At 38.2% G+C, this 72,089-nt stretch overlaps 1 long non-coding RNA gene across 1 annotated transcript; it reads left to right on the plus strand.

The window, feature by feature from the left end:
* The first annotated feature begins 10,481 nt into the window (after positions 1–10,481).
* LOC108385448 (uncharacterized) lies at positions 10,482–55,974 on the plus strand. Its single transcript, XR_001850306.3, has 4 exons — positions 10,482–10,624; positions 21,558–21,666; positions 39,157–39,287; positions 52,634–55,974. It is a non-coding gene; the product is annotated as an uncharacterized lncRNA (long non-coding RNA).
* The last annotated feature ends 16,115 nt before the right edge of the window (positions 55,975–72,089 follow it).

Genomic DNA, 72,089 nt, shown 5'->3' on the forward strand with positions numbered 1-72,089 from the left:
CAAGGAGGACAATACCAAGACATATAAATAAAAATGGCAAAGATCAAAGACAAGGACAGAGTATTAAAGGCAGCTAGAGAGAGAAAAAAGATCACCAACAAAGGAAAACCCATCAGGATATCATCAGATTTCTCAACAGAAACCTTAAAGGCCAGAAGAGAATGGCATGATATATTTAATGCAATGAAACAGAAGAGACTTGAACCAAGAATACTGTATCCAGTATGATTATCATTTAAATATGAAGGAGGGATTAAACAATTCCCAGACAAGCAGAAGTTGAGGGAATTTGCCCCCCACCAACCACCTCTACAGGATATTTTAAAGGGAATGCTCTAGATGGAAGCACTCCTAAGGCTACACAGATGTCACCACAGAAAATAAAATAGCAGCAAAGAAAGCAGACCAACCAAATACTAACTAAAGGCAAAAAATAAAATCAACTACTCACAAAAGCAGTCAAAGGAAACACAAAAGAGTACAAAATAAAACACCTAACATATATAGAATGGAGGAGGAAGAATAAGAAGGGAGAGAAATAAAGAATCATCAGACTGTATTTATAATAGCTTAATAAGAGAGTTAAGTTAGACGTTTAGATAGTAAAGAAGCTACCCTTGAAACTTTGGTAAGCACGAATCCAAAGCCTGCAATGACCATAACTACGTAGCTATCGATAATCACCCTAACTGTAAATGGACTGAATGCACCAATCAAAAGACACAGAGTAATAGAGTGGATAAAAAAGCAAGACCCATCTATATGCTGCTTACAAGAGACTCATCTCAAACCCAAAGACATACACAGTCTATAAGTGAAGGGATGGAAAAAGATATTTCATTGCAACAATAGGGAGAAAAAAGCAGGTGTTGCAGTACTTGTATCAGGCAAAACAGACATCAAAACAAAGAAACTAACAAGAGACAAAGAAGGACATTACATAATGATATAGAGAACAGTCCAACAAGAGGATATAACCATTATAAATATATATGCACCCAATACAGGAGCACTGACATACATGAAACAAAAACTAACAGAATTAAAGGAGGAACTAGAATGCAATACATTCATTCCAGGAGACTTCAACACACCACTCACTCCAAAGGACAGATCCACCAGACAGAAAATAAGTAAGGACACAGAGGCACTGAACAACACACTAGAACAGATGGACCTAACGGATATCTACAGAACCCTACACCCAAAAGCAACAGGTTACACATTCTTCTCAAGTGCACATGGAACATTTTCCAGAATAGACCACATACCAGGCCATAAAAAGAGCCTCAGTAAATTCAAAAAGATTAAAATCCTACCAACCAACTTCTCAGACCACAAAGGTATAAAACTAGAAATAAATTGTACAAAGAAAACAAAAAGGTTCACAAACACATGGAGGTTTAACAGCATGCTCCTAAATAATCAATGGCTCAATGACCAAATCAAAACAGAGGTCAAGCAGTATATGGAGACAAATAACAACAACAGCACAAAGCCCCAGTGGTTGTGGGATGCAGGGAAGGCAGTTCTAAGAGGAGCACATACAGCAATCCAGGCCTATTTAAAGAAGGAAGAACAATACCAAATGAATAGTCTAAAGTCACAATTATTGAAACTGGAAAAAGAAGAACAAATGAGGCCCAAAGTCAGCAGAAGGAGGGACATAATAAAGATCAGAGAAGAAATAAATAAAATTGAGAAGAATAAAACAACAGAAAAAATTAATGAAACCAAGAGCTGGTTCTTTGAGAAAATAAACAAAATAGATAAACCCCTAGCCACAGTTATTAAGAGAAAAAGAGAATCCACACACATAAATAGAATCAGAGATGAGAAAGGAAAAATCACAACAGGTCCCACAGAAATAGAAAGAATTATGAGAGAATACTGTGAAAATCTATATGCTAACAAGCTGGAAACTTAGAAGAAATGGACAACTTCCTAGAAAAATACAACCTTCCAAAACTGACCAAGGAAGAAACAGAAAATCTAAACAGACAATTACCAGCAACAAAATTGAATCAGTAATCAAAAAACTACCCAAGAAAAAAATTCCTTGGCTAGATGGATTTACCACTGAATTTTATCAGACATATAGAGAAGACATAATGCCCATTCTCTTTAAAGTTTTCCAAAAAATAGAAGAGGAGGGAATACTCCCAAACTCATTCTATGAAGCCAACATCACCCTAATACCAAAACCAGGCAAAGACCCCACCAAAAAAGAAAACTACAGAGCAATATCCCTGATGAATGTAGATGCAAAAATACTCAACAAAATATCAGCAAACCAAATTCAAAAATACATCAAGAGGATCATACACCATGACCAAGTGGGATTCATCCCAGGGATGCAAGGATGGTACAACATTCGAAAATCCATCAACATCATCCACCACATCAACAAAAAGAAGGACAAAAACCACATGATCATCTCCATAGATGCTGAAAAAGCATTTGACAAAATTCAACATCCATTCATGATAAAAACTCTCAAGAAAATGGGTATAGATAGAGGCAAGTACCTCAACATAATAAAGGCCATGTATGACAAACCCACAGCCAACATCATACTTAACAGTGAGAAACTGAAAGCTTTTCATCTAAGATCGGTAACAAGACAGGGAAGCCCACTCCCCTCACTGTTATTCAATATAGTACTGGAGGTCCTAGCCACAGCAATCAGACAAAACAAAGAAATACAAGGCATCTAGATTGGTAAACAAGAAGTCAAATTGTCACTATTTGCAGATGACATGATATTGTACATTAAAAACCCTAAAGACTCCACTCCAAAACTACTAGAACAAATATCTGAATTCAGCAAAGTTGCAGGATACAAAATTAATACACAGAAATCTGTTGCTTTTCTACACACTAACAATGAACTAGCATAAAGAGAAATCAGGAAAACAATTCCATTCACAGTTGCATCAAAAAGAATAAAATACCTAGGAATAAACCTAACCAAGGAAGTGAAAGACCTATACCCCGAAAACTACAAGACACTCTTAAGAGAAGTTAAAGAGGACACTAACAAATGGAAACTCATCCCATGCTCTTGGCTAGGAAGAATTAATATTGTCAAAATGGACATCCTGCCTAAAGCAATCTACAGATTCAATGCATCCCTATCAAAATACCAACAGCATTCTTCAGCGAACTGGAACAAATAGTTCTAAAATTCCTATGGAACCACAAAAGACCCCAAATAGCCAAAGCAATCCTGAGAAGGAAGAATAAAACAGGGGTGATCTTGGTTCCCAACTTCAAGCTCTACTACAAAGGCACAGTAGTCAAGACAATTTGGTACTGGAACAAGAACAGACCCACAGACCAGTGGAACAGAATACAGACTTCAGATATTAACCCAAACACATATGGTCAATTAACATACAATAAAGGAGCCATGGACATACAATGGGGAAATGACAGCCTCTTCAACAGTTGGTTGGCAAAGCTGGACAGCTACATGTAAGAGAATGAAACTGGATCATTGTCTAACCCCATACACAAAAGTAAATTTGAAATGGATCAAAGACCTGAATGTAAGTTATGAAACCATAAAACTTTTAGAAAAGAACATAGGCAAAAATCTGTTGGATATAACATGAGCAACTTCTTCATGAACATATCTCCCTGGGCAAGGGAAACAAAAGCAAAATTGAACAAGTGGGATTATATCAAGCTGAAAAGCTTCAGTACAGCAAAGGACACTATCAATAGAACAAAAAGGCATCCTACAGTAAGGGAGAATATATTCATAAATGACATATCTGATAAAGAGTTGACATCCAAAATATATAAAGAGCTCACTCACCTCAACAAACAAAAAGCAAATAATACAATCAAAAATGGGCACAGGATCTGAACAGACACTTCTCCAAAGAAGAAATTCAGATGGCCAACAGACACATGAAAAGATGCTCCACATCGCTAATCATCAGAGAAATGCAAATTAAAACCAGTGAGATATCACCTCACACTAGTAAGGATGGCCAACATCCAAAAGACAAACAACAACAAATGTTGGCGAGGTTGTGGAGAAAGGGGAACCCTCCTACACTGCTGGTGGGAATGTAAATTAGTTCAACCATTGTGGAAAGCAGTATGGAGGTTCCTCAAAAAGCTCAAAATAGACATACCATTTGACCCAGGAATTCCACTCTTAGGAATTTACCCTAAGAATGCAGCAGCCCATTTTCATAAAGACTATGTACCCCTATGTTTATCGCAGCACTATTTACAATAGCCAAGAAAAGGAAGCAAGCTAAGTGTCCATCAGTAGATGAATGGATAAAGAAGAGGTGGTAAGTATACACAATGGAATATTATTCAGCCATAAAAAGAAGACATATCCTACCATTTGCAACAACGTGGATGGAACTAGAGGATATTATGCTCAGTGACATAAGGCAGGAGGAAAAAGACAAGTATCAAATGCTTTCAGTTATCTGTGGAGTATAAGAACAAAGAAAAAAAACTGTGGAACAAAACAGCAGCAGACTCACAGAACTCAAGAATGGACTAACAGTTACCAAAGGGAAAGGGACTGGGGAGGATGGGTGGGAAGGGAGAGATAAGGGGAAAAAAACGGTGGCATTATGATTAGCACACATAATGTAGTGGGGGCGGGGCATGGGGAGGGCTGTACAACACAGAGAAGACAAGTAGTGATTCTACAGCATCTTACTATGCTGATGGACAGTAACTGTAATGGGGTATGTGGTGGGGACTTGATGATGGGGGGAGTCTAGTAAACATAGTTGCTCATGTAATTGTAGATTAATGATACCAAAATTTAAAAAAAGAAAAAAGAAAAAAAAGAAATGACATTTAACCTTATCTGTAAATTCTTTACAATTGAGCTTTCTTTTGACTTACTTGTGTATTTTGCTTCCCCAAACACCTTATGTTAGAAATAGTTTCTGAGTTTGCATAGTAATTTATTTTATTAGACTTAATGCCTCTGCCATAAGGTAAATACTTATCTCTTTGCTTTTGTTTCTCATCTCTATGTAATCAAAAGAACTTGACCTCGATTGTGTGATGGTATCATGGGTGTATATATTGTCCAAGCTCATCAAACTGTGCATATTAAATATGTACAGGGTTTTTTGTATATCAGTTATACCTCAATAAACCTATGATTTTTTAATTTAAAAAGAGAACCTAGAGCTTATGGATGACTCTGGATGATGGAGAGCTGTCCCATGATGGCAGCACCACCACGAGCATTCAGTTAATGATTTCTGGACACTTGCTGGACTGATTCATTTATTCAAATCTTGTACTGATTATCAGTTAACTCCCAAGAACTATGTAAGGGAGGGAGGATGAGAGGGAAAAGAGGCATAATCCCTGTTTTCTTCTTTTTGAAGCTTATAGGACTCAAAGAAAAAGATCCTAAGACTTTCCTTGGTACTCATTCCTAATGCCCAAAATGACCAGAGTTGGCACGGTGTTTTAGACTCTTCACTAAGTGCCCATTCCAAAAACCAAGAACAAACAACCACTCTGAGCATGCCTGAGCTTGTTTTGTTAATAAGTTGGCTAGCTAGATTTTATAACTGGTCTCATCTCTCTGGTTATGGGGGTCATTTTCTTATCTTTTGATACAAGAAAAAGAATTTTCCTAAAATATGCTAATAGATGAGTGTGGTAAACAAATGACATTGCAGGACAAACATGACTCACCATGTGTTTCTAAGCAACACAAAGAGAAAAGGTGAAATGCTGCTAGTTATCCCCAGAGCTTTCACATAGTGTCTACCTTATACCTAAGAGGCTGTTTTCAGAAATGAAATGACCTATGACGCTGGAGGGGCAAACTGAAGCCTTCATTTTATTCAGGCAAAGTTATGTTAGCTCTCTGTTGCCACAGCAAGCTTACGTGACTTTGCTCAGTCACTATTTCTAAAAAAAGAAAGCAGTGTGGCTGTGAATGAGGTCTGCCCATGCCATCCCCTGCCAGTTCCACCATGTCTCCATCTATTCAGCTCACAGACTTAGTGTGTGACCTTGTGATGCACGTGACGTCCAAGTAATTGTTTGAAAAGTACACAATTCCTTCAAGAAACACTAGTTTACCAGTTACACTGATTTATTTCTTCCGAATTCATTTAGGTTCATAGATAGGTCAATCGGCTTTGGGCTCAGGTGCATATCTGTAATGTCATTATTGCTATTCACATGTAATAAAATCAATTTTTAATGATAACTGAATAATATTGATTAAATTCTTGTACTTTCTAAAGTCAAGTATATATGGAGGGTCACCAACTACTTTACACTCACAGACACTGTAGTCATCTTTTCTGATGCCTTTTGGTGAGGTATATGCAATGTATTCCTAGGTAATCCTTTCTAAACGTGTGGGAGAATTTTATCTACTAGATCTAGATCTTTTTTTTTTAAAGATACTTCATTTATATTGAAAAAATGTGTACTTTCTGTCCAGCTTTACTGAAGTATGATTGACAAAAATTTTATACATGTAAGGTGTACAAAGTGATGTTTTTATACCTGTAATACATTGTGAAATGATTGCCACAATCAAGCTAATTAAAATATCTCTCGCCTCACTTAATTACCCTTTTTTGTGTGGTGACAACACTTGAGATCTACTCTCTTAGCAAACTTTAAGTATCTGATGCATTATTATTAACTATAGGCACCATGCTCTATGTTAGGTCTCCAGAACGTATTCATCTTATAACTGAAAGTTTGTACCCTTGACCATCTTCCCATATCCCCACTCCCAACCCCTGAAAACCAACACTCTACCTCTGTTATGAATTGGATGTTTTTAGGTTTCACATATAAGTGAGATCATGAAATATTCATCTTTGTGTGGCTTATTTCACTCTAGGTTTATCCATGTTGTTGCAAAAGGAAGCATTTTTTTCTTTTTTAATGCTGAAGAATATTACACTATATTTATATGTATAATTTTCTTTTTTTATCTGTCAGTGAACACGGGTTATTTCTACATCTTGTCTATTGGGAATAATGCTGCAATGAACATGGGAGTGCAGGTATCTCTGCAAGATCCTGGTTTCTTATTCTAAATATTGGGGATTGTGATGAATAGGGTAGTGGAGACAGAGATTGCTGGCTGATTCCCAACAGGCAAGTGCTTCTTTTCTTCTGGGTAGACTACATTTCTTTTTTGTACTTGCAGTTGGGTGTGGCTATAAGAGTTTTTGCCAGTGAAATGTGAGCAGGAGTAACGCGTGCCCCTTTTGAGCCTGGCCCATAAGTCTTCCAATGTGTCCTCCCCCATGGTCTCTTCTGCTTCTTCAGCTGGGACAGACAAGCCCCAGCAGATGTGGCTTTTAGTGCTATTTTGCCACTTACCTCAATAGGGTTGTGATGAGGACCAAATACGGCTATAAATATTTACTGGAATTCCTACATAGAATTAGTGGTCAATAAATGTTAGTTTCTGTATTAGTATTATAGTCTTTGGATGCAATAGTAATCATATGGGGTAGGAAAAATGTAAGAAACCCCATATAATTCAGCAGATAGTACAATTATGTCTGTTTTCCTGTAGACAGGGTATTAGGCTTGCTGACGCTAGCAGACTTTTTTCTTTCTATACAGTTTCTTTGTTGATGAACCAGGATAATTCTAAGCCACCTTAAATAATATTTAAAGTACCATTATTTGTGAACTACTAAGCTAATGAAAAGCAGCTTAAACTGAAAATGATATGAGAGAAGCTTGGTTACAAAGATTATGAGAATTCTAAAGTGTGCTAGAACATCTTGCATTTCTACAACAACGTTCTATAAAAGAGCCCCACAACCTCTTTTCCCCTGTTTATCTGTACCTGATAAGAAAGCCTGGGCACTCTTTTCTGTGGAGTCAGTAGGAAGTTCTGAATTGTATGTGGGAACACTCCAGCTTCACCTCTTCATACCAAATAAGCCAAGCCAGTCTCGTTTCTCTGATCTCTCAATTCATTCTTGAACTGCTGGAGAGCCTGTCCTGCTATCCCCAGAAGGCCTCATTTTAAACTTTTTTATGCTTTCTTCATGCATATATCATTCATCTTGACATCCAGACCAAATCTTGGGTGAAGGGTCCATTCTGTCTCTGTGGAGTGATCACAACAGTTGGCCCTGTGAATAGGACTGGAGTCAATAATACTGCTTCAATGTTGGTTCACTAAGGATAAAAATGTACCATACTGCTGTGAACATGTTACTAGCAGGGAAATTGTGTGCAGGATATGTATTATCTTCACGATTTTTCTATAAATCTAAAATTGTTCTAAAATACAGAGTTTATTTTAAGAAACTTAAAATAGTAGGTAACGATGAGAGATGGAAAACAACAGGATGCCCACTGACTGGGGGCGGCCATGGGGAACTGGTGGGAGGAAACACTCCTTCCCTGCCGGGGGCACCATGGGAACAGACCTGGAGGAGTGCAAGGTCAGGTGGGGAGCCTCCCTTTAGGGGGTGCTGAGGAAGTTCCCCCATCTCTAACCAGAATATCTGGACTCCTGGGCTCCTTCCCCTGCCCACTTATGGATTTCCAAGGGTGGGGCTTTGCGATGTCAAGCCAGCCCATGGCTACCATTGGCTGGAGGACTGTCCTGCTGACCAATCAGGTGAAGGGTGTGGCTCCTCATTGTCTTGGGAGGGTATAAATAGAGGGGTCAGGGAGCCCTAGCCGGCTCTTAATGAAGATGGCAGATCTTGTTACCTATGCTGCAGAAGGAAACTGGCGGGAGCCACGAACATCCGGCTCCCAGCAACCAGTGGAGGAAGAGGAGGGTGTCATGTCAACCCTTGGGTACATTAGCTCAGAAGGCTTAAGTAAGACATCCAAAATACTAGGTAATATGCTGCATTATTCACAGTAGGCAAGATATAGAAACAAATTAAATGTCCATCAATAAATGAATAGATGAAGAAGATGTATATATTTACAATGTGAGGCAGAGGAAGAGAAGGTCAGTTTACCCAGCAACCAGTGGAGGAAGAGGAGGAGGATGTCATGTCAACCCAATGCAGAGGAGGAGGAGGTCAGTTTACCCTGTTCATGTGCCAACTCTTCTTTCCCATCCGTCTCCCACCAAAGACTCTTACCCTGCTCTTGCCTGGCACAAAACCCCTCCTCAACCCACACCCATTCTCTGCAAGTCCACTTTCCCATCTATTTTCCATCCTCTCCCCCAAAACTAATTCCTTTCTGGGCCTGCCTTTTTTTTCCTACCAGGTGATAAAGATAGTGACAAGGAAAACCAAAGTCACAAGAACCACTGAGATTAAGCACGAGGAAATGAGAAAGTCCACCACAGTAAGCGCCTGGTACAAGCAGTGTAAGAGTAAGAAGGCAAAGAATGAAGGCCGCCCTCAAGAGCCTTCCAGGCCATATGCCCACCTGCTATGAACCGAGGCAGTGACCACATTCTTGCCTGAAACTACAAAGAGAAACGGTCCCTTAAGAGCATGATAAAACTCTACCAATGGTCACTGTGTGAAGACCAAATAAAGAACTTGTGTTGGTGATGAAAACACCAGCAGTTGCCAAAAGGAGTTGTGTGTCTTTGTTCTCTGATGATAGGGTGGGAAGGAAGGGAAGGGACAGGTGTGTCGGAAGGGGGAGAGGTGGAATCCTGCAAGTTTGGGGCCCAGACCAGCCAGCCCACAGTCAGCCAGTCACTGGGAATAAGGACAAGGGGGAGGACTGAGCACTGTGAGGACAAATTTCCTCCTTAATACTTTATCCCACTTGCAGGGAAGAAAAAGACTTGGTGTTTCTGTGTGTGTGTTGTGGGGGGTGCCTCAGTTGGGGGAGGGGTGATATATGGGGGTGGCAGTGTATAATAATGAATTTGACTCCATTTTTTATATTTGAATAGGGACAGCTTTTAAGCCTCATTTCTTCTCCTCCTGGCCCACATCTGGGCAAGCTGATGAAAACAGCCAGGGAGTTACTGAATGAAAAATAGAAGAAAACAGATATGCCTGAACTTAACCAGTGGAAGTATTGCCTTGCCTGAATTCCCCACAGCCAGAGCACCCACTGCCCTAAAATATCCTCTAGTACACATGGACGGTCTGAGGCAATGAATAATTAAATGAATTCCTTGGCACTTATGATCAGCTTGAAGAAAAGTGACCTTTTGGACCTTCCTCCCTAGTTAAAAAGCACTTTCCAGCCCAGTTGAAAAAAAAAGACCCCATCAAAGTGAAAACAGGGCCTTCCTAGATTGAAAACCATTATATGAGACCTATTTAGGGAAGATGCGAGTATTCCCCTGCTTCTGCACTTAAGAGCCAAATTTGACTTGTTCTTAAACCTGGAAAATGTAAGTGGTGCTTCAGTGTGAATATTCCTGTTCTAGGGCTTCATCTATATTACCAAAGTTACTGATTCCACCCACTGAGTAACTGGTAAATAATTTGCAGTCATAGCAAAGTACTTGGCTAATGCCTGGGGGAGTCATAATAGGGATTCCTCTAAGAGGCAGCCGGGCAGAAGCTATGTCAGTGAGCAGAGAGCCTGACTAGGCCCAAGGAGGCTACAAGCAGAGCACCCAGAAAGAGAGTGATTCCAGAGCACTGAGAGACCATGAAGATGGGAAAAGACACTCTGTTCTGTGAGTTACACTTCTGTATATTTGTTTTCTAAAATGTCTCAAATGTGGTTACAAGCCTGGACAACCAGTTCACTGAAGGCTATGCTTTCCTACGTGCAGGGGTAGGTGGCACTTAATACCAAGGGAAGGATAATATTCCTCTAAAATAACCAGGGAAATTGTCTCTTCAGTAGAAGGCTTAATACATAATTGAAATAACATTGGTTACAAATGTTAGTGGATGAGTACACACTAAGTAGGCAACTAGTGAGCACAGCACGCAAATTCTCTCCTTTCACTGTGGACTCTCATACCATTTTATTTGACGTTCAATACAACCTCATGAGGAAGAGGAAATTAAGGTTCTTAGGGTTCAGTAACTTGCTAAAGATAACACAGCTATGTGGCAGTGCTACAACTGAACCCAGATGCAAAACCAATACTCTTCAACCTTTTTCTCATCACCCCTCAAATAGGAAGTTAGGAACATAATAGGAAATTCTATGGTGATAGTCAAGTTCATGATGGAAACAAAACTATGTTATGGGATTCCTTTCCCTTTGCTATTAAAAAGAATTTTTTTCTAATGTTCTAAGAAGGCATTTGCTCATTTAGCTTGGGGAAAGGAAAATAGGTCCTATTCTGTGGTATTAATTTCTTTAAAAATTTATTTAAAAATGATCAATAAGCACAACTTATAATGACTATTTGACTTTTGGATAATTTTTCTTTGCTTAACCCTGGATAGAAGAATCAATTTTTTTCCCCACAGAAAAGGTGAAAAAAGCAAAATTAATCAAGAACCAACAGCAACTTAATTTAGTATGGTTTCCATTAGAGCATAAAACACTCTAATTGCCCACTTTTAAATTTAAGTACAGGGAACAGAATATTTTTTCATAAGAACAAATAACATGAAATACTTTTAGTTCATTATGAAGGCTGGACAAGTATAAGATGTGGTAGAAAAAATATCTGGAAAAGGACAGAGCTAAGAGACTCCATCCCTGACAAGCTCGTAGGAGCTATGCTCTATTTTCAGTTCTGGATTACTTGGCTGCATGAAACTGGGCAAACAATAGAGAGTTAGAAACTACAGAAAATAGAAGTTTTCTACTCTGAGAGCTTCATATCAATGAGGAAATGAAGCCTCACTCATAGTAAATGACTTGCCAACCATCAAACAAATAGTGGAGAACTAGGGCTGACCCATGCTTCACTCATTTAACTTCTAGGTGCCTCAGTTGCCTAGTCTATAAAATGATGGAATATGAATAGGAAGCAACCTGATATCATCGAAGGACCACTTGACTTGGAGATCAATATCCTGGATTTAAGCTCCCTTCTCCAACACACCCACCTTAGGCAAATCCATATCTCTTATTCAGTTTTCACAAATTCTAAATTTGAAATCAAAATTTCTATCCAAGCTATATCACAGAGATGTTGAGAGAAACTAATAAGATAATGTACAGGCAAGAACATTTGAAAACAGTGGAACACTTCAGAGGAGCAAAGGAATTCCAATAATGGGGATGATGATAAATCCTCTTGCTTTCAAATTCTAGTTGGAAGGGAGAGCTTGCATTTGGAAGGAGTGAAAGAAGTTACATTGGTAGAATGAGGGACACATTATGGACACTCTTAAAGGATGAAATGTGAGTTTAGATGGCTTTTTAAAGATAGAGTACAATTGGTAAGATTGTCAAATAAAATACAGGATGCCCACTTAAATTTGAATTTTAGATAAACAACAGATCATTTGTTTGTATAAGTACGTCCCAAATATTGCATTGGACAAACTTGTGTTAAATTATCTGTCATTTATCTGAAATTTAAATTTGACTGGGTGTACTCTATGTTTTTTAACTAAATCAGGCAATGCTAACAAATGAGGGATTTCTTTGAAGGGTAACAAGTGACATATGAAAGCAATGGTTCAGGACTATTATAGGAATATGGGGATCAGGAAGGACTGGAAGCAAGGAGACTATTCTGGTTTGGGTTCCCTAACCAGATCAGCTTGATCTAAAAATGAGCCTAAGAAAGGATTTAAGGGCAGTTATTTATATGAGAGGTGAGGCCAGGAAACTTAGTAAGGAAGGGAGAAAAGTGAAAGCCACTCTAAGGGTACATTATGTAATTCACTGCTGTAGGCAGCGAGGACTGGATTCCACTGGTTTTAATGAAAAACCTACCAATGACTTCTAGGAGGAATGATACAGCATTTATCCAACAGCTCCCAGCCCCCTACCAATTAAGGGTTTCCCCTAGGGTGTTGTTACTCCCAGGAGAGGAAATCCTGGGGCAAAATACCTCTAAAACTGAAATCAGTCAAAGGGAGAAATAAAGTTTAAAACCCGTTTATAGTTTACAAACTTCGGTCTGGGGGCCGTCTCTCTCCTGCTCTAGCAGAAGCAAGCGAAACCTCCCCCCAACTTCTCAGGTTCAAATAAGCCCTCGGTTGCCCAGGTAATTATCCACTGATACGGAGATGAACTATTTCTCTCCACCCCTTAGGAACACCTGTTGATATGGAGATGCACTAAAGCCAGACGAGAGATTCTGGAAATACTATAATTTTACCCACAGGCCACCCCTCCAGAAATCTTGCCTTACAATCTACTTGTTCCCCCTCTTCAGCAATGGTCCCTGGGAGAGAAAACTGGAGCATTGTGACCAGACTAATGACATACAATAGCAACAGCAATAAAATCATGATAATCCTCAAGCTGGAGGATTCAGCTAAATTCAGACTACTATGCAGATTAAGTCCATAGCTCGCCCATTCCAGCAGGCAGGCGGTAGCTGAAGAGGTAGGGGGTTCAGAGCAATTATCACATGGCAGCCACAGCAAGGGGGTGCATCCAGGCCACAAGGACTGTGGAAGAAAATAACCTGAAGGGCGATAAGATACATGTTTTAATCACACCAGCATAGGCAAATCTTGCCCATCAGGTAGGATACATGCAAGAGAGTGGTCTTGTGCTAAAACAGTGGCAGGAATGGGATCTCAACCTGGTCTAGTATACCACATCTTCACCCCCCTCCTTGTGGGAGATACAGATGTGTCGATATATAGGACTATGGAGGTACATGCACTGGCCATAAAGATAAAACAAAATGTCCCCGTAAGATGCTCTTACCTCCTGGACATTTTGGGTGCACTACCATGACCTTTGGGGGCCATTCAGCTGTTACTTCAGGAATACACATGAGGCCAGCTTCCAGGCCTTTTCTCCAAGTTGCCAGAAGGGCCAGCCATGGCTGGTCCATATGTCAAAATGTCCAGGGCCACGTCCATTCAACAGAGTCTCCAGGGTTTAATGCAGTAGGGGCTGGCAGCAGGATGTTGCTCTGCTGGTCATATCTGGGCTTTAATAACTCCTCTTTGGTTTGCACATACAATTGTGCAGAAGAGGCAGCAGTGTGTGTTAGTGTGTCCATGACGCTCAAGGCTCCTTTTCAGGGCTTCTCATTCAAACGCTGTAGCACTGTCCATAAGCACTGTCCACTGGTGTCTGACTTCAGACCAGATTTCAACAAACCACTGTATCTCTCTAACATGCCTGCCCCAGTAGGGTTATATGGTACATGAAACTTCCACTTTATTGCTAATTGCTGTACCCATCCTTATAACGCATGTCCAGTAAAGTGGGTGCCTTGATCACTCCCAATCACCTGTGGCTGGCAAGGCCCCTTTCGGTGGTTTGCTGATCTGCGTGATGTGCAGGAAAAGCAACCAACAGGCCAGTAGCCATGTCCACACAAGTCATAGCATACCGAAATCCTTCTGATATGGGCAGAAGCCCAATATAGTCTATCTGCCACCTGACAAGGGGTATCAGCGCCTTTACTATTGTCCCATGCTGCTGCAGGACTCAATGTAAGTCCCTCTTAGAGCACACAAGGCAGTCCTTCCGGGCTCTTCTGACTTCTTCAAAGGTCAGTGGCAAGCCCCACTGATGAGCTACAACCCACACTGTCTTTTGCCCTGCATGCAACAAACGCTGGTGTAGCCATTGGGCCACATCAGAGGCAGGCTTTCCTTCTAGCCAGCCCACCTGGGCCAATGTGTCTGCTTTATCATTCCCTGGGGATGCCAAAGGCAAATGGCCAGTCACATGATATACAGTAAGTCTTAGTTTGACCAGAGGCCCATAGGTCTTGCCCCCAAAGGGGCGGGTGACCAACCATCCAGTTGGCATGGTAGCCACAGGGTCAAGCCCTGATAGACAGCCCAGCTGTCAGTATAGATAACTATAGGGGAGGGCTGCTGGGCTATCATGAGCCATACTGCCTGCAACTCAGCCCATTGGAGGCCCTTCCCCTCTCTGTCCTCCTTCCATATTGTCTCAGTCTTAGGATGGAAAGCCACAGCCCTCCACCTCAGGGACTGCCCATGACTGGAGCCATCTGTATACCAAGCATCTTCAGGTACAGGGGCTTTTCCCTCCTGATAAGGACTCTTGGCTACCAATGGCTCAAAAGCAAGTTCTTCCTGGCTTCCACTGGTATAGGTCACTGGCCCCAATAAGTGTTGGAGTTTTCCACTTAAGGGGCTAGTTGAGAGGGCGCTATGCTGCTCTAAATATGTGCCCCATTTGGCCAGTGTAGGTGTCTGTGCCATGCCACTCCGTGGCCTTTGGGTCCAGTCTCACGCCCACCTCATGATGGAATAGGTGGTTATTACCTTGGTTGGAGCTGTTACGGCGATGGGCTCCATAGCCAGGAAAACATGGTACACAGCAGCCAGTTGTTTCTCTATCAAGGTGTACTGGACCTCTGCTCATTTCCATAGTTGTGACCAGAATCCAATAGGTTGGTGTATCCATTCAAGCCACTGCCAAAGACCCCATCCATAACCATCTTCAGTTACATGAACATCTAGCTCACAGGGCCTTGATGAGTCCATTACATTCAAGGCCTGTATGGCTTGACTGCTCACTTAGCAGCATAAAAGCACCTACACATGTCTCATCCCAGTCCCATCTGATGCCCTTTCATACCAACTGGTATAAGGGCTTCAGAATTTGTGCCAAGTGTGGAATAAACACTCCCTAGTAGCCCAAAAGACTCCAAAACTCTTGTAATACTGCCACAGTGGTAGGGGTGGGAAAAGCCTGGACCTTGTCTATGACTGCTTCTGGGATAACTTTAGTTTTCCCCAACCAGACAACCCACAAGAATTTTACAGACAAACCAGATTCCTGAACCTTGGTGCTTTTCACAGCCTGTCCTTTCTCCTGTAGATGTTCCAGCAGTCTAGGAACTGGCCCTTCTAAATCTGAAAGAGAATCAGATGGGAGCATAATACCAATATACCATTTGAGGTTTCTTCCATGTGGCCAAGTCCTGGGCTACAAGTCTGTGACAGATGGTGGGACTGTGGAATTATCCCTGTGGAAGGACAGTGAATGTCCACTGCTGGCCTTCCCTCATGAAGGTAAACTGTTCCCGACTTTCCTGTGCTATGTGAATAGAGAAGAAAGCATTAGCAAGGTCTACTACATAATGATATGTTCCCACCTCATGGCTGAGGGTGTGCAGAATGGCTGCTATAGAGGGGATGGCAGCATGCAAAGGGGGTGTGACTTTATTCAATTCCCTAGTCCACAGTCATATTCCAGGAGCCATCTGGCTTTTCCACTGGCCACACTGGGGAATTAAAAGGACTATGAGTGGGCTTTATGATGCCCACTTCCTTCAACTCCTGTAAAGTTTCTCCAATTTCCTTGGGCACCCCAGGCAATTTACATTGCTTAGTATTTGTCACCCACCGAGGTACAGGCAGAGCTACAGGTGGGTGCTTAGCATGTCCCCTCACAACTGCCTTTACCACACGTACCCTCAGTCTGAACTCACCTGCAGTGTCTGTAAGCACAGGCCTGCAGGATATCTATCCCCAAAATATATTCATGGATGGAAGAAATGTACCCTATATACTACTCTGGGGATAAACACCCTATCCCCAGTGGGATTTGGGCTTTCTTCACTCTAATTGCCTTACCCCCACAGCCATCTATCACAGCAGGGGTCCCGGGAAAATGCTCAGGGTTGCCATGAATTAAAGAACACTCAGCTCCTGTGTCCACCAGCACCAGGACACGTTGTACATTCACAGGGGACCAATGAATTGCTAATTCTACATGTGGCCTCTGGTCCCCCCCACGTCCCCCAAGGTGGGGACCTTGACACCCACCCTCAGTCAACCGTGATGCCCTATCGTCTTCCTGTGGGGGTGAGGGCTCGGGTGAATCCTGAGTACTGTCTCCCATGAAGATTTGCAGGAACACAGGCCGGGCATGAGGCCTTGACCCTGGTTTCCGTGTCTTGGACCTCAGTGGCTGGAAGTGCTGCTCTGGCTTTAATTGGTGCCACAGTTCTAACAAGATTCTATTGGGCTGCGCATCAAGTTTTTCTTTCACTACCCCGGCCTTTATCTAATCAACCTGCATCTAGGTCCTCAAGACCTTCAAGGGACCCTTTGCACCTCTCCAATCAGTCGTAGCCCGTACTTCCTTCCGTGCCCTTATTGTTTCAATCTCCCCCAGATCTGCTAAAGTACGAGTAGCCTCACTTATGGGTTTCCCTATGTGGGGGGCAAGAGTGTTCACTAGGGACCCAAAGAGAGATATGGGAGCTCTATGCAGCACCAGATTTCTCATTCTTATGGTGAACACCTCCTCATCAAGGCCCTAGGGGTCCATATTATAGAAGGTATTTTTCATATCCAATTCCTGCAATACCTGTTGGAGCTCTACATATGTTTCCCATCTAGTGGGTAACTACGCAAATCACCTTGATTAGGCCAAACTGCCCTGATGGCAGTAGTCGGCAATTCCAGAAATGTCTGATTCCCTGAGGTGTAATAGGCACTTTGCAACCACTGCTGGAGGGAAGGGTGAGTCATCAGGGGAGCGAGTCTACTCATCTCAGTACCCAACATAACAACGTCCTCCACCCTCATATCCCAGAGATGTAAAAGCCATGTAGGCAGAGATTCCGATGGCCTCTGCCTATATCGGACCCTCATGTCCACCAGATCATCCTGGGTACAGGGGCGGAGCATGGAGTGCTCCACAACCTGGGGAGGGGGCTGCTCCTCCCCCTGAAGAGCCCGTGGTTGTTTCATTTTTATTTTCTTAATTACAGCTGGATGGGCCTTTAACACACAAGAGGCTGGTGCCTCGGATGGTGGCCTTGGCAGCAGATCGGCCCATGGCCCTGCTTCCTCATCTTCTCCCCATGGCTTCTCCACCATCTCTGGGGCTGAAGGCACCACTCTTTCCTCCCCTTCCCCTACAGCCTCCTGCAACGCAGCTTTTCCTGCCACCTTCCCACTAGCTGCTGCTAAGGAATCTTCCCGGAGTGTGTGATCTGTTTTCTCAATAACTGTCTCTCTTCCTTAAGGGCATCCCATAGGTCATCGCCCAGCTTCTCCAAGTGATGCCGAAGTGTGTCTCTCTCCTGCCAAAGTCCCTCTCTCTCCTCAATAACCCTCTTTTTCTCCTCAATAACATTTTCTACTCTCTCAAGAAAAAGAGACCCTATAAAGCCAGCTGCTACATGGCCACTCAGGGCCTCTAAGCAGTCTTCTAACTCACAGAGGGCTAATTCTGCAGCTTCCGATGTCTCCACCCTTCCCCAGTTCTGGGGAATGCCCCACGGCTCTAGGAGGTGCTTTACTCTAGACCAATTCCCCACTAGGAGCTCCCCAACTGGAAGCCCCACAGATAGGAGGACGATAACAGGTGAAATTCTACCCTCTGCCACTGCATCCACTGGGGCCTCCCAACTATCCACAGCAGGGGGTTCCAGGCATCTCCCCACTATCTCTAGGGGAAGCCCTCCCAAAGGTTGCACCCATTTAGACAGATTTTGGGTCAGAGGTCCTTCTGACTACTGCCAGATATAACTCTAGGGGGAGGAAATCACTCTAAAACTGAAATCAGTCAAAGGGAGAAATAAAGTTTAAAACCAGTTTATTGCTTCCAAACTGCAGTCCAGGGGCCATCTCTTTCCTGCTCCAGCAGAAGCAAGCAACCCCCACCAATCTCTCAGGTTCAGAGAAGCCCTCCTTTGCCCAGGTAATTACCCATTGATATGGAGATGAACTACCTTTCTCCACCCCTTAGGAATGCCTGTTGATATGGAGATGCACTAAAGCCAGGTGAGAGATTCTGGAAATGCTACAATTTTACCCACAGGGGTAAAGGGTATCAAAATATTCCACCCCAAAATATTCCACTTTGGCATAATTATTTTGAGCTGAAGGTCATTGAAAAACAGCAGATACAGAAAAAAGCCCTCTACCCTCCCCCTATTTGTCTAAAAGCATGGCATAAATTTCCTTCTGTGAAGGTGTTCTCCCTCCCCTCTTTCATAATAAGAGGGACAGAACTACACTTAATCACTGGAGATGACTAGACTCTTACTCCAAAAACAACATCAAGAGGAATCTGCATAATAAACCTTACTAAATAACCCTTATCTTCCATTCATTTTCACCATGTATTTACCTTCCCACAATTTATTGCCCCTAGAAACTCAAAATCTTTTCTTTTGTCTTGTTACTTCTCCACAAATATATTGCCCTTTGTTAAAATGGTACATAAGCCTGCAGGTCTGACTTCATTCTCTGTGAGACCACCATACCATGTAAAATTATTAACATCGAATAAAACTTGTGTGTCTTTTCTCCTATCAATCTGCCTTTGTCAATTTAATTTGCAGGGCCCTGGGCACTGAATTAAGAGGGTAGAAGAAGAAGTTTTTTCCACCCTTACACATCTGGGCTGCATATTACTTTGGGATGAGCAGTTTCCAAAAGCTTCAGAGGAAGTCAGAGGCAGTAAAGCTTGGAACAGCTCAGAGCACTCGGAGTGAGATGTGTTGGCAGTAGTCTGATCCTACACTAACTATCCAGCACAGTTGCAGCTGAAGTAAGAGGAGGATGGAGAGGATGTGATGCAAGATGCCCAAAACATCTACAGAGACTAAAAGGAGGCCACTGATGCAGTGCAGAAGTGATGAAATCTTGGACTAGGATAAGTTGTTCATTTGTTCCAAAAATACTTATTGAATACCTAGTATATGGTAAGCATGTTCTAAACACTAGGAATCCAAAGAAGAATGATATTGTTCCTGCTTTCAAAGAACTTTCAGTCTAGTAGGGAAAAAAGTAAAAAAATAAATACAGTAATTAGAATGTAGTATTATCACAGAGGTATATTTAGAATATTATCGAAATAAATGCAAGTGCTTGGAAAAAGAGAGCAAAAACCAGAAGTAAAGAGATTTTAAAGGGTAAAGAGATTTTAATTAGTCAAATCAGGTAAATGAATTCATCTCCCCTGTCTCTCACATCCAGCCTCCAAATGTGAATACAACAGTGCTGAAGAATATTAAACAGCCTGGGGAAATTTAAATGACCGATTACATAAAGTGAGTAGTTTGCAAAAAGGATTTTGAATGAGGTTGACTGAGAAATGATAAAAATCAAGAGAACTAGGAGGTTAGGAAGATGGGTTTATTTTACAGTGAATGACAGTGAGTTATTTCTAGACCATATTAATTTGGAAGTGATTAGGACCTGCAAAGACATCTAGGAGGTCCTTGAAGATTAAGGGTTGATGTTTGGTTTAAAGGCCAGGGTTGGAAATCATCTGAGAATTCGGTAGGCTTGGAGGAAATTGAGAGCCATGGGCAGGGCATGCTCAATAAGGGAAATATTGATGAAAGAATCAAGTCAATGCCAAGGATAGTGCCTCAGATTGCATCTGTGACTAGAGATCAAGAGGAGAAAGAGATGACATAGGGACAGAAGACAGAAGGGTCAGAGGTGTGCAGCAAGCCAAGAGAGGAGTTTCAAGAGGGGGACTGGCTGACATGGAAGTCAAGCAGATGAGCTGGTCATTCAGTAAACAGGAAACTGATTTGGTCATATGAAACACAAATGAATGATAGCTTAGTTACAATGTACAGACATTTATGGGCAATTCAATTATTAGCCTTTGGAAATCAAGCAAAATGAAGTTAAATGGAGGCAAAGATAGCAAATATACATGACTGCTATCCCTAGCATAAGCCAAAGCCTACCAGAAGTTGGGCAGGTCCAGGGAGTCTTAGGGACATATGTTTTCTCTGGGCCTGGGACAGGTGTGTGTTCTTTGAGTGGTCCTAATAAGCACGTGTGGTGGGCACTCTCATGCTTCTATCCAGAAGATCCTCACAACTAGTCAGGCAACTGTACATTATATTAGCCTATTTTAAATGTACCTCTATCAGCCCCCTCAAATATGCCTCAGTTGTCCAGCTAACATTAAAATACTGGGAGTTAAAGCAGATCTCTTATGAAAAGTATACCAACTACATTCTAATACATTGTAATACACTTCAATGGATGAAGAACTTCCTGCCCCGGAGGCTGAGAGTGCCACCTGCAGACAGCTTTCAATTGCCCCCTCAGGGATTGCCTTAGCTGCTGAAAGCCACTAGGCCCCAGGTCATGGCCTTCTGAGGGGAATGCATTTCAATGGCTAATGGAGAGTGGAGTATAAAGGCCTGGCTATCTAAGCACAATTAGTACCTTGCTATGAGGCCTCTCTTGGCTATCATTGCCTATGTCACAGCTTCACTTCCTCTGCTCAGTTCTGCTTCTGTTAACTCCCCTCCACAAGACACTGCTTAAGAAACCTCCTGTGAAGTAAACTGCCTCTCTGAATCTGCTTCCAAGGGAAACCACCCTGTGGCATCTTGCAATCTGCCTTTATCAGTTGAGCACCTCCAAGTAAGTGACAACTCCATCTCAACTGTCTTAAGTGATAAAAAAATATTGTTATCTCACATTACCTTCAGTCCTGACATGGGGTTGTTTCAAGCTTAGTTAATCCCATGACTCACTAAAACCTTAAGTCCTCAAGTCTCTCTCTTTCTGTTCTGTCATTCTCAGCATGGTGGAATTGTATCTCAGCCTAGCATTCCTCACAGATACAGGACAGCAGGCATCACATGCCCGTGTGAAAATGTCCAGCAAAAGGAAGAGGACTGACACTTCCCAGGTGAATCTTTTTTAATAGCAAGACACCCTATCTTAGAAGCCTTTTCATTGACCTCCTTTCAGTCACTTGCCAGAACTGGGGCTCACACCTCCCTCCAAACCAATCATTGGCAGGGGAATGGGATGGCTATGATTTGCAGAAACCAATCAAAATTTTCTCCTGAATCTTTTGAGGGATGGATATACCCATGAAAAGAAACAGGGTAACTACACTACCACACCCTAGAATGTGTTTATTCAGCATTTTACTTCCAAGCAACTAATTTTATAAAACTTAAAATCTAGGTTAGGTAGCTGGAGGGAACTTTTATTTTTATATAAATCACCTGGATGGGAATTCTGTGAATCTTCTTGCAAGGACAATGAAATTACTTTTTTGCCAGAGGTTAAGAAATGCACTGTTGTTCTCTAACCAGCAGTGAGCTTACCATGCATTAGGTATACATGCATTTTCACCAGAGCCTGAGTTCACTGGAAAGCAGCAGTCCCTGACACTCTGTACCAAGGTTAGTGAGTTTGGAAGGAGGAGTTAAGAAGCACATTTTAAATTAAGCCAGTCAGACAAATACTATATGATTTCACTTATATGAGGTACCTAGAATAATCAAACTCATAGAGAAGAAATTAAATGGTGGTTTCCAGAGGCTGGGTGGGGGTAGGTAGGGGTGGGAAATAGAAATTTATTACCTATATTTATTAGTTTTGGTTTTAGAAGAAGAAAAAGTTCTGGAGATGGATGGTGTTGATGGTTCCACAACAATGTGAATGTAACTAATGGCACTGAACTCTACACTTAAAAATGGTTAAAACAGTAAATTTTATCTTATGTATATTTTACCACAAACTTCAATCATAATATAAAGTAGTCATAGGGATGAAAGTACAGCATAGAGAATATGGTCAATAGTTCTGTAACATAATTTCTATGTTGACAGATACGTGATTACACTAGTTGGGGTGAGGGTTTAATAATGTAGATAACTGTTGAATCACTGTTATATACTTGAAACCAATATAGTATTGTATATCAACTATACTTCAATAAAAAAAGGCACCATAAAAAAAGCATATTTTCAGGACACCTGTGGGAAGAAAACCCAACAGCTGGGGTATAGAAAAAAATTTTTTTTTACTAGAAAAGCCTTAATCACCCCAATAAACACCTACCACAAGCATATTTCAATGTATTATATTTAGAAAATGGCTTTGAGTACTTTAAATGATTGTGGCTATTAGTTCATCATGAAGCAAAATTAATTCTAAAGAGAGGTTTGATTTAAAATAGTTAATTATTCCTAAATAAAGTTCCATTATTTTAATAATAGATTCCAACCATCCTATTCAGAAGACAAGATGAGTGGCTACTTATCTTATTTAAATCGTATATTTATGTCCATATTCATGTTATTTTCTTAATTAGGTGAAAATAATAAACTGTGTTGAGGCAAAAAAATGATCAAAATTGGATGAACATATTAACATATTTTAATAGCTTGACTGGGAATTTTATAAATCTCACCCCTAACCAAAAAGTATGTCACTATAAATAAATTTCAACTTAACTCCAGTTCAGAAAATAATATTCCACTGACATATTTTTAGCTACCTAAAGCTAAAAAGGGATGTCCATCTATTGATGTAGAGCAAATTTTTGCACTAGGGAGAGGTTGCTTTTTCAACTCCATGATTCTGTGAAAACCTTTGAAATTGACTTCTGGAGAGACAGTGATGTCAGGAAAATGACAGTATAGGAATTTCTAGTGCTCATCCTCTCCCACAAACAACAATTTGAACAATTCTCTGCACATGAAAATAACTTCACAAAAGTTAAGGATTCCAGGTGAGGGTTTAGAGCACCTGAGTGATGCAAAGAAATAATAAAAGACACATTGAGGAGGCAAGGAAAGATAGATTCAGATGACCCAGTGACTCTTCCCCCAAGCCCAAGCAGCCCAGCATCGAGAAAGACACCCTCCCCATAGAAGAAGGAGAATGAAGGGAACACCCAGCTTCACTGGGAAACCCAGCACCAGCTAACCCCAACAACAGGCCAATTCCTGTGATACTAGGTGGCTCGCACTGAAGTCCCACAAACTTAGACCTTAGACCCACCCAGATGTCTGATGGCTTCAGCAGCCCCAGACAACTTCTATGAAACCTGGTTCCCAGGGAGCTCCCACAAACCTGGCTCCCAGTGCACCCTAGTACAAGCCATTTCCCATGGCACCAAGCTCCAAGAGAGTTCCCATGAACCCAGAATCTGGGCACATTCCAGCACCAGCCTGCTTCCAAGGCCCTGGGTGTTTTCTGTGACCCCAGGATCCAAAATAGCTCCCACAAATCCAGTCTCCCTACTTGGCTCAACATCAGGCCAACTACTACAAACCCAGGCTTTCATCCCATCCCAGCATGAGGCCAGCCCCTACCCCAGACTAGCTCCTGAAGACCCAGGTTTAGAGGTGGACCCCATGAACCTAACCTCCAGGCCAGCTATATGGAATCAGACTCCTGAACCATCCCAGTACTAGACTGGCCCCCAGGGACCAAGAATCTGGGCCTATCCCACTGGTCCCCAGTGCTTGGCTGACTCCTGTGGACCCAGGATCCAGATATGCCCACACAGACCCAGGTCCCAAGCCCATCAACATGGACTCAAGTCTTAGGCCCATCCCACCTGAACCCAGCTCTAAGCTCTTCACCTGCTGATGCGGGCATCAGACCTGCCCACTCAAGGACTCCAACAGCAAACCTACCCACAGACACCACCAGACAGCCTCCATGGAATCTTTGGTTGGGCTAACTGGCGAAGGGCTTTGCTGAAGCCAGTCTATAAAGATTAGAAGAGGTGCCCACTTCTTCAAATGGGCAGACACCAACAAAAGGTCACAATGACATGAATAATCAAGGAAACATGATACCACCAAAGGAAACAAACTCCATTGACTGATCCTAAAGAAATGGAGATCCATGAAATGACAAGGAATTCTTAATAATCCTTTTGGGTAAAGTAGGGAAAAAAAGATAGTGGTGCAGGAAGGCAAGGTTAAAACCATCTCCCAAAATCACATAGAACATGAAAACACAGCAAGTACAACTAGGCCTGAAATCAATCTGAAGACTGCAGAACTAACCACCTACATCTGGGGAAGAAGAGAAGACCCTACAGAAAAGGATAAAGTCACAAAGCCATGATCCAGTGGGATTCAAGACCTCCCCCTACCCCAGCCCACAGGCAGGAGGAAGAAGAACAGCGCTGGGAGGTAGTAGAAGCCCAGGACCCTGAACACTTGGTCCTGGAAATCTGCTCTGGGAACACAAGCCCACAATGCATGGTGCCCTGGTGAGTGGTGGGCTGGACAATAGAGATGGGCGGAACACTTGGGGAGGCTGAGATCCCAGCTGCACATTGAGAACAAGCATGATCTACCAGACCCTCTGAGAAAGAAAGCACAAGGGACAGTGTGAAAGCCTTCCTAGCAGTGAGAAGGGTGCTGGAGGGGCAAGGATTGCAGACGACTCTATTAAGGAGAAAGGTCAGGTGGAAAATACCTTCCCAGACCACCTTAAGCCCATCAGGTTGGGAGCCCTCAGGAGCTTCAGACACTCCATTCCCCTCAAAGGCAACAGCCAAGAGTCTCCTCGCAGTGACAAATGGCCTGTCAGCTGACAGTGAAATCAAACATTACGTCCAGGTAGGCAGTGGGAGAACCCACAGCCTGCTCAACCCTATTTTGGACCAGCTGGGAACTACATGTAGGAACCAGCCCTAGGAGCTCTTTCCTCCTGGTAGGCACTGGTCCCACTCACCTGTGCCTGCACCATTGCAGCAGGCCCAGACAGAAGATCCAGAGAGTAGTGTCCCCACTTCAGTGATCAGTTGAAAGCCCACACAGCCTACCTGAAATCAGAACACCATGAACAAGGCAGAACCATTGCACACACCCACTTCACACAACCCACTGGGACTTCCACTGAGGAAACGGACCTCTAGGCACTAGAGAGCACCTCCTAAGCAAATCTTTTATCCCATAGGAAACACTAAAAAAAAAAAAAGAAGAGACAGAGGAATTGGGTCCAAACAAAAATTCACAAAAAAAAGCCAGAGAAAGGGCTTAGTGAGATGGAAATCATCAATCTCCTTGATAAAGATTTCAAATTAAAGTCATAATCATGCTCATGGAGCTACTGAAAAATGTTCAAGATCTCAGGGAAGACTTCAACAAAGAGATAGAAAATTAGAAAAAAACAGTACCTGAAAGGAAACATAAAATAGAAGCATTTAAAAGTAGATTAGATGAAGTAGAGGAGGCAGTAAATGAAATCAAAATTAGAGAACAGGAAAACAAGCGGAAAACAGAAAGAAAAAAAGGACTTCTAGAAATGAAATACTAAGAGAGCTGTGCAACCAATCCAAATGGAACAATATTCGCATTATAGGGGTATCTGAAGAAGAAGACAGACAAAGGGATAGAAAGTGTATTTGAGGAATAATTGTTGAAAACTTCCCCAATCTGGGGAAGGAAATAGTCACTCAGGTCATGGAAATGCAGAGATCTCCCAACAAAAGGAACCCTAGGAAGACAACAGCAAGACATATAATAATAAAAATGGCAAAGATCAAGGAGAAGGAGAGAGTACTGAAAGCAGCCAGAGAGAAAGAAAATATCACTTATAAAGGAAACTCCATGAGGATTTCAACAGACTTCTCAGCAGAAACCTTATAGGCCAGATGGGAATGGTATGATATATTTAATGCAATAAAACAGAAGTTGCCTCAACCAAGAATACTCCACTCAGGAAGATTATCATTTAAATTTGAAGCAGGGATTAAACAATTTCCAGATAGGCAAAAGTCGAGGGTCTTCACTACCACCAAACCATTTCTACATGATCTCTTAAATGGACTACTCTAGATGGAAATGCTCCTAAGGCTTAATAGCTGTCACCAGAGAAAATAAACCCACAGTAAAGATAGAAGACCAATTAATTACTAAGCAAATATGAAATTAATCAGCTACTCAAAAAGTTTGTCAAGGGATACACAAAGAGTACAGAATATGACACATAGTATATGAAAAGTGGAGGAGTAAGAATAAGAAGAAGGGGAGAGAAAAAAATAACCTTTACATTGGTGTTTAAAATAGAACAATAAGCAATTTAATATAGACTGTTAGATGGTAAGGAAGCTATCATTGAACCTCTGGTAACCACAAATCTAAAGCTTACTTGGCAATAAGTACATATCTATCAATAATCACCCTAAATGTAAGTGGACTGAATGCAACAATCAAAACACAGAGTTGAGTTGCAGAATGATAAGAAACAAGACCCATCTATATGCTGCCTACAAGAGACTCACTTCAAACCATAGACATACAAAGACTAAAAGTGAAGGGATGGAAAAAAATATTTCATGCAACTAATAGGGAGAAAAAATAGGGAGTTGCAGTACTTATATCAGACAAAATAGACTTCAAAACAAAGAGAGTAACAATAGACAAAGAAGGACAGTACATAGTGAAAAAAGGGTCAATCCAACAAGAGGATATAACTATTATAAACATCTATGCACCTGGTACAGAAGCACCTAAATATGTGAAACAAACACTAACAGAATTAAAGGGGAAAAGAGATTGCAACACATCAACACATTCATTTTAGGAGATCTTAACACATCACTCATTCCAAAAGACATATCAACCGTATATAAAATAAGTAAGGAGACAGAGGCACTGAACAATACATTAGAATAGATGGACCTAACAGACATCTACAGAACACTGCACTCAAAAAAAGCAGGATGCACATACTTCTCAAGTGTACATGGAACAATTTCCAGAGTAGATTACATACTAGGCCATAAAAAGAGCCTTAATAAGTTCAAAAAGACCACAAAGGTATGAAACTAGAAATAAATTACACAGAGAAAATGAAAAAGCCCACAAACACATGGAGGCTTAAGAACATGCTCCTAAATAATCAATGGGTAAATGACCAAACAAAAACAGACATCAAGCAATATATGGAGACAAATGACCACAATAACTCAAAGCTGCAAAATCTGTGGGCTGTGCTGAAGGTAGTTCTAAGAGGAAAGTATATAGCAATGCAGGCTTACCTCAAGAAAGAACAACAATCTCAAATGAACAGTCTAAAGTCACAATCAGTGAAACTAGAAAAAGAAAAAATGAGGCCCAAAATCAGTAGAAGAAGGGACATAATAAAGATCAGGGCAGAAATAAATGAAATTGAGAAGAATAAAACAATAGAAATAATCAATGAAACCAGGAGCTGATACTTTGAGAAAATTAACAAAATAGATAAGCCTCTAGCTAGACTTATCAAGAAAAAAAGAGAGTGGACACACATAAACAGAATCAGAAATGGGAAAGGAAAAGTCACAATGGACACCACAGAAATACAAAGCATTGCTAGAGAATACTATGAAAAATTATATGCCAACAAATTGGGTAACCTAGATGAAATGGACAACTTTCTAAAAAATACAACCTTCTAAGATTGACTCAGGAAGAAACAAAAAATTTGAACAGACCAATTACCAGCAATGAAATTGAACTGGTAATAAAAAACTACTTAAGAACAAAACCCTGTCCCAGATGGCTTCACCGCTAAATTTTATCAAAAGAAGAGCTAACACCCATCCTCCTTAAAATATTCCAAGAAGTAGAAGAGGAAGGAATACTTCCAAACTCATTCTATGTTGCCAGCATCACTCTAATACCAAAACAAGACAAAGACAACACAAAAAAAGAAAATTACAGACCAATATCCCTGATGAACATACATGCAAAAATACTCAAAAAAATATTAGCAAACCAATTCAAAAATACATCAAAAAGATTACCCATCAGGGCCAAGTGGGATTTATTCCAGTGATGCAAGTATGGTAAAATATTAAAAAATCAATCAACATCATACAACACATCAACAAAAAGGACAAAAACCACATGATCATCTCAGTAGATGCCTAAAAAGCATTTGACAAAATTCAACATCCAGTCATGCTAAAACTCTCAACAAAATGGGTATAGAGGGTATGTACCTCTATATAATAAAGGCCATATACAAAAAAAACTACAGCCAACATCATACTTAACAGTGAAAAGCTGTTAAGATCGGGAACAAGACAAGGATGCCCACTCTCACCATTTTTATTCAACATAGTACTAGAGGTCCTAGCCAAAGCAATCAGATACACTAAGAAATAAAAGGCATCCAGATTGGTAAGGAAGAAGTCAAACTGTCACTGTTTGCAGTCAACATGATATTATATGTAGAAAACCCTAAAGACTCCACCAAAAAACTGCTAGAACTAATAGCTAAATTCAGTAAAGTTGCAGGATACAAAATTAACACACAGAAATCTGTTACATTCCTATATACTAACAATGAATTAGAAGAAAGAGAAATTAGGAAAACAATTCCATTTACAATTTCATCAAAAAGAATAAAATACCTAGGAATAAACCTTACCAGGATGTGAAAGACCTATACTCTGAAAACTACAAGACACTCATGAGAGAAATTAAAGAAGACACCAATAAATGGAAATACATTCAGTGCTCATGGATAGGAAGAATTAATATTATCAAAATAGCCGTCCTGCCTAAAGCAATCTACAGATTCAATCCAGTCCCTATCAAAATACCAACAGCATTCTTCAATGAACTAGAACAAATAGTTCTAAAATTCATATGGAACCACAAAAGACCCCAAATAGCCAAAGCAATCCTGAGAAGGAAGAACAAAGCTGGCGTGATTACACTCTCTAACTTCAAGCTCTATTACAAAATCATAGTAATCAAAACAATTTGGTACTGGCACAAGAACAGACCCATAGATCAATGGAACAGAACAGAGAGTGCAGATATAAACCCACACATATATGGCCAATTAATATACGGTAAAGGAGCCATGAATATACATGGGGAAAAGACAGCCTCTTCAACAACTGGTGTTGGCAAAACTGGACACCTACATGCAAGAGAATGAAACTGGATTATTTTCTTACTCCATATACAAAAGTAAACTCAAAATGGATCAAAGACCTAAATGTAAGTCATGAAACCATAAACTTCATAGAAGGAAACATACACAAAATTCTCTTGAATATAAACAAGAGAAACTTTTTCCTGAACATATCTCCTTGGGCAAGGGAAACAAAATAAAAAATGAACAAGTGGGACTATATCAAACTAAAAACCTTCTGTACAGCAAAGGACACCATCAACAGAACAAAAAGGCATCCTACAGTATGGGGGAATACATTAGTAAATGACTTGTCCAATAAGGGGTTAACAGCCAAAATATATAAAGCACTCACATGCCTCAACACCCCCCTAAAAAAAATAACCCTATTAAAAAATGGGCAGAGGATCTGAACAGACACTTCTCCAAATAAGAAATTCAGATGGCCGATAGGCACATGAAAAGATGCTCCACATCACTAATTAACAGGGAAAAGAAAATTAAAACCACAATGAGATATCACCTCATACCAGTTAGGATGGCCAACATCCAAAAGACAAGAAACGACAAATGCTGGTGAGGATGTGGAGAAGGGGGAAACCTTCTGCACTGTGGATAGGAATGTAAATTAGTTCAACCATTGTGGAAAGCAGTATGGAGGTTCCTCAAAAAACTCAAAATAGAAATACCATTTGATCCAGGAATTCCACTCCTAGGAATTTACCCAAAGAAAACAAGACCCCTGATTCAAAAGACATATCCACTCTATGTTTATTGCAGCTCTATTTACAATAGCCAAGATATGGAAGCAACCTAAGTGTCCCTCAGTAAATGAATGGATAAAGAAGAGTTGGTACATGTACACAATGGAATATTATTCAGCCAAAAAAGAAAAGAAATCCTACCATTTGCAACAATGTAGTTGGAGCTAGAGGGTATTATGCTTAGTGAAATAAGCCAGGTGGAGAAAGACAAGTACCAAATGACTTCAATCATTTGTGGAGTGTAAAAACAAAGCAAAACAGAATGAACAAAATTGCAACAGACTCACAGACTCTGGAAGGAACCAGTGATTACCAAAGGGAAGGGGGTGGGGAGGATGGGTGGGGAGGGAGGGAGAAGGGGATTAAGGGTCACTATAATTTGCAATCACAATATAGGCAGGTCATGGGGAAGGTAGTACAATATGGAGAAGACAAGTAATGACTCTATAACATCTTACTATGCTGATGGACAGTGACTGCAATGGGGGTGGTGAGGACTTGATAATATGGGTGAATGTTGAAACAATAATGTTATGCATGTGAAACCTTCATACAATTGTATATCAATGAGACTTTTTTATTTATTTTTATTTTTTATTATTTTATCATTAATATAAAATTACATGAGCAACATTATGGTTACTAGACTCCTCACATTATCAATTCCCCACCACATACCCCATTACAGTCACTGTCCATCAGCATAGTAAGATGCTATAGAATCACTACTTGTCTTCTCTGTGCTATACTGCCTTCCCCGTGCGCCCCCCTACATTATGTGTGCTAATCATAATGCCCCCTTTTCCCCTTACTCCTCCCTTCCCACCCATCCTCCCCAGTCCCTTTCCCTTTGGTAACTGTTAGTCCATTCTTGCATTCTGTGAGTCTGCTGCTGTTTTGTTCCTTCAGTTTTTTCTTTGTTCTTATACTCCACAGATGGATGAAATAATTTGATACTTGTCTTTCTCCACCTGGCTTATTTCACTGAGCATAAAACCCTCTAGCTCCATCCATGTTGTTGCAAATGATAGGATTTGTGTTCTTCTTATGGCTGAGTAATATTCCATTGTGTATATGTACCACATCTTCTTTATCCATTCATCTACTGATAGGCATTTAGGTTGGTTCCATTTCTTGGCTATTGTAAATAGTGCTGCGATAAACATAGGGGTGTATCTGTCTTTTTCAAACTGGGCTGCTGCATTCTTAGGGTAAATTTATCAATGAGACTTTAATAAAAAATTAATCATAATGTTTTAAAGAAAATCAGTGAACTACAGGAATACACAACTAAATGAAATTAAGAAAACAATGCATAAACAAAATTAGTTCGATAAAGAAATAGAAAGCATTAAGACAAACCAAACAGAAATACTGGAGTTGAAGAATATAATGACCCTTATCTTACACCACTCATAAAAATAAACTTAAAATGGATTAATATGTTAAATGTAAGACCCGCACCTATAAAAGTACTAGAAGAAAATCTAGGGAAAAGCTTCTTGACATTGGTCTTGGCAATGGTTTATTTTATATGACACCAAAAGCACAAGCAACAAAAGCAAAAATCAACAAGTTGCACTACATCAAAGTAAAAACATCTTCTTCATAGCGAAAAGAAAAATCAACCAAATGATCGGGAGACCTGCAGTATAGGAGAAAATATTTGCAAACCATCTATCTGATAAGGGGTTAATATCTAAAATATGTAAGGAACTCATACAATTCAATGGCAAAAAACAATGTGATTTTAAAAATGGCAGAAGACTTGCATAGACATTTTTCCAAAGAAGACACAGAAATAGGCAACAGGTACATGAAAAGATACTCAACATTACTAATCATCAGGAGAATGTACATCAAAACTATATTTAAATCTTATTTTATACCTTTAGAATGGCTATTACCAAAAAATCAAGTAATAAATGTTGGTGAGGATGTGGAGAAGAGGCAACACTTGGGCACTCTTGATAGGGATGTACATTGGTGCAGCCACTATGGGAAACAGTGTGGAGGTTCCTTAAAAAACTGAAAAATCGAACTACCTTATAATTCAACAATTCCACACCTGGTTATATATTGAAAGGAAATGAAAACACTATGTCAAAGAACTATATGCACCCCCATGTTCATAGCATCATTACTTATATTAGTGAGGACATCGGAAACAACCTAAGTGTTCACTGATGGATGGATGGATAAAGAAGGATAAAAAGTTTTTTTTTGTGTGTGTGTGTGTATATGTGTGTGTGTGTGTGTATATATATATATATATATATATATATATATATATATATATATATATATATATATATATAATTCATCCGTGAAAAAGAAGTAAATTCTGCGATTTATGACCTCATGGATGGATTTTGAGGGCATTACGCTAAGTAATAAGTCAGACAGAGACTGTGCTTAACGTTATGCTTCTAACATGATGTCACTGAACACAGAGTAGGGGGAAAGATGTACAAAATTGGCTCTCAAAGCACTGGCTCTAGCAAATTACAAAATAAACCATCTTATTTGCTCATGGATAGGGCTAACCAGCACTTGTTAATGGCCAAAGTTCTAAGATAAAAAAATGTTCTAAGCCAGGTTTGCAGATAGCATGGTGAGTAGGTAGGTAGAACATTTATTTATAATAAAATGTGCTGTGGTTTATTTGATTCTGTAACAGTGAATGTTGTAGAGTGTAGTATTCCTATTATATTGATGAAAAAAGCTGTTACGGTGTGCTAAAGGAAAATTCAAGGCTGAATAAAGACAGGCCTCAATGATGGAAAATTTTTGTCATGTGACCCAAATAGTGGAATTTGGCAGTCTGATACTAGGTTTGTAGCTAAATCAATCAGGATCAGCCATCTTTGTTGTAGACAGAAATCTTCTCTTTTTTTCCTTACTTTTTTTATTCAGTTACAAACAGTAATGTAAGATAGTCCATTTTTTCTACTATTACATATAGACAGATTTCACAAAGTGAGAAATAAAATATTTTATTTTGTTCTTAAATAAAGAAAGAAAATGACTTTTGTTAGCACTGAGTAAGTAGAGATGTACATTTGAAGGAAATTTCAACATAATTATCGTTCTTACTAATAAATTAGTATTTCTCACATAGTCTATAAATTAAGAGTACACTATTGTGGGGCCAAATACCCCTATTAAAGTGATCTGTACTACTTCTTTGCATTATCCGTATTAAACTCATAAAATCTAATAGGAGGACAGATGCTGTTCAGTATTTTGGAAATGCAAGAATGAAATAAATGCTTGGGCATTTATTTTTCTTGCAATAAAGAGAAACACCTTCAGACTACCTGAACCATGATCAGTATAGCAGGTTCTATTGGTGCCCATCTATATCCTTTCAGTCCTCAGTGTTCCTGTTAATGGTGTCTTACTTCAAGCACATTGGATTATCTGCCTGAGAGTTTTCCTCTGGCAAAAGGAGCATGCCTAGCCCATAGAAAGTGCAGGCCACAAGTGCCAAAGAATCAACAGTTCTGGGAGCAGTCATCCACCAACGATGATTTGGAGTGGTGAATAAATATCTCAGCTTCCTTTCCCCTTGGGAGATGACTAAGCTGCCCTTCATTCAGGCTCCCACGGGTCCCCAGCATGATTGAGCAAGAATATGTTTATGAACATACCTGTATTTGCTTCCTTCCCCACCCTGTCTCAGTTCCCCACTCCTTTACGGGTGCTTCCTGGGATCACATCCCAGTACCTGCACTGAAATTTTTGTCCTAAGGTCTGCCGCAAGAAGCACTTAAACTAGGATAATCAGAAAGGGAGAAATTATCTCATAGGAATCAAAGAAAAGGTACTGGAATGACAGTCTCAGGGCAGGTGAGTTTGGCATTGGGATCTCATGAGTATTTGCTATGAGGAATTACATAAAACACACTTCTTTTCTCTCCCTTCCAAACTAATTTCTCACCTTCTGTAGATCTTTTATCAACTTTGGAGCTCCTACTTATTCATAAATTTGAATCATTCATAATGTTGACTCACTCATGGCCTATTATGACCACCCCACTTCTCTCTACTTCATGAATTTTCAGTTTCAGGCTTCCTTATTAATCATAAGAGCGTAATTTCATTTTTTCAATTCAAATGGTAGAGAGAGAAAATCTAATATATTCAATCTTTGAGCAGAGCTAATTACAATAGATTAGTGATACACAGTTAGTCATCATCCAATCCAGGACACTTATATGAGAGTGAAAGAGGCACTGTTAATAATTAAGCCAGGACAATAAGTACAAACCAGGACTGTTCTGGGCAAATTGGAAAGTATGTTCACCTGGGCATATGACTAATCAATTTATACTGGGTTCCCTAAGATTGGTTGCTCAGTGATTGTCAAATTAGCCATACTTTTATCTGTGTTCAGGGGGCACGGGGTGGTAACTGGCACATGATTGTCCATTAAAGAGACTAATGACTTTCTAAGGGAATGAAAACATGTTCATCACTAACTTACAGAACATTCATACCATAGGACTATAAGGACCATTAGGGATTACCAGTGATCCTCGTACCAAACTTTGGAGACCACCTAAACAATCCACTCTTTGATGTATTATCAGGATACATTCTAAGGCTGAAGATAACTTGGTCCTGAATTCAACTATTGCTTATTACATAAAATGCAAAGCCATTTGATAAAATATCAGTCCTCAACAGAACATTTCAAATCAGTATTGATGAAGTTAGAGCATGGAAGCCTGTTGTATAGGATTGTCTAAAATAAATAATCTTGGGAGCCACTGATGTCTCCAGTTGACAATGTTGGTTGGGATATAATTGAAATTAAAACATTCAGAAGTGTATTCATGGCTGTCTCAGATACAATGAAGGCAAAGGGAAGTTCCTGACATTACCAAGGGAGGAAATGGCTTTTTTAGTGTCTCAGATCTCTGAAAATTAAAGAGAAGTCTGTCCAACCATTGTTCTGCATCAATATATTATAAAAGATTTGTCTTTCTAGGTTGATCTTGTAAATACAGTTTTTACAGTTATTTCAGTAAAATTGCAAGAAAGGTGTATTCCTCTCTTTGGAGTTTCAGATAGACAAGATAACTAAGTTTTTTTTTCTATTATAGGATAACAAAAGATAAAAGCTTTCAGCAACTTTTTGGGTATGTTGAGCAGTGATTAGATGAGGTAGCAGTCCTAGAAGTCCTAGGCTCAAGTTTCACTTCAGCTATTTTGTCTTTAAATATATTTTTTCATCTGAGAAATGAGCAGATTGAACTAGATCAGACTTTGCAATGGGGCTCTGCTGGCCTATAGAGTTCCATGTATCTACATGGGTACCTTGGATAGGAGAGGAAGGAGGAAGGAGTAAAGATTCCCTTTTGTGTCTCAAGCAGTAAAAAAATTCAGGTTTCCAAACATGTTTCAACAAGATGATAGGTTTCATGTCCTCCATGTTCATGATTTCAGTAACCCTCCTGAAGCAGGTAACATTTAAAGTTTTATCTCCAAATCAGATGCTACCTCTGCACATCCAATTACCTACTTACCTTCACTAAATGGATGTTCTAAAGCCTCTTAAGTTCAACATGCTCAAGACTGAATTCTTAATCTCCCACTATCAAAAGGCTTCTTGCTATATTCCTTATCTTAGTGGCATCAGTATCCTTCCAATTGTGCAATCCTCAAAACTAGGTGTTATCCTAGACGTCTATTTCCTTACTTCAACTCATCCTCACTCTCATATTCTGTGAATTTGACTTTTTAATATCCCTTGAATGGTTCACTTCTCTCCATTTACCCTGCAACCAACCTTGTTCAATCTGCTGTCATCTCTTGCCTGGATCATGGCAACAGTTTTCTAACTGGTCTCTCTATTTCTTTTCTGAACCTTCACCCTCTCTCAATTCATTCATTCTCTATATTTAAATTAGATTAATCTTTTTAAAGCTAAATGTGACCTTGCTACTTCCTTTATTGAAATCTTTCAGGAGGTCACCATTGTCTTTAGGATAAAAACCAAACTCTTTTACATGGCCTACAAAGCCTTGCAAATATGGTCTTTTCTCTGCCTCTTTCTCTAGCCCCATCTCATCTCACATTCTCTCCTTTGTGCTTCAGGTTCATGTACAAGTCATGGTCTCTTTTGATGCAGAAACTTTGCATTTGTTCTCTTCATCTGAAATGCTCATTCTGCTTCATCCCATCTCCAAGCCTCTTGCCTGGTTAGTTCTTATTCATCATTTAGATGAAGTTAAAGGGTTGGTTCCTCAGGGAAACTACACTGTCCTCATTTTGGGGTGAGATTCCTATTATTTGTATTTTTATAACCATATTCCTTCCCTTCTTCACATTCAGAGAACTCATTTGTGTGATTATTTAATGAATGAATGAATTCTCCAGTAGTTATAACTCTGTGAGAATGTCTATGGTGGATTGTATTTTCCAAAGATGGTTTCAGTAATATCTACTATCCTACATGGTTTTCTATAATGTGACCTTGTTACTCCCATCAAGAGGTGGAGTTTAATTCCTCTCCCTTTGAATTGGGGCAGGCCTATAATTGCTCTGGCTAAAAGACTACATCAGAAGTGACACTGTATGACTTTCAAGGCCAAAGCATAAAAGGTAATGCAACTTCTTCCTTGTTCATTGGAACACTTGCACTTTGAACCTTGAGCACCATGTAAGAAGTCCAACTACCCTGAGGTCCTGTGCTAAGAAGCAAAGTCACATGGTTTCATACAGGTAGAGGCCACATATAGGTGTTCCAATGGACACTTCTAGGCTTTGCATCATTCTAGCCAGATGCCAGACATATGAGTAAAAAAGCCTTTGATAATTCTAATCTATAGCTGTCTATTTGCCTCCAGCCATTGAGACTTTTGAGGTCCTAGACATCATGAAACAAAGAGAAGCTACTGCTGCCCTACTCCTGTCAGAATTCCTGACCCACAGAACCCATGAGCATAATAAAATGGTTGCTTTAAGCTGTTGAATTTTGAGTAATTTGTTACTCAGCAAGAGTAAATGAAACAAGAATTGTGTCTGTCTTTTTACAGAGGTGTCCCAATTGCCTAACAGAACATTAGTGGTGCCTAGTAGGTCCTCAATGTATATTTATGGAAATAATGGATAAATGCTCATGCCTTTGCTCAAGTTATTCTCCCAACATCTTGCAGAAAGTTCTTTTCCCTCTTCTCTTATAAAATCACATGCAGTGTTCAGTGGCCAATCATGGAACTTTTAGCCAACACTTTTAGTGAGTTCTATATAAAACTATACATAACATAAAATCTCATGAAAAGCAATGAGTCATCAAACTGCAACAGTTTTACAAATTCTTTGTTTAACTGAGCTCTCTTCAAGTTTATTACAATTATTGTTGCATCTTTATTTACTAACCGGTTTCTTTATCTGCCTATCTATCTCTTTATCCCCATCAAGGACTTAGTGGTTTTAAAGTGATGGAGGCAAGATCACTATCCTCATATGCTGAGAGCATTGAGAATTTAACTTCAAGAGTTTACTGTATCAGAAGGAAATTAAGTTGCAGAAACTGGTAGACCCTTACTGCCAATCTATTAAAGGCAAGGTCCAGTGAAGATGCAGAAGGAAGCACCTGAGAAAATGTAGAGACTTTATTACCATGTAGACAGAGAATCTTTTATGCTGCTAGGACACACGTAAGGGATTACTGGCATCCTTTCTTGTATATTATTATATTTTTAAAAAGCAAGATTTATCAGTTCTGTCTATTCTGATTTAATGACGACACTGTATGGAAAGGAAATGAAGCCAAAGGAAGCTCTGGGGCCAAACTCAACAATGGTTCACCCAAAAAATGTCTGCAGGAAAAAAAAGAGAAAACATTGAACTATAGCAGCCCTCTGAGAAGTTATTTGGAGAAGACCAGAATAACACTGAAAGATCTCAGTGAAAATCCCCATCTGACTGGAAAGCTTTCACCAGTAAGAAATGTGCAAAACAAGAATTTGTATTTCTGGGTGTCATGTAATATAACTGTGGAGCTATTGCGCATGGAGAAACTGGTATAGTGACCCTCGCCCCCACACACATCACATCACATGTATATTTAAGAAAGGGTAATCCTTTCTAATGGCATTTCTGGAAACTAAAGTTCAGTTTCTGCTTGTTACTCCTAATCGTTTCTTTCTAGATTGTACCTCCCTTTCTTAGTTGAGACACGAGAGTGGTGGACTAGTCTGTAATTCTGTAGCCACACTCAGCATATATGACCTAATTGTGTTTGTATGTGAGTTTCACATATACATATATATATACACACACATATATACATATATACATACATATGAGCAACTATATATATATATATATATATATATATATATATATATATATATATATATATATATATATATGGAATTAATGAATAAATACCAATGCCCTTGCTTCAGTAACTCTCCCCAGCATGTCCCAGAGATATATAACATACATGCATGATTATACATACACAAACACCATATATATTTACATATTTCCTCCCTCTATATTTTGGCAAAATGTTCTCAAATACAGGAATTCACAAATGCACAGACACCACTGGGAAACTGACAGTAGGATCTGCAAAATATAGAAGGAAGAGAAATACCAAGCTCATTTCCAAAGGTGGGGTGTGTGTGTGTATGTGTGTATGTGTACATTGCTATGCCAGTTATTTGCCTGTTTACACTCAAGATCCATTTTATGCCCTTTTCTGCCTTTCTCTGTAGGTCAAGGAACCACATATCCAGGCTCCCTTGCCAACTGGCTTCTAAGCATGATAAATCAATTGGAGGCACTGGTACAGGACTGGAGAGTGGAAAGCAGGGAGGCGCAAGAGAACATTTCTTTTTACTGTTTGGTCAGTGTCTTCAGCAGCAGCTGTATCTCTTCCATTGTTCCAGGTTCCCCTTCCCAGCTTCCCCTGGCCAGGCATGCTCTGGTTAGTTTCTGCTGGGCTTTTCTGACTCCTGGGCTCTGTTCTCCGTTCAAACCTTGGGTTGGTAGGGTATTGTACTGTTTCTTATCTCTGGGTTAGCTCCTTGTCTCCTATTTGGTTCTTTAAATATTTGATCATGTCTATGACAAACTTCCAGCAATAAGTTCCTCCTGTTTAAAGTATCCAGCATAGTTTCCATTTTCTGACAGATCCCTGTCTGATAAAATTCTTGGTGTAGGGGTAGTCCCACAAAACAGACTCCCAAAATGAGACTTAGTTTGGGGTTAAATATAATTATGACTTTCTTGTGGGTAAAAAATAAGATGTCAGTAAGCTGATCCTAGTAGACCATGACATCATCCACAAACTGAATGAAGGAAAATCTGCTGCCAGTTGAAGTGATGTAGTTCAGGCATATTTATAATGATATAAATTAATATAGATATCTTGTGTTAGATGTTTTAAATGAGCTTTTAGCTTGTGCTGTAGGCTGTTATCTCTTTTAACTTTGCAGCCAAATGCTTTAGTAATAGATGATGGCAGAGGGAGGGGCAAATCATTATTCTCTTAAGAACATTAAGACTTGTTTTAAGGGCTTATTTTTATTCCCACTCTAACAGAAGACGAGGCCCCTATATCACAAGCATGAGTAGTTTATAGGAATAGAAAAAATGTGTACTACAGAATCATGAAAGTCCTTGCTCAAACTCCCAGATTTTGGCATCATATAGTACTGAAGAAATCTTTTTAACCTACACAGTTTTTTAGGACAGGGATGTAGAGTGAATAAAAGATTCTCCATGTGAATGCTGCGGAACATCTACTTTTAAGAACTATACCCTACATCGGTCCTGGGAAGATTAAAGATAGTTACAAAATGTTCCTCAGATAACAACGCACATTGATCCAGTGGATACAATTTTTTGAAATGGAAGAATTAAATATTTGGAAATCCCTTTCTTGAGCTTTCTTGAGCATCTGGTAAATGGCATCTGTCATATGTATCATGAATGGGGTGTTTCTATTCATCACTGGGCCTTAGAAACCATCAACTCTGAGTCATGATGAATGACTTCACTCTTACTGCTAAATGACTCATAAACAACTTAGAGCCCACGAGATTGTTTTGCAAGCTACATTAAATTCATTTGGCTATCTTCCTTATTTAAAAATCAATATATAGATTTTTAGATAAATCCCCTCCCAAAACATATCAGCAAGCAGTTCATGAAACTGGAATACTTGGAGGGTACTTTGGTAATACACAGCAAATTTTGTTACTGTGGCCCCAGTTTTTGTTAAACTGTAACTGCTTCTAGTTTCCTTATTCCCCTTTGACAAATTTCTCTTTGACAAACAGAAATTGACATATGTGCTGGGTAGGAAGAATCACATAAAAAGTCCCACAAGACCACTTTCAGATAATTTCCTAATTTAATTTAATAGAGGCTGAGGGTGCAGTATAGAATTTTATTTTATGTGCTATAATATTTATATTTATGTGTGTAGGATTGACTCTTCCATGCCTGAGATAAGAATGCAATAGGAATTCCCTATTAATCTACTGTCTTCAAGGTTAATGAAAAAGGAAAAATAAAGGGAAACTGTCTCTAGGTTTGTTAAGGTGAAGGTATGTTTGAAGTATAAATTCGCATTATTCGATTTTTGAATATGAAAAAGACTAACAAGACCCAGTGCTGCCAAGAGTAAAGGGAAATGGGCAGTTGTCCTTCCAGAGGGCGATCTGATACAGCAAACCAATTTTTAGGATTATCTTAAGGAAATAATCATACAGTATAATAGGCCCAAGAATGTTAATCAGAGCATTAAACAATGGAAGGCAAATGGAAACGAAGTCAATATTCATCAATAGGGCACCGGCAAAGTAAAACATAGTAGTTTATGTCTTAGCTTGGTTTCTCCAGATTTATGGTATCTGAAATGGTAGCCACATGTAACTAATGAACACTTGTATGTGGCTAGATACATGCCTGATTCCAAAGATGCAATATGAAAAAAGAATGTAAAATATATCATTAATAATTTTTATTAATAATTTCTATTGATTCTCTGTTGAAATGATAATTTTTATAGACTGAGTAAAACATTGTTAAAATTAATTTCATCAGTTTCTTTTTACTTTTTTTAATGTGGCTGCCAGAAAATTTTAAATTGGATCTGTGGCTTGCATTTGTGGCTTGCATTATATTTCTAGTGACAACACTGTTCTAGAAGCAAAGCTTGAGACAGGGATTTATATGCAAGTAATTTATTAAGGAATGCTTCGTAGGGGAAACGTAAAAAGAACAAGAGAAGCAAGACAAGGAATCAGAGGAAGCCGAGCAAGGGTGTGATTCAGATGAAGTCTCAGACTCAGTCACAGCCCAATCCTGCAGGGAACTCTGGAGTATAAATTGTATCTCAAGAGTTTGTCCCACTTTGAGGCAAGGGAACTGGGTTTTTATATCTTTACATCAGTTAGTCCTTGGCTATGGGCCCACCCCGAGGGCATGTATACACTCAGGCATTTCTGGCTCTGCATTGCACTGAAGCAGTTCCAGTAGCCCAAGGGACAGCCCTCTAAAGCTCACAGGTGCAAGCCATTGGAAGCAAAGCATATGGGAACTGGGAGATTGGGGAACAGAATAAATTATAGGGATCTGAGAGGATAAGAATAGTCCACTGACAGTATCAGGTATACTTTATATAATGGAATGCTATGCAATAATTTTGCGTATTTATACTTCTAGACTTAGAGAATTCTGGTAACACAGAATGGCACATTAAAAGCATGTTACCAACCATCATATATAGTATGATCCCATGCATATAAAATTGTATACATAGACTGTCCACCTAGAAAGATTTGTGGGAGGATCTTCCTTCAAAACATTCATATATTTTAAGTCTGAGTTATGATATTTCACTATTATTTTTTCTTTTTTCCTCTTGATTATTTTTAAATACATTTTGTGTATTAGGGAAATGATAAAGCTATTTTGAATGCATTCATCAAGTGAAAGAGGTAAGTAAAACCTAAGATCTCAGATGTGAGAACATGTGAAATTTTATTGAATTTATGCCTTGGTTATTCATGGAATTTTTATGATACCTGGAATGTACTTGGTGATGTGATGGTGGCTGACATTCATCTGTTATGCACTTGTTTGTCAAATAGTCAGCATCTGTTTTGGTCAATAACTTGATGAAAAGAACCATTGTCTTAAGTGCATATGGTCAAATCAGCCCTCGATTAACTAGAGATAAAAGAGGATGCTGGATCAAATGACCAAAGGTTCAATACAATCCAAATAATATAAACAAACATCCTGAGTGATTACAGAACAAAATATCAACATTGTAAATAAAGATAGGTTGACTAACAGAGTCTTGCAGTCATACTGAAGCCTGAGGCAGAAGAAAAAATCAGTAATACTGAGCCTGTCTTTGATAAAAATGCTTGTATTTTATTCATGATAACTTTTTGCATTAGTTATGATTTTTGAGGCATTACATTAAAATATTATATATTTTGATTACCGAAATTTTTGCACCCTAGGTTAAGTACCTCACTCCCCTCACTCACTCACTCACTAGACTCCTCTTAGTCCAGCCCTGACTTGGAGGTGTCTCATGAAATAAACTAACTAATCATTTAGTGCATAAAGAATTGTCTGCATATTACTTTTGAGGATTGGCTGCCAAGGTGACATGTTAAAAACCTTGCTGTAAACCTTTCCATTCATTAATGGCAATCTAGCATTGTCTTTACCTAAATTACAAGAAGAAAAAACAAAAATATTTTAAATTCAGCAGTCTCCACAGGCTTTTGAACAATGCCATGTATGTTCTGTTATGATGTTGAGACACAGGGATTTCCAGATCTGTTTGGAAACCATTGACAGAGCACTGTGTTGAGGATGTGCTAACATTTATATGTATGTTAATACAAAGAAAACAAAAGTAAAAACACTAAGGGGACAAATTGTTCATACAGACACAAAAGTGATTATTAAAATGAAAACTCATAAGTCAGGATTACAGAGAAATAACTTCCAGCAAAGGATCTTTGCAAATATTCCAACATTTATTCTTAGCTCTATGAGATCTTGCATTAGGGTTGAGAGAAAGATATGTGCAGCATCATGTTGCAGTGCATTTTGATATTATTTACCATTTTGTTTGCTCCCAGATATTTAGGTTCCCCAAGTATGCAGTATACTGAGATCATGGAAATACTGCAAAGTGCTGACCTCGCTCTCTTTCTCATTCACTCTCACAAATACCTTTTTCATAAAATCCTGTCCTTAAATAGTTGGCAACATGAGTGGTAAAAATAGAAAGGTTGAGACTGAAAGTTGTCTTTTGATGGTAGTTTACTCCTTACAGCTTTGTGTTGAATTGTGTACGCAGTCACATAATTATTATTATCCCAATGTATTTATACCACCATGGTGTTTAATTTTTCTTCCTAACTTTACAGAATCTCATATTTTCAAATTGCACTTCTGCTGTGGATCCTAGACCTTACAAAAAATCCCTGTACTGAAAAAAATAGTGATTTATGTACTCTTGCTTAGAAATAAAATTTCAAATGGAGCTGATTAGTCAACTGTGAACCCGTTTAGAATTAATGCTTGAATAATTTTCTTAAACAATACCATATAGTTTCCCCACAGGAAGAAATATGATATATGAAATCTTCAGTTACTTTAGGGACACTGTTTTTGTATTTTGAAAATCACATCTTGAAGCAAATCCTTTAAAATTAAGTAGCACTGAAAACCATGAGTTATTATATACCTATTTAGCAAAATCAATACACTGTGAGTGGTGGGTGATGTTTGAGAACACATATGTATGATAAAACAACATACAGGGTCTAATTCTTTCACATGATCACTTTGAAATGGATTGAAATGAAAAGGAACTTGTACAGCAAAAAATGAGCTCTATAGCAGATATTCTTGGTGCTCAGACCATATCTCTTCAGCATGCACTGTTCCAGAGCATGTTGAAGGCATTGGACAGCAAATAAACGCTCCAGTATTCTTGCCCTTTGGGGATGGGCTACGGGGTGGACAGTTCAGCAGCTGTTCTCCACTGTCTCCCAGAGTTCCTCAGTGGAACTGAGCCCCAGCTGCTCACAGTAACATGTTTGATAAAGCACTCTGCATTGGCTTCCGTTCCTTCCCTGTTTCGATTCCCATTTTCTTACCAGAGCTTTCTGGGTTCACCTTCCAAAGAAAGTAACTGCACTCGAAACCCTGGTACAGAGTCTGCTCTTGGAAGGATCCCAAATTAAGACAATCTCCCTGCTTTTGGAAGGATCCCAAATTAAGACAATCTCCATGGAATAAGTGAATGAAGAATGAATCTAGTAATTAATCCTATTGGTCACTCCACCATCCTCCAAATTCTTGAGTTCAATGCAGCTTTCTTAGTACTGCTGGATGCTTTAAGCTTTGCTGTCTTTTACAATAAAAAATATGAGAACCATCCCATTTTATACTCCTCCTTCCTCTTTTTATAAAGTGCTTGAAAATAAGCTCTCATGGTCAGGAGCATGCAATCTTGATGTAAAAAAATTAAACACATAATAAAAAATGAATAATTTTGAACTAATGTTCACATAGCCTCTACATAATGCCAGCTTTCATGCATCAGTATTGACAAATTAAAAGGATATTCCACAGGCCAGCTGTGTATATCCACAAAATACACTACTGAACAGCTTAGGGGGGAAATTTTTTTTTACAAATGGAACAGGCCCACTTGAGCAGAGTTTGTTCAAAAGTCATTAGTAACCTTTGGCATTTCATTTGGACTTCTATATGCGTGCCACTGGGGCTACATTAATATTTGAACATCTTACTAGCAAAACACAGATACATCAAGGCAGTGGAAAGAAAAGGTAGAAGAACTATCTTCCACTGTATCCAAATAAATCAACAGGATAATGCTAAAGAGCCTAGCTATAGCTGTGTCCTTTTTAAATATACAACACAGACAAATGAGATATGTTGCCATAAAGAACAGTGATCTTTGAATGCCCTCAAATTCAACCCTTCATTCTCATGTATGAATCTAAATGTCCTGCTCTTTTATCATTGTTTTCTATCATTTACCACTGGAAAATATGGTGTATTATTCAGATGTCAGTCAAGGTATACTTTACTTCACACCCAAATATCCAAGACATTCTACATGTGAATGTACATAGCTTTATTAATGATAGCCAAAAAAACTGTATGCAACCCAAATGTCCCTCACCAGGTGACTGGGTAAACAAATCATGGCATATACATGCAATGAAATACCATACAACTACAGAAAAGAACAACTTGGATGAATCTCAAAAACATACATTAAGTGAAAGGAGCCAAACACAAAAGGCTATGTACCATATGCTCCATTTACATGAAATTCTAGAAATGGGGAATCTGATCTTTCCTAGAAAGCAAATCAGTGGTTTCCCAGAGCTAGGGGAAGATTGACTGCAAAGGGGCAGGGGGGAAATTTTTGAGGTGATTAAAATGTTCTATATGTTGATTGTGTGGTAGTTACATGAGTATAAAAATATGTCAAAACTGAACAGTTAAATTGGCACATTTTCTTATATGTAAATTAATCCTCAATAAAGTTGATTTGAGATAAAACTTATCTCCATCCTCCCCTATGAAAAATTTATTTAAATAACAAACCAATCACTATCATTTTGTAAGTAGGGCATTGAGAAAAAGAGACAGAGGACAGTTATATTTCATGGGGGGTTCAGGTAGACTTGAACATTACCTTGTATTGTAGGAGTCTAGAGGAGCCTGGGACAAAAAAACAAAAAAAAAAGCAAAAAAAAAAAAAGACCCTGATGCCTGAAAGAATTCTTTAGAAGAAATAGAACAGGGATCAGTAGAAGGGGAGAAGAAAGGAGTAGAGGAAAATAAATGCACATTTAAACTACTTCAGAATTTTGCCTGCAGATGAACAATACTATTTCTGTATCATCACCCTGGTTGGCCATGCCCAGGGGTACCATTTTGGTGGGGGGCAGGGCAGGGAGGAAAGTAAAGGTGTTAAAACATGGGCATATATCTCTTGGTAATGTCTTGAGGTCCAAAATTTAGAGGTATGTTTTGGTGTGAAGGTGACCCAGATCAATGTTTCTCAGACTTTAGTGAACATTAGAGTCACGTGCAGAGCTAGTAAACATGCAGATACTTAAGCCCTACCACAGAGATCCTGATATAGTAGGTTTGGATTGGGGCTGATATTTTGCATTCTAGCAAACTTCTAGGTGATGTTATGCTGCTGGTCAAGGGACCACACTTTGAGTAGCCCTGATCTAAAGCCCTAGAGGGATGCCAAAGCAAGGATTGACTTATATTAAATTACTGCTGAAAACTGTTTTGTTTTCATAGCTGGGCATGTAGGTTCGGAAGTTTTGTAGTACAGAAGACTTATTCAAGAGAGCTCTGAATTTGTTCCCTGCTCCACATTTGGTCAGTTTTCAATGAGTACCCCTTTGGATTGATTGTGGAGAGTAGGTGAATTAGCTTCTGAAAATAGATCTTGGCTGCTTACCATTCATTTCTTAGAAAATTCTGAGTGTCATCTATAGGTATGTGCAATACCCTCTTGTCCTGCAGTCAGAATGTGAGAGCTGATCGTCTGAACTCTTTCAAATTGAAGCTAATGGTTTTGTGGTCCCCAGAATATGCAATTAATGAGTTTCACTGTACTGACATTTTTAATGTCAACATTAGCAACAGCAGATGGGAGATGTCTGCATTGGGTGTCTGTTTCCAATTAAGATCCTCAATTTATGATAAATGAATACATTTCAATCATGTCTGCCTTGCATTCAGTGTATGCTTGGTTGATCAACAATAAAAGCTGCTGGGGATGAAAGACCGAGTCAGCCCATAGGAGGAAGGTTCCCTCTTTAACAGTTTCTTCAAAACTTAAATTAAACCAGAAAAATTCAGGAAAAGTAACAAATGAGTTTTTCAGTTATTTTTTCCATATATGTATGTGAAAATTTGGAAAATAGAGAAGATATTACCATTATAACATGAACTCTGTTAGCACTTTGGTATTTTCTTCCAGTCTTTGGACTATGCAAAGAATCATTTAGATAGGTACAATTATATATAGATTCTTGAATTTTTCACCTAATATATCCTAAGATTTATATTCCCGGTTTTTATACAGTCTGTTCCAGTTATCTATTGATGCATAACAAACCATCCCAAAACTTAGTGGCTCAAGAGAAGAAGAGGTATTTGGATTAAGAATCTGCAATTTGGGTAGGGCTTGGTAGGGATATCTCAGCTCTGGTCTTCTCTACGTTAACTGGGGCATTTCAGATGCTGGGGACTGGAATTGGCTAATGACCTGCTCACTTGCATGTCTTCAGTTGATGCTGACTGCTAGTTGGGACATTAGTTTGGACTGCCAGCAGAAACACCACATGTGACTTCTCCATGTTGCTTGAACTTCCTCAAAACATGGTGGTGAGATTCCAAGGCTGAGCTTCCCAAGAGAGTGAGCCAGGTAGAAGCTGTATTCGTTTATGATCTAGCATTAGAAGTTACACATGACTTCTATCACTTCTAGTCATTAGAAGTGAGTCACTAAGCCCAGCCCATATTCAAAGAGAAGGAAAATAGACTTCACCTTTTAATGGCAGAAGCACCAAAGAATATGCGGATACATTTTATAAAATGATAGCATAGTGTTCTATCAAGTAAATATATCAAACTTAACCATTTCACCTACACTAAAACAGGGCATTTCCATTCTTAGACTGATTAACATGTTTATTTATCAGATCTTCTAAAAGTAATTATATATTGCATTATACCAACTAGTTTCCAAAAGAGCATGTAGTTGTTACATATATTAGCATTTAGTAAAGGTTCTTTGATTTTGAAAATTCTAACCAGACCTTAATTGAAATAAGACCTTCTTAAGAGCTAGGGCTGTTTTCATGGGTGACAGCCTTAGAAAGAGATGGGGAAGCAGGTGGATGCTCCTACCTTAGAATTCCCAAGAAAACTGAATGCTTCCAAAACTATAAATTCACACTATGAGTCACGACATTTTCCAATTTAAGATGGGCTGTCAAGGTGAATGTTCCAAGCTTATTTGGCATTGGCAGGTGTAGGAGCTGGAAAGCCAGTATGCCCCACAGGATTGGCTGGGGGTGTCCAAATGCTGATGACACAGTTAGGGTCTCACTTAGGGTATGTGGGGCCCCAAGCAAATATTTTTTGCAAGGTCTCTACCTATATAAACAATTTTAATTTTTAGAATATATGATAAAATTCATGGGCCTGTTTGATTTAATAATGAATATTTAGAATTATTTAGAGACAAGATGCTTACATATTTGTTTGTTATCCAATCAAAGCACATGAAGATTCTTTGTAGTATCCAGACACCATTTCTTGTTCAGATCCAGGAATCATATCTTTATATTCTTTATCATCAAATATGCCATTCCTTGATAATATCATATCTCCCACTAGGAGAAAAAGATAACAACACTGTTATTATTCACAGCACCATGACTCTTTGGAACCTCTTCACACTGAAATAATATATTTTTTACCTCTTTACTTCCTAATATCTTTTATTTAATGGTAGTTACCTCATTACTCATGATCCTGCATCTCCATCATGCTATGATTCTCTCAGAGGTTGTTAACTGTGCTTCATTGATGATGACCATACATGTAAATCTCAGCCAAAATATGCAGGAAAATGTGAATTATAATTCATTTTTCTGGTCATAATAAGCTTATATTTCAGAATTTTATAGAGCAAATTTAGAACAACAGATATTCTAACCATGTATTCTTGAACCCTTTGTTCCACAATCACTACACTTCAAGAATATGATCTCTCTTTTTTTTTTGGAGAGGGCATCTCTCATATTTATTGATCAAATGGTTGTTAACAACAATAAAATTCTGTATAGGGGACTCAATGCACAATCATTAATCAATCCCAAGCCTATATCTCAACAGTCTCCAATCTTCTGAAGCATAACGAACAAGTTTTACATGGTGAAGAAGTTCTTACATAGTGAGTAAGTTCTTACATGGTGAACAGTGCAAGGGCAGTCATTACAGAAACTTTCGGTTTTGAGGGAATATGATCTCTCTTGACCTTGACTGTACCCCTTCTAACCACGTACCACCACCATGGGAAAGATGGAGAAAGAGTCTTTGAGCAGAGTGAGAAGAGCAGAAAGAATATTTGCCCTTGGACTGGTCCAGGAGTGACCCTCCCAAAAGAGACTGCTGGCTTCAACAGCCAGTCTCAGCTATTGGAGGACCTCTTGGAAATTTTCAAGGAAGGTATTCTAAAACACTGTGACCCTTGTGTGGCCTGGGCCTGGGAACCTGGGGCAGGGTTCAGTTTGTTCAAGTTAGGGGCAGCCTTGAATACAGTCATAGATGACAGAAGGAAGTTAACTGTTGCAGATGAATGTCTCAGCAGAGAGTATGGTAGTAGGTGATACAATGTAGGATAGAAGAGTGGCCATTGTCACCGAAGGCAGCAAAGGTGATAGACAATGCCCTGGCAGCAAAGAAATCCTCATGATGGGTCACATGGACTCCATGAAGAGATTCAGACTAGAAAAGAGTCATTGGATTTTAGTTCCATAGTTTTAAAACAGTGTTCAAGTTCCAGGCTCTGTGGAGTTTTCTTGATGGTCAGTTCTCAATGTTCATCTTTCTTGACCTAGCAGTAGCATTTGACAGAGTTTATTATTATTTCTACCTGAAATGTTTTCTTTACTGTGCTTCTAGGACATCAAACTCACCTAGTTTTTCTCCTAACTCCCTGGCTGTTTTTTCTGTTTCCCCTGCAGATTCCTCATCACCCTCATAGACCTTTAATCATTGAATTTCCCAGAGCTTAGTCCTTGGACTTTATCTCTTCAATATTTATACTCACTCTTTTGGTCCTGTTGTCCAGTTTCATAGCTTTAAATGCCATTTACAATATGACTCTCATATTCATAATATTCATATATCCATCCCAAATCTCTTCTCTGAACTTCAGAATAATATATCTTACTATCTACTTGATGTCTCCACTTGGATGGTGGCTAAGAGACATCCCCACCTAAGATGTCCAAAGCTGAATTCCTGGTTGATCCCCCCAAGTTGATCCACCCAGTGTTCCACATCACATCTTATTTGAAAACCACACCATCCCTCCAGTTGTTCAGGACTAAAAAACTTGGAATCATCATTCAGTCCTCATTTTCCCTCATATCCAGAGGTGTCCTGGAAATATCTTGAATTGACACATAAGAGGCAATCATGCACATCTTTTCTCAACTCTGATTAGTATCTCCAGCATCTACAAGACTTCCTGACACATAATATGTACTCAATAAAAATTGTTCAAGTGAATTATAAATAGCACATATAGGGAAAGGGAAAGTGTTCTGTGCTTTCTAGCCATTAACCAAGTTAGCTCCATATTTTTCTCATTGAGCACCATCTATTTTACATATTGCATTGTGCATACAATTCTGCATTAAAAAGGCTGTTGCATAAACAATAATAATAGTAATAATGATAAGCTTTGAAATACACTTTCTAGTTCAATGCTCTCATTTTTCCTATGGTAGAAACTGAGAATGACAGAGGTAAAGTGACTTGCCCAACATCTCATAATTCTATCCTTACTTCCTAAGCCTAATCTTCTTTGAAGCCTAAATGGGGTAGAGGGAAGGGATTGCATAAAGCTGTGACCTTTTCAGTTCACCTGAGTGGGGTTAAGAAGTTTGCATGGAGTGAACATCTTCAAGAGGAATGTGGACACAATTTGCAAATTATATTAATTACATGATTAGGAACACAGAATTACACCTATGGTTTATGGCTAATTAGATGAAGGTATCCTCTGGCCCTCCTAATTAAAAAAACAATGGCAATAGGGTATGTGGAGAAAACAGAAAACTTTAGAAGGTCAAGATTTAAATAAGTACCCTAAAATACAGTCTGATTTAAAACAAGTGGATATAATAAACAATATACAACAAAACCATACCTTCACTGATCAGATAATTCAGGGAGTAAGGGAGAGCCAACTGATTCTCTGAATTCTTATGTAATCTCTTTGTGGTTACAATAAATTATAGGTCTAGCCATTTATGCATGATCTGCTTGTTGATCCCTGGAAGTTATTTTTTATTTATGGTGCATTTTGCTTATAAATCAGTTCTTTGGCAAAATCATTTCCTAAAAAGATAATCTTAAAAGTAGACTTTGGTGAATATAGTCCTTAAAAAAGTAAGAGTAATTGATTGGCTTGCTTGCTATCATCCTGATGCTTTTTGTTGCTAGTGTTTTTTAAACTTTTATAGGAGAGTTGGCTTTTTAATTCTTGTAAATGTAAGCACATGCCTATGAAAATTCATGAAGGTTTTTTCAAAATCAAATAATCATCCACTTCTTTCTATTGTTCATAATTTTTATGGTTTCTTTAAAGAAATCACTTAAGAAAAGATATTTAATTCCTTGAGTTTCACTTTAGTTGGTTTTCTTCTGGATATAGTAAATTAAAGTTGAAAATATCAGCAGTGATAGTTTTAGATGGTAGAACTGAGGTTTTGTAAAATCCTTTTTTCATTCCCCCAAATTTCTTTCTTTCTAATGAACACTTATTAATTTTATAATCAGACATATATAATTTTTATAATTTTAAGTAATATGATTGTAAATAACAAAAAGCTGATTTGATTAAATCAAATATATACATACATAATATCAACAGGAAATCAAACTTTAATCTATTTATCCCTTCAGGTTTTATCTAACAAAGAGACTCTGACTTCACTAATGAGTTTTACTTCATGTTAGGATAGATAGTAACAGAAAGGGTGGTTCTTGGCAGAAAAGCCTAGAACTTTCCTTTCTTGCCACTGGAGCTAATAAGAGCCATAAACCCACCTGTTTGCTGTGATAAACTCATTCACCTTAACATCAGCCTAATGGGAGGAATTAGAGGCAGTATGCAACGACAGTAGCTGCTGCTGCTGCTCCTGCTAGTATTAGAAAAAAAGCAGAGCCTTTCTTTGGCCCCACCTATCTCTCCTTCCAGTTGTTTTAAGGCCTCAGACTTAGCACTACTTGAGGCAAAATTCTCAGAGCCTTGAACTCAGCATATCAAGCTATGATATTATGAGTCCCAGAGGTATTCACCTCTTAACATTTCCTTCTTCCTTCATTTATAATTTATAGCTTACTGACTCCAGAAAAGACTTCAGATGCAGTATTTCAATAGGGAACTCTTGAAGACCAGAAACTCCAGAGGCAAAGGAATGCACTTCCAGTGAGGAATTTATGGTATGATGGCCTTTGCATGAGGGTGGTATTTTGAAGCAGTCATGCCCATAGGTAGTTGTTGGCCTTCCCAATCAGCAAAACTGACCCTGTTTTTTTAATAAAAATATAAAAGGTATTTGGAAAGTTACTACAAGAAAACATCAACAGCCAGAGAGCAATCATGCCCAATGCCTGCTTTCCCACATGCTCACACACAGCCCTACCCCACTCTACCTTCCACTCTTTTGCTTTTATGCTCGGTTTTGGGATCCACGTCTGACCCCTGAGGTAATTAATAAAAATTCACCCTGGGGTATTGGAGACTGACAGGCAGAGGTAACATACAGATGTGTAAGTCTGCCAGCCAACAGGAACCAAAAACTTCTCAGTGTCTTAGAAAAGATGTTTGTCTTGCAAAGAGGTTTTATTTGCGATTTGGAACACACGGGACCTCAAAAGTAGTTCTTATTGTTGTTATTTTTGTTCTTTTCTATCCCACAAATAGGTTAGTCTTGAGAAAATACTGATCTATGTTTCTTTCTAATATTTAACCTGAAATTATCTCGGCTCTCTCAATTAGGACTGACAAAATGTTGGGTTGTGGGAGGAGAGGAGAAGCCATTATAAATGAGCAGGGTCCAGGGGTCCAGGAGAAAGCCCAGGCCTAACTAGCATAGGAATGCAAATCCCGGGGAAGATTTATTAGCTGGCCCAGCTGTGGAGAAGGCCTGGACCTGCTCCACACCAACTATCATAATCACAAAGAAGATGAGATATTAACTTACAAAAAAATATTGCATTGGGATTTTATCAAAGAAATATTTTGAATAGTGAATCTTTATATCAAATGGATAATTTGATCACTTAAAGTTTTTAGAATCTCCCAACAATCTTATATTTAATATTCATAAGTGATTTAATAGCAAAGGGCTTTTCTTTTATCCAAACTTCTACAGATAAGAAATTTATATGAATTGGCAATTATTCATTTCACAATAAGAAATGCTGATGATGGTGGTCCTGAAAGACTGCAAGATTCTCAATCTAAAATAAAGTTAAACTGTGCAGTGAAGTGTTAGTGTTATTGTTGTTGGATATTTCTAATTGTTGGATATTTTTATTGTAATTTAGTTCTAATCCATGCACTGTTTATATATGGGATATGTAATAACCCAGAGTTAATCAAAACATCCCCAAATTCTAATTTTGTCATTTCAAGAATGCTATATAAATGGCATCATATAGTATTAATCTCTTGGGATTGGCTTTTCCCACTGATTATGATTCCCAGGAAATTCATCTAAGTTGTTACATATAGCTATGGTATGTTCTTTTTTATTGCTGAGTAGTATTCCATGGTATGGATGTAAATTTGTTTAACCATTCATCTGTTGAAGGACATCTGCATTGTTTCTAGTTTGGGCTGTTATGAATGAAGCTGTTATAAACACTTATGTACAGTTTTTTGTGTGATTATTACTTTTTATTTCTCTGGGATAAATGCAGAAGAATGTAATTATTGTGTCAGATAGTAAATGGGTGTTTAATTTCCTGAGAAACCAACACACTGTTTCCAGAGAGGCTGTACCATTTCACATTTCCCTGGGCAGTATATGATTGATTCCATTTCCCATTCATCCTTGCAGCATTTGATGTTATCACTATTTTATATAAGGAATTCTGATAGGAATAAAATAATATCTCATCATGATCTGAATTTATATTTTCCTAATGCTAATAATATAGAAATTCATCTCATGTGTTGTTTACTTTGCATTGGTGTATCTTCTTCAAAGAAATATCCCTTTATGTCTTTCACTCATTTTCTATTTGAATTGTTTTTTTCATTGACTTTTTAGATTTTTCTATATATTTTAGATACTAGCCCTTTGTTGGGCATGGCTATGAAAATATTTTCTCCTAATCCCTGGCTTATCTTTTCATCCTCTTCACTAGGTCTTTTGCAGAGAAAAAGTTTTCTATTTGGAAGAAGTCCAATTTATCATTTTTTCCTTTTATGGATTATGTTTATGGTGTCAAGTCTAAGAACTCTTTTTCCAACCCAAGTTTCCAAAGATTTTCTATGTTTATTTTTTAAAGTTTATAGATTTATGTTTTCATATAAACCCATGCTCCATTTTGAGTTTTTCTATAAGGTATGAAGTTTAGGCTGACAGTTTTTTTCTTTTTTTTCTTCCTTTTTTTTTTTTTTGGCCTATGGATGCTCAAATTGTACCAGCACCATCTGTTGAAAAGGCTGTCCTTCCTACATTAAATTGCTTTTGTACCTTTGTCAAAATCAGTAGGGAGTAAGGCAGAATAGATATTTCTCCAAAGAAGATGAACAAAAAGCCAAGAGGTGTATGAAGAGGTGCTTAGCATCACTAATCATTAGGGAGGTGAAAATTAAAACCACAGTGAGGTATCACCTCACACCTGTTAGAATGGCCATCATCAAAAGGACAGGAGATAACAAATCCTGGCATGGATGTGGAGAAAAGAGAATACATTGTTGGTGGGACTGTAAATTGGCACAGCCTGTATGGAAAACAGTGTGGTGGATATTCAAAAAATTAAAAATAGTACTACTATATGATCCATTTCTGGGAATATATCCAAAGGAAATGAAAACACTAACTGGAAAAGATACCTGTATCCCCACGTTCACAGCAGCATTATTTACAATAGACAAGACATGGAAACAACTCAGATGTCCATCAATGGGTGGATGGATAAAGAAGATGTGGTGTATGTGTGTGTGTACATCTATATACATATATAATTAAATATTATTTAGCCATAAAAAATGAAATCCTACCTTTTGTGACAATATGGATGGACTTTAAAGGCATTATGCTAAGTGAAATAAGTCAGACAGAGAAAGACAAATACTTATATGTCTGGAAGCAAAAAAAAAATTAAAAACCTAAAAAACAAAAACATGGAAAAAGAGATCAGATTTGTGGTGGAGGGTAGGAAGAGGGAAAGATGGAGGAAGGTGATCAAAAGGTACAAAGTTCCAGTTGTAAGATAAGTACTAGGGATGTAATGTATAACCTGATGACTAGCACTAACACTGCTGTACAATATATACAACTGTTAAGAGTTAATCCTGAGTTCTTATCATAAGGAGAATTTTTTTTCCTTTTTCCTTTTCTTCTCTTTTCTTTTATCGTATCTCTATGAGAAGATGGATGTTAGCTGAACCTATTACTGCAATCATTTCACAATAGCTGTAAATAAAACCATTATGCTGTATGCTGTAAACTTATACAGTGATGTATGTCAATTATTTTTCAATAAAACTGGAAAAATCAGTATGGCATCTTTATATGTGTCTGTTTCTTGGTTCTCTCTTTTGTGCCATAAATTTATGTGTCCATCATTCTTCTGATGCCACACTGTTTCGAGCACAACAGCTATGTAGTAAGCTTTAACATCAGGTAGAGTGATTCTTCCTACTTTGTTCTTTTTCAAAATTGTTTTAGGTATTTTAGGTCCAGAGCCTTCCCATACAAATTTTGGAATAAACTTGTTTATTTCTACAAAAAACCTTGCTGTGATTTAAATAGGAATTGCACTCAACTTGCATATCAGTTTAAAAAGAACTGACATCTTTACCATGATGAATCTTTCAATCCATGAACATGATACGCATTTCCATTTATTTAGATCCTTTTGAGATTATTTCATCAGCATTTTGTAATTTTTAGGACACAGCTCCTATACTGGTTTTGTTAGATTTAGACTTAAATATTTTCTTTTTATTGAGCAATTCTAAGTGATATTGTGTTTTTATTTCTAATATTTATTGTTAGTGTATAAAATGTGGTTGAATTTTGTGTTAATCTTTTATCCTGAAACTTTGCTGAATTCACTTATTCTCTGAGTTGAGTTTTTCCCTTTGGTAGATTCCTTGAGATTTCTTACATAGCTAATCATGTCATCTTGAAGAGGAACAATTATATTTCTTTCTGCCAATATTATTTGCCTTTTATTTCATTTTCCTGCCTAACTTTAGTATCTACAACTGTTTTAAATTGTAGGTATGATAAAAATTATGTTTTAAAATTCGGGTGTAAGGCCAAAAGACTAGGATATGATTGCCATTGAAAAAAAGAGTTTGTTATGCTCATAGATCCCAAGAGGAGGGGGTCATACTATGCCATGGACGGGGTTACATGGGTAAGCACCAAGGTGCTGGTGGGGAGGAAAATGGGGGTAAGAGCCTTAGCTGTGGTTACTGCAGGAAGGAACAGGTAAGGCAGAGTAAGCAGGTTTAGGACTGACTAATTTGAATAATTTCTGTGGGCTCTAACGTATAGGGGGTTGTCCCTAGTTGTCTGATACTTAGCCTTGGGGTGTTTAGGGCAGGGGAATAGTGGCCCTGAGTATGTGTCCTCAGTAACAGAGGAGGTGGTTGGATATGGGCTCCCTGGTTGGTTGGTTTACACATGAAAGGCACATTTGCAGGCAAGCCCTTTACTATCTCTAGGATGGGCTAAGAATGGGAGGGGCAATCCCTCCAGGATCATGAAGGCCCAAGGTTAAAGCATCAAATATAGAAACTAGAAAATACGGTTATTAAAAGGATTTTCAGTACAGGTATACCTCTGAGATACTGTAGTTTCAGTTCCAGACCACTGCAGTATTGCAATAAAGCCAGTCAAATGAACTTTTTGGTATCCCAGTACATATAAAAGTTATGTTTACACTATACTATAGTCTTTTAAGTGTGCAATAGGATTATGTATAAAAAAATGTACATACCTTAACTAAAAAATACTTTATTGCTAAAACATGCTAACCATCATCTGAGCTTTCAGTGAATTGTAATCTTTTTGCTGGTGGAGGGTCTTGCCTCAGTATTGATGGCTGCTGACCGAACGGGGTGGTGGATGCACAAATTTGGGGTTGCTATGATGATTTCTTAAAATAAAGTTTGCCATAACAATTGACTCTTCCTCTCATAAACAATTTCTGTAGCATGCAATGATGTTTGGCAGCATTTCACCCACAATGGAACTTATTTCAAAGTTGGAGTCAATTCTCTCAAAACCTGCTGCTTCTTTATCAACTAAGTTATGTAATATTCTAAATCATCTGTTGTCATTTCAACAATCTTCACAGTATCTTCACCAGGAGTAGGTTCCATCTCAAGAAACCACTTTATTTGCTCCATAAGAAGCAACTCCTCATCCATTCAAGTTTTATCATAAGATAGCATTGACCCAGTTACATCTTCAGGTTCCACTTCTAATTCTAGTTCTTTAGTTATTTCTACCACATCTGTAGTTACTTCTTCCACAGAAGTCTTGAAGTCCTTAAAGTCATCCATGAAGGTTGTAGTCAATGTCTTCCAAACTCCTGTTCATGTCGATATTTTGACCACTTCCCATGAATCACAAATGTTTTTAATACCATCTAGAATGGTGAATCCTTTCCAGAAGGTTTTCAATTTACTTTGCCCAGATCCATGAGAGGAATTGCTATCTATGACAGTTATAGCCTTATGAAATGTATCTTTTAAATAGTAAGACTTGAAAGTCAAAATTACTCCTTGATCCACAGGCAACAGAATGGCTGTTCTGTTAGCAGGCATGAAAACATTAATCTCATTATACATCTCCATCAGAGCTCTTGGGGGATCAAGTGTGTTGTCAGTGAGGAGTCATATTTTGAAAGGAATCTTTTTTCTGAACAGTAGGTGGTCTCAACAGCGGGCTTAAAATATTTGGTTTTAAACAGATGTGCTGTCATCCAGGCTTTATTGTTCCATTTCAAGAGCACAGGCAGAGTTGATTAAGCATAATTCTTAGGGGTTCTAGGACTTTCAGAATGGTCAATGAGCATTGGCTTAGACTTAAAATCACCAGCTGCATTAACCCCTAACAAGAGAGTCAGCCTGTGCTTTGAAGTTTTGAAGACAGGTATTGAGTTCTTTCTAGCTGTGAAAGTCCTAGATGGCATCTTCTTCCAATAGAAGGCTGTTTTATCTACACTGAAAATGTGTTGTTCAGTGGAGTCACCTTCATTAATGATCCCAGCCAGATCTTCTGGGTAACTTGCTGCAGCTTCTGCATCAGCACTTGCTGCCTCACCTGCATTTCCTGTTATGGAGGCAGCTTCTTTCCTTAAAGCTCATGAACCAACCCCTGCTAGTTTCAGACTTTTCTTCTGTAGCTTCTTCACCTCTTTCAGCCTTCACAGAATTGAACAGGGTTAGGGCCTTGCTCGGGATTGGGCAAATAATGTGGCTGGTTTGGTATTCTATCCAAACCACTCAAACATTCCCCCTATCAGCAATAAGGCTGTTTTGCTTTCTTATTATTCATGTGTTCACTAAAGTAGCACTTTTCATTTCCTTCAAGAACTTTTCCTTTGCATTCACAACTTGTCTAACTGTATGATGCTGGAGGCCTAGCTTTCAGCCTGTCATGGCTTTTGACATGCCTTCCTAAGCTTAATCATTTCTAGCTTTTGATTTAAAGCACAACCCTTACTTTCACTTGAACACTTAGTGTTACTTGAACCACTGCAGGGTTATTAAGTGGCCTAATATTAATATTGTTGTATCTTATGGAATAGGGAGGCCCAAAGAGAGGGAGATCAAGGAACAGACTGTTGATGCAGCAGTCAGAATGCACACAATATTTATTAATTAATTTTGCCATCTTATATGGGTGCAGTTCATGGCACCCCAAAACAATTGCAACAGTTACATCAAAGATCACTGATCACAGATCACCATAACAAATATAATAATAATGAAACAGCTTAAAATATTGTGAGAATTACCAATATGTGACACAGACACAAAGTGAGCAAACACTTTTGGAAGCAATGCGGCCAATAGACTTGCTTGATGCAGGGTTGCCATAAACCCTCAACTTGTAAAAAAAAAGAATCACCATATCCATGAACTGCAATAAAGTGGAGTACAGTAAAATGAGGTATGGCTATATTACGTTAAATAACAGTGGTAAGAGTGGATATCCTTGCCTTGCTCCTGATCTAGAGAGAAAACATTAGGTTTTTTGTAGATGTTCTTTATTAAGTTCAGGAAATTCTCTTCTATTCTTACTTTGCTGAGAGGTCTTACCATAAATGAGTGTTTGAATTTGTTAAATACTTTTCCTGCAATAATTAATATGATCATGTGATAATTCTTTTTGAGTCCACTGATATGGTGGATCACACTAATTTTTTTGAATGCTGAAAGAGACTTGCATATCTGGAATAAATATTTTTATGCATTTCTGGATTTGTTGATATTTTGTTGAGGAATTTTATATCTAAGTTCATGGAAGACATTTGTCTATAATTTTCTTTTTCTTTTTTTTTTTTTGGCATGGTTTTTATCTGGTTTTGATGTAGGGGCAATACTAAAGCCTCATAAAATGAATTGTAAAATGTTCCATTCTCCTGTAGAAGAGATTGTGAAAGTTGGTACTGATTCTTTAAATGTTTGGTAGAATTCTCCAGTAAAAGAATGTGGAGATTTATTTTTTGGAAGATTTTTAATTATGAACTCAATTTCATTAGTTATTATAGAGGTATTCAGATAATCTATTTCATCTTTGGTTAGTTTGGTCATGTATAGTTTTCAGTAAATGTTCTTTTTTTCCCTAAGTTTAAGAACTTGTTTATGAGCACAAACTTCCTTATAGTATTCTCTGCTAGATTTATAGTGATATCCTGTTTCATTTCTGATATTGGTGATTTTTGTCTTTTTTCTGTCATTGTCAATCTTGCTAGAGGCTCAATGTTACTTATTTTTTTCTAAAATAACAGTTTTTGTTTCATCATTTTTTTGTATTGTCTTCCTGTTTTTAATTTCACTGATTTCTCTTTTCATAATTATTATTTATTTCCTGTTTACTTTAGGTTTATTTTGCTATTTTTAAAAAATTTATTGAGGAAGGAAGTTAGATTACTGATTTGAGACTTTCTTCTTTTCAAATGTAACCATTAAGTGGTATAAATTTCTCTCTCAGCATTGCTTTAACTGTGTCCTACATATTTTGATATGTTGTATGTTCATTTGCTTTGAGTTTTTTGTATTTTTTTAAATTTCCTTTAAGACTTCCTTTTTGATTCGTAGATTATTTAGAATCATGAATTTATCTCACACTGCTTCCCTGAAATGAGTAGAGTGGAAGTCCAGCTGCCCCACTGTCCCTGATGACACTTTTCTGGCAAAAATGGGGTACCAACTCTCACTGCCTTGTGTTTGAGTGGGCATATAATTGCATGTTCTCTCTGGGCCCTGCTGACACCAGGAAGGGGGAAGCAAAGGGCTGACTATTGCTGATTTGTTGTTGCAGGGTGAGGACAAAAGCTTAGCTCCCAGCTGGGCTCCACTGAAACTATCTGTTGGAGGTGTGCAATTGCTCTATTGGTCTTTAGCTGGATTAGGGCAGTATTGCTAAAAGGGTTTTCTGTTGTTAAGTTACCCTTTCTCAGTCCTTTGGAAAAGGGGAACAGGCTTTTATTCAAATTTTTTCTGTCTGTGCTTATTGGTGGTTCTGCTTTAGAGACTTCTCTATTATCATGGGTGATACATGGGAGGCAATAAGAAAACCCATGGAACTTCACCACTGTCTTTTTCATCACTCCCAAGGTCCCTAAGCAGTCTGCTTTCTTCTTTCCACCTTTCAGAGTTTTCCTATGCTTGTTTGTTATGGTACATCCAGGAATTTTTAGGTGTAAGAGGGAGGACCTCAGAGGAATGGGGCTATTCTATCTTGACTGGAACCAGAAGTCTAAGATAAATTTTTGATATTAAGAAGGGTTCTCATACATGAAAAGCTGGGAGCCAATGCTATAGCATATTTCTCTTCAGATGTAGTCCTGTGTATAAAATTTTGTGTATATTTCTTGAAAATATGTTATTAAACTATATATGCTATTTTTAAATATCCCCTTTCTCTTAATATTATAACAAGTACTTTTCAGTTCTATCATAATCTTATGAGCATAATTTTAATGGTTAGTTGAACCATCCTTCCAGTGTTAGCTACATAGGTTGCTTTTAGTTCTCACCATTATAATGTTATAATAAATGTATATGAGCATAAAACTTTTCCCTAGTTCAGGTTATTTTCTTAGTTTATGTTTCTGTAAGTAAAATCATTATATCAAGGCATAAACATTTTAAAGCCAATTGGCATATTACACTGTTCTCATTTTTATTGTTCTTTGACAAGAGAGGCTACCTTTCTCACCTAAAATCCACCTTAATCTAAAGCCCAATTTAAATGGTCCTCCTGAATTAAGAAAAAAGTATTTTATATCAGTACATTGAAAGAGTTGATATGAAATGTAGAAAATTGCCCTAATCTAAGGGAATCATTACATAGTTCCAAAAAACAGTGTGTAGCTACTTTAAAACTCTCAGGGAATATGCCTTAGAAATTCTTTAAGCCTGCAACATGAAAAAAGTGGTAGCTGGCTGTATTCTTCATGGTGGCTGTTACTGAGGAAACAGAGGCAATGCCTTATAAAATCTGGGTTTGCTAGGACAGAGAGGTTGCCTGGTGCCATTTCTGGTTCCTGCTCCCCAGGACAACCAAGCACCATGGCTAGATCCACACTAACAGCCAGGACTGGCTTGCCCTACCCCAGGTTCTGGGTTCTGTCTTGTTCTCATGGACGGCCTCACTATGGCTGGTTCCTTGGCACTTAAGAAGCTTGGCTCTGCCTAATTAAAGATCCCTAAGATCTTTCATGATCTTAGGGGACTGGAGAAGCAGATAGGAGAGACTAACTAAAAAAAAAAAAGAACATGAGGGTATGAACAGACCAGCCTGGAGGACATTTAGCAGATTCACAGAGAATCTAGTATTCTGAATTATACTTTCCTCTCTTAGAGCTGATAACTGAATTCAGCAAAGTTGAACAATACAAATCAACATACAAAAATCAATTTCTTTCTATAAATTATCAACAAACAATTCAAAAAGGATATTAAGAAAATCATCTCATTTACAATAGCATTAAGAAGAGTAACAGGTTTGGGAATAAACTTAACCAAGCAGGTTAAAGACATACAATGAAAACTATAAAACATTGCTGAAAGAAATTAAAGGAGACACAAATAAATGGACAGATAGACTGTGTTCATGGATTGAAAGACATATTGTTTACCCATATGACCCAAAGTGATCTACAGATTCAATGCAATCCCTATCAAAATCCCAGTGGCATTTTTTTACAGAATTTTTAAAAATCCTAAAATTCATACGATCCTAAAATTCACAAAGGATCCCAAGTAGCCAAAACAATCTTGAGAAAGAAGAACAAAGCTGCAGGCATATCACACATTATGATTTCAAAACATTACAAAGCTACAGTAATCCAACCAATATGGTGATGGCATAAAGACAGACATATAGACCCATGGACCACAAGAGACAGTTCAGAAATAGGCCCATGCATATATGGTGAAATGATCTTCAACAAGAGTGGCAAGACCACACAATGGGAAAAAAATAGTCTCTTCAGCAAATGGTGTTGGGGAAACTGGATTTCCACGTGGAAAAGAATAAAATTGGACACTTATCTTACCCTATATACAAAAATAAACTAAAAATGGATTAAGGATTTGAATGTAAGACCTAAAATTTAAAAGCTGTAGAAGAAAACATAGGGGAAAGTTTCATGAAATTGGCAATGAGTTCTTGAATATGACATCAAATTTGCAGGCAATAGAAGCAAAAACAGACAGGTGGGCCTACATCAAAATAAAAAGCTTCTTTGAAGCAAAGGAAACAATCAATAGAGTGAAAAGGCAACCTATGGAATAGGAGAAAATAACTGCAAACCATGTGTCTGATAAGGGGTTGATATCCAAAAAACTATAAGGAACTTCTATAACTCAGTAGCAAAAAATGCCAAATAACATGATTAAAAACAGTCAAAGGACTTGATTAGATATTTCTCCAAAGAAGACATGCAGATGGCTAACATGTGTATGTAAAGATGTTCAGCATCACTAGTCATTAGGAAAAGGCAGATCAAAATCACAGTGAGATGTCACCTCACATGTTTTAGGATGGTTATTATTATCAAAAGAAAAAAACCAGAAAAGTAGGGAGTATTGGCAAGGAAATAGAGAAATTGGAACATTCGTGCACTGCTGGTGGGAAAGTAAAATGATGTAGCTGCTATGGAAACAGTATGGAGGTTCCTCAAAAAATTAAAAATAGAACTACCATATGATGCAGCAATCCCACTTCTGGCTGTTTATCCAAAAGAATTGAAAACAGAATCTTGAAGAGATATTTGCATTCCATGTTCATTGACATATTATTCACTATATCCAAGATGTGGAAACAACCTAAATGTCCATTGATATTTGAACAATGGATAAATGAAATGTGATATACATGCACACACACACACACACACACACACACACACACACACACACAATGGAATTCAGTCTTAAAAATAAGGAAATCCTGTCACATGCTACAGTATGGATGAACCGGCAGGACACTGTGCTAAGTGAAATAAGCCAGTCACAGAAGGACAAATAGTACATAATTCTACTTTATGTGAGGTATCTAAAGTAGTCAAATTCATAAAGGCAGAAAATAGATGGTGGTTACCAGGGGCTGCAGGGAGGGAGGTGAAAATGGGGATTTGCTGTTTAATGTGAATAGAGTTTCAGTCATGCAAAATGGAAAAGTTGTAGAGGTATTCTGTACAACAATGTGCATATAGTTAGCAATACTGTACCGTATACTTAAAAATTTAAGATGGTAGATCTCAATTTGTGTGTTTTTTACCACAATTAAAAAAATACTCACCTCTCAGCATTGTAGTGCTAAGTCAAAAACACTTGTTGTTGGAAGCATTTCATATAGCTATATTGGTTTACCATTTTTCTTCATGTAAACATGAAAGAAATTAGATAATATTGCTCTCCCACCACTGAATAAAGCCAGCTCACATTGACTGAACATCTACTGCTGTGCTATTTATAGGCTGTCTTATTAGTCCTCTAAAGGAATCCTGCAAAATCAATATTATTCAGACATTCATTGATTCATTTAACATAAATTTTTGGGCATTTGCTATTTATCTGGCACTGTTTTGTTTAAGGTACTGTATATAGAGAAGTATATAGGACAAGCAAATGACCTGACCTCATGAAGCTTAGATTCCCTTAAAGGGGTAGAATAATAGATGAATAGTTACATTCTTTTTATAAGTAGAATGATATAATATAAAGTAATATACTACAATATGATTCTATATAATGTTAAGTGGTTAGAAGTATTATGACAAATAATAAAGCAGGATGAAGAAATAGAATCAGGAGCTACTTTAGAAAGGTCAGGGGAGGCTACTCTGAGGAGATAGCATTTGAAGAGATCTGAGTGAAATGAGAGAATAAGCCATGAGATATCTGAGGAAAGAGCGTTTCTGGCAGAGAACAACAAAGCAAAGGCCAAGAGGGAGGAGTGTGTTTGGTATACTTAAAGAATAGCAGGAAGGCCAGTGTAGCTGGAATCCAGAGGAGGAACGGAAACCTCCAAGAAGTGGAAGTTTCAGTTTTTATCTAACCAATGGCCAACCTGGTGCTTCAGCAGATTGGCTGACTCCAAAACCTGTGTCTACTCTGTTGTACTCAGCCATTTATTACAACAGCCTGTTCCATCCTCTGGAACAAAAACATTGAAAAACATTTGTTTCTGGAAGCATTTCATGCAGCTATATTGGCTTCCCATCCCCATTTTTCCACACTTGCCAAGGGAAGAAGGAAAAAGACTTGAGGCACATGTATGACTATAGCTTTTACTATTATTTTTGCCAAGGGGGCTTTATGGTTACTAGTATAAGATCCAGTCTTAATTTACAAGTTTAATAATGAGGGACCAATATCCTTTTGATTAAGTTTGCTTCTTAACAAAAGTTGAGGCTATTTTCTGTTCTTATTTCTAGTATCCTGATACTGAATGAAGGACATGCTTAGCCAAGTCATGCATAATTATTATCTTTAATTATGATTGAAAGCAAAAACTGTCTCCAAATTTTAGGTTTTGAAAGAGTCAGGAAAATCTGACATCCAATAGCTACTGCTTTTTTGCAACTACAGTGTTGACGAGAAAGGAAAGTATTACTTGAATATATTGGCTGTCTTCTTTGAGACTTGTATTTTTCACAAAGTTGCCATCTGAGGTGGAAAGGAAGGTTTTTAAGATGCCTTAACTACCTCAAGATGTGTATTAATAAAAAATAACACATTTATGTTGATTTTTGAAAAGTATCATGTATATCATTGTATCTACATAGTAAATATGCTAACCTCTTGATGCAAAGCTCCCTGACAGCTCCTGAGTACATTGTGGAAGACCTTTAGAAATTTGAGAAAGTAGTATTTTTAAGGGATGGGTTAGAAAACTAATTTTTTTCTAACTGATAGTAGATTTCTATTTTTTAAAAGAAATTTTTGAATGAAGTTCAGGATCTAAGATAAATAGGGTAAAACTAACCAAAGAATACATTTTGTACCATGGTGACTCATGCTAACAACAAAAATGAAAATATTTGCTGAAGAAACAAAAAGACAGCTAAAGACTACTACAAATATATAGATTTCCTCAATGGCAACTGGAAATATTTCTTTAAGACTTTTTTTTGAAGAAAAAAATAAATAAGCTACTTTTCTGGTTTTGTATCTTCAAAACAAACTAGTTCACCAGTGTTAGTCAATTGTTTTTACCTTCTTTCCAAGAAACCTATCATTAAAACTCACAACCATGGAGCAAGTTACAAGGGGCCCACCAAAAAAAACCCATTTGTAGTTTTTAAGTTACCAATAGTGAAACTAGAAAAAATTGCCCTATAGAAAGTTGCCTACATGGCTAGAAAAGAAAAAAACAATCCTCCTGGTAAACCAACAAAATTTCATTTGAAGCCTTTATATAAATTTTTGACAAGGAAATTTTACTTTTTACAAATATATAATGAACATTAATATAAGAAACTACATTTACCCCATAAAAGTGAACATTGTATTTTGCTATATTAAGGCTCTTAATTATTAAGAACAATTAGAAAATGAAATAAAAGTTTATGTTAAAATATATTTTAGAAATCAAGTGATTAATATATTTCAAAGTCTTCATAACATGGTAAGCATACGATAACCAAAAATAGCTATTTTGAGGAAACAAGATAGCTTACTTCCCAGGTACAAATATTCTCACTTGCCTGATTTCCTCTAACAGAATTTTATTTAAAACTAAACTGAATGCAATAAGTGAGTTTACTATCAATAAGATTATTAAGATATTTGTTGAGAGCTTAAAGTTTGTACAAGTTTATAAAATGTTTGTTAAAAAGATTGTAATATGTTTTACAACCCTGAAAACTGTTGATCCTCTAAACCACCCTTTGAGCATCAATTGTGCTCTGCTTATTTGTCCTATTAGAAAACTCACAGCTGATGGAAAGAAAGGTTAGTGGCAGGGGAGGAATGAAACTGGACATGTTTATAATCTTATTTAATCTTAGTCAAAGGGATTTAGTATTTAATTACCTTCTTTCTCAGTCTCTCTCCACTCATTCTCTTTCTCTAAGGTAGCATGACTTTCTAGAAAGAAGTAAGGCTTCAGGACTGCACAAAATTATGTTCAAATCCTGTCAATTCAAATTCTTTTCAGGGTGTCAAGTTCCTCATCTGTAAGGTTGTGATAACAATACCCATATTCTAAAGTTACCTTCAAGGTTTAGTTGACTAAAATGAGGTATGCAATGTTATAGCAGAGTGTCCAGCATGTTTTACAAGAGTATTTAAAAACAAAACACTGGAAGTCAGTGAGAGCAGTTATAAAGATCAACTAACACTCAAGGATTGATTGAGTCCTTAGACCTAATTATCATGCTGGGTATCTTTTATTTGCCTCTTCAAATCCCTCTATCCCTTCTGCACCCTGCTCTGTGTCCCAGGAGAGCAAAAACAGGAGCAATACCCTGGAGAACAGTCAAAACCTTCTGAGTTATGGAATAATTCTGCCTTCTCCTGTTGTTGTCTTCCCTCCTCTCAATGTAATGGAACTCATAATAACTCTGTGGATGACATAAGCACTGAGAGAACAAATTCTAGACTGAGATTCAAGGGACAGCGGCCCAAAGCCCTACAGAACTGGGCTACCAAGGGAACTTCTTCAGAATCAGGAAGTCACTGCTGTCAGTTCCAGAATCTGAAAGTCCATGTCACAATCCTCAGCAACATCCGAGATGCCTTAATAATGCCTCTCTTCCCACTTAAGTCAGTTCCTAATTTGGGTTTCACACAAGAGCATGTGATTGGTGGAGCACAAATCACATTCAGAGTCCTAGTTGCAAGGGGTATTTTCAGTCTTTCAAGTAGACACACAAGAAAACTTTTGGGATAGAAGAGTGAGCTACTCCTTAGCATCTGCTATAGTATGCCAGCCAGCAAGGTCAATGATGGCCTTTCTTTGGCATTTGAAAAGACTAAGAGAAGTACAACTGCAGGTTGCATCTTATAATTAATAGAAGATACCATAAACTGTGAACCTCAAAAGAAGTCACATGAAAATCATCTTCTTAAGATGTGGTATACACACACACACTGAAATATTACACAGCCATAAAAAAATGAAATCTTGCCATTTGGGACAACATGGATGGACCTACAAGATATTATGGTAAGTGAAATAAATCAGAGAAAGCCAAATAATGTATGATTTCACTTACATGTGGGATCTAAAAAATAAAACAAAACAGAAATAGACTCATAAATACAGAGAACAAACTGGTGGTTTCCAGAGGAAAGGAGGTGGGGGTATGGGTAAAATAGGTGAAAATGATCAAGAGGCATGAACTCCCAGTTATAAAATAAATAAGTCACGGGAATGAAAAGCACAGCACAGGAAATACAGTCAATAATACTGTAATAACTTTGTATGGTGACAGATGGTAACTACACTTATTGTGGTGAGCATTTTGTAAAGTATGTAATTGTTGAATCACTATGTTGTACACCTTAAACTAATGCGATATTGTATGTCAATTCTACTTCAATGAAAAAAGCAAAGTTACAAAAAGTCATATTCCTAAAGATATCAAGTATAAGGATCTTTATGAATGCAGTTTCTCTAGACAGTACAGTCTCTGCCTCCATTTCTGATGCTGGAAATGACCCTACAGTGCAATACCTTTGCCCACCCACTAGCAGGAGGACAGTTTCAGGACCTGTATCTAGAGTACAGGTGGAATTCCTTATGCACTCAGGCAAGTCTGTGCAGCATAGGAGACTCTCCCAGAGATGATGCATGTGACCAGCACAGCTCCTTCTCTGCTGCTAATACTTTGGAAAATAAAAAAAGTACAATTTTTAAAAAATTTAACACATTTCTGTTCTTAGCTTACAAAAATAAGAAAGGAATTATTTGAAGTATCCCAGAAAAACTTTGGCAATTAGTACAGTAAGATAATAACTAAATTAAAGAACATTCATAAAACTGCAAGGAAGGTGACACACCACCATAATATGATTATAAAATGAAATCACATGTATATTCTCTGTTGGGTGAAAAACTTTTTAAAGGGAAGAAGTTATTCAGCCTAGAATGACATTTCCCAGAATGGGTTTCCTGGAATTTCAGTAATGTTTTTTTGGTGTAGTAAACTTTGTAATCATCATGAAATCCTCCCCTTGCCAAAGGCCTAACCCTTTGCAGTGTGACTTCACCATTTTTCCACCCAGAGATTCAGTCTATTTCTCCACGCCCTTGGATCTGGGCTGGACTTGGAACTTGCTGTGACCAATGAATTGTGGCAGAAGTGACTTTTTGGGAATTCCAAAGCTTAGGCCTCAAGAGGCCATGCAGTTTGCGCCTTCCCCATCTTGGACACTGCCCTCAAGCTACCACATAAGGAAAGCAGTTTAGCTTACTCGAGGATGAGAGCCCACGTGGAGGGTAAGAGGCCAACACCAACCATCAGGCATACAACTGAGGCCATCTTAGACCTTTCGGTCTAGTCAACCTTCCAGCAGAATGCTGCCTCAGAGGTGAGTCCAGGTAAAAAGAGTAGAACAACTCAATCAACCAAGAGAATCATAAAAAATAATAGATCAATGTTGTTGAGGCATTATTAAATATTAATATTAATAAAAAAGACTTTCATTATTTGCCCTCTTACTGTTACTTTTAGGATAAGGTTCAGGCTTATTAATTGGTTTCTAAGGTCCATTATGACATAGGTCCTTATAATATGGACCCTGAAAATCTCCACTAGGAGCCTAGATTCTACATATGATCACTGGAAATGCCTGCCTGTTTTCCTTAAGGAAGAACTGGAAAACATGGGAAGCTGTTTGGGCTGCTGTCATCATTTGCATACTTACAAAACACAAAAAAACAGCTGCCAGTGTGCAAAACAGCTGCTAATGTGCAGAGTATGAAAAAGGAACTTTGTCACACACGGTGTTTTTTGGAAAATTTACAGAGAGCTGTGCTGGGGTATGTAGGGCAGTTTGCAGAATTATATGCCACAGCTATTGGCAACAACTGCCTTCATTGGAATCTGTTCCTGTTATCACACATACACACACAGACACAGAAACACACACACAAAAAACATTTTTATGTTTCCACAGAGAGAGGCTTTCTATGGAATTGACTTAAGATTGTCTTAGGAAATGTCCCCAAACTAACTTTAAAAAAAAAGATCATAGGGTACAGATTCTACAAATGCCACTCTCCACACCCATAAAACTGTTAGCATTCATTTGGACAACTGTTTCTTGTTGGGATTTCCTTCTCTTACTGTATGAAAGTATGTGCCACCTAAAAAGGAGAGAAGAGGTACACCAAAAACCTCATGGGCTCTCGGTGATACTGCCTTTTCCCGCTCTCGGTTTCCTTCTCACACAATTAAGCTCATATCCACATGTATGCTTGCTTCATGCTGTTTCTTGCACTTGGGGGCTTTAGGTGGGGATGTCTACTAAATGATGAGGGATTTGGAAATAAATACCAGTAATCAAGATCCATCACAAAATTTAGGGATTATCAGAAGACTGATTCATATGAAAAAGTCTGAGGAATGAATGAAATGTTTTGTCTTACTTGGAGGTATCTTTATTTCCCCAGCTTTATCTCTAATCATTCTTTTCCCTTATCACTGAACTTCTAGTCCACCTAATACTCTGCACTGTACTGCTTCTTTTGTGGCCTGAAGATAAATATAAATTGGATCAGGACAGCTTGTCATAGACAAAACCTCAACCTTGGTTTAAATCCATCTTGCCACTTACTGCATGCCTGTACTTCAGTTTCTGAACAGAATTGGAAAAGATATGATGGGGGGCTCATTTTAGATTTATGACCATGAGCCACACATGCATCTTCAATGCTGCCTGGCATCCCTATTATATTTCCTTAAGGTCAAATCATTCTCCCACTATCTAAGATGACTATGTTACACCATTGCCTTCTGCCTCAAAACTCCAATACCTTTTCCCCACTCCTCACTTTTAGCTGACTTTACATCTTATTTCACTGGAAAATCAATCAGAAAGAGCTCTAACTTCCACATATTTCACCACCACATCTTCAAATCTCATTGCATCTGCACCCATATACTCTGACTTCTCTCCAGCTACAACAGACAAACTGGCTTCTATATTTATTTATTTTCACCATCAACTTTCTCACCACCTCAAGAACAATGCCTCTGAAATTGTCCCTTTCTTCCTGCAACATCTATTTTGCTATTATTTTCATCAACACACGAATATGCTATAATAGCTCCAATCATAAAAATCTCTCTTGTTTCAACATTCCCTAACCATTCCATTACCCCATTTTACAGCCCATCTTTGAAAATGTTGCCTATACAACCTTCACTTCTTTCCTTTCAATTTTTCCTTCAAGCCACTACAACATGGTTTTTGTCACCAACACTTCACTGAAATTTGTCTCTTTAAGTCCCCTGCACATTGCCAAATTCAATATCGATCCTCAATTTTCATATTCCTTCGTCTATTAGCATCATTTGTCAAAGTTGATCATTCTCTACTTCATGAAACATTTTCTTCATTTGGCTTCCAGGACTGGTTTTGCTTCCCTTGATGGCTGCCTTTTCTGAATCTTCTTTGCTGCTTTCTTGTTCCATATTTCTATATATTATGATGCCCCAGAGTCAATTCTTGTACATCCACTCTTCTCTATCTACATTTTCTATAGATGACTTCACTGCTTTAAATACAATCTATAAGCTGATACCTCCCAAATGTCTTCAGCTCCAACCTTCTCCTGAATTCCAGTCTCATATCCACTGACTGCTCTTGGATTTCTCATAGAGATCTTGAAATTAGCATATC

This window comes from Manis javanica, chromosome X (assembly GCF_040802235.1).
Source record: "Manis javanica isolate MJ-LG chromosome X, MJ_LKY, whole genome shotgun sequence".
Lineage (NCBI taxonomy): Eukaryota > Metazoa > Chordata > Mammalia > Pholidota > Manidae > Manis > Manis javanica.